The sequence below is a fragment of the Pagrus pagrus genome, assembly GCF_965226575.1.
Source record: "Pagrus pagrus genome assembly, chromosome: 19".
NCBI lineage: Eukaryota > Metazoa > Chordata > Actinopteri > Spariformes > Sparidae > Pagrus > Pagrus pagrus.
In genome coordinates, this window is record NC_140203.1 from 4,838,296 (window position 1) to 4,910,384 (window position 72,089).

The following is a 72,089-nucleotide window of genomic DNA, read 5'->3' on the forward strand; positions in this document are numbered from 1 at the left end:
GTGCTGCTGCTGGCCTCAAACTCAGAAAGAGCAGATATTTACAAAATCAATAAAGTTGATGAGGCAAAACATTAAATATATTGTCTGTGCACCATTTTTAATCGAGCGTTTGTCAGAAATGCTCAGAAAACTATTCCATTCTGTTTTATTTACGATTGCCGCCTCTGTGGCGGGTCGTATCATCATTTGTGTTATCTAGTTTCGAGACTAATGAACAATGACCATGCAGACTCCTCTATTTTTTATCACCTCTCAGAAGAACAAATTAGACATCTTCATCATCTACTGCATAAATTACAGACCAAGTTTCAAGGCCAAACTTCAAATCCTACAGCCGAGTGCAGAACTAAAAAGTGCCGACCCTTTACCATGAATGCTTGTCATTCATTTTTGCAAATGAGCCACGTTGACACTGATTCGACTGTTGCAGGCTGACATGACATAAGGACACATCCTAAAAGGATGACAAAATGTTTTTTGCAAAGCTGCTACAAGGGAGATAACACCGTTGTTGTTGTTTCCAGCAGCGTGGTGCATCCGCTCCTGGGTCATGAAAGAAAGGAGGCAGAAGAAGAAAACATTTCCTGGATAATGGGACGCACCCAGGGCACAAAATGACATTCTGATAGAATTTTCGCAATCCGTTTTAATGCTGAAATAGGATTTGGGCTAAACCACAATGCAGAGAGGGATCATTTAAGTGTAAACTAATAGGATGTATAGAAAACAGCAATTTCATTTTGAAGGAGCGGAGGGCTGAGGTCGTTATGCTTCCATTAAAAGTTGTTTGTTTTGTTGTCTAAGCCAAGATGTATTGAAGAATGTGTTTTGCCAGAAGTAAATGTGATTGGACTTGCACACCGGACAATTACATCACTTTTATTGTGACTATTCCTGAGGAAATGTCCACTTCTTCAACAGGGATTTATATCCTCAGCTGGCAGACTTTCCCACCCTAAACATATGCGAGCGGATCCATCTTTCTGTCAGCGCAAATGCAGTTTATTGTTGCATCCACGGTCGTGCAGTCTCCCTTCACGAGTGAAAAATATTGAGGAGGAGACGGAGGTGCCTCTGAATGGAGTTTTATTTCAACTTCAAAATAAAAGGGTTGCAATTTACATGCATTTACATTTTACAGCCTACATGACAGATCGCTGTTGTTCAGCCCGAGTCTCCCTCCCTTTATTTACAAGCCAGAAACATATTTTTCATAATGTAAAATTAAATTTACACCTGTTCTGCAGCGGGATGAAAGCAAAGCCTTTTTCTGAGCATGCTGACTTGCTGAGCCTTTTGCTGCAAAAGTGCAGTGCACTCTCCTGTAGCTGGCAGAGGTCCCCCTGCAGCCCCGGGGCTAATGAAGCCTTTGCTTGCCTCTCCACATTTTGCACATCTTTCAATTTGGGTCGAGTGATCATTTCAACCGGTCTGATATCTCCAGCCAATCCTAATTCTCTTTTTCTTATTTGTATGCATATGTTCCTTTCCTAAGTGGTCTTCCATCTCCTGCTTTCTTGGATGAATTGAGCCTTAACAAATTTAGGCACCTTGTGCAACAAAGTCAGAACTAAAATGAAATCCCGAGCCAAAAAGGGGGATTTATCGCCTTCCAAAGGATGACCGTGAGTGTTTATTGTGGGCTACCAGCTTACAATAAAAACACTCACCAGCATGTCTTGCTATGAGAACACTTGAGGCTTTAATTAAAACAGCCCCTCTGCTGTATGTTCACAGCATGAGACAAAGTGCTGAAATGCCACTGAGAAAAATAAATCAATACCAATAAAAAATCTTGCCAATCTCACATGAATAACACACTTTACATTGGTAAATAAGGGCTGGTCAAAACGATCACAATGATGATGAAACACTTTATTGAATTTCTACCAAAGCCAAAGGGATGCTGCTTCCCGGCAGTTGTGGGTCTCACTCAGCATTTCAGAGACAATATTGAATTAAATAAAAATTGAGAGAAATCACATTTGATGCTTTATTTTCTGGAGGATGGCCTTGACAGTCTCGTCACACTCCAGAGAGCTGACTGTGACTTCAGAGCTTTTTCCACAATGTGCAGCCATTTTTGGTGGAAAAACCTCCATTTTACTGTGTGAAGAACGAGCCGTGATTTGAGGTTTGGCAGCACATAATAAACTGACCATTTACTATGCCCTCTGCAACCTTTATTACTGCTGCTTTGCTTGACAGCTTTCGGTTTTCTCTCTGCTCATATGTGGTTTACAATTATAACAGTGGCAGATTTACCAAACTTTTGACACAGGCCATGCAATGACTTCTCTGTCGCACTATGCACATGGTACTGCAGTTCGAAGCTAATTTTTACAATTTAAGTCCATTTACGTGCAAGAGTGGGTCTGAGCGCTGACAAAACATGGCTGATCTACAGACTCGGTGCTGTCCCTGAATGCATCTTTTTGAATGCATACATTCGAAGATGGCTCCTAAACTATAGGGGTCAGCATGATATCGGCATGATGATGCTATCTTTTCATGTAGTGACCAAGCACCCAGGAACAGCACCAGGCTTTGAAGCCAGTTTACAAAGTGGCCAACCCGTGTAATTACAATGTTACGTGACACACTGGGGCCCAACAGACATTTTCCCATAAACGTACATTGTGAAAGGTAGCAGGCTCGGGCCTCACAACACGGACGACCTGAGTATTTTCATACCTGAGACGACAAGCTTTTTTGGCTTCAAGCGCCACTGAGCAGCTTTCCAAGGAATGAATGGGGCCCTGCCTCCAATGCTGTAACCAGGTCTCATTACACGTCCATAACAGCTCGAATCAGGCGTAGACGCTGTATTATGTGTAGTTTATTTGTGTTTGTGGTGCTAAGACAGGGGATTGTGACCTGTAGTTTCCCCAGTAAACACACCAACTTCTTCAGCTGTTGCTGTTGTTATTTGGTTCTTACTACACTCCTATTTACGCTGTTTCAACACGTGGAGAAAACTTTTTGAAACCAACTTTTCATTTGTGAGTGCAGAACCACTAATATGTAATTTTCTGAAAGAAGACAGTTGATTTTCAAGTCTCATCCCCAGATCATCAAATACTGCTGATTTGTGTCAGTTTTTGACAACCTGGGAATGAGACTCAACAATATATTTCTCCAGAAAGCTACATGTTAGCTATGGGATGCATATATGCCCAACTCTGAGCCTGATAGAGGCTCCCAAATGGAAGGGATGAATGACTTTAGAGGGTTTGGGGAAGCTGATGGCAAGTCAAGACAGCAGTTATGGATGAAATACAGGGGGCTAAATAGAGTGCCAAGCCAGAAAGGAGTTATAGACTTGCAGACAGCTACTCCAGACACAGTAGCTGAATATAAGTCTGAGGTCAGACAGCATCTGATGCAAATGTATTATGCAAATCTACCCAGTCACTGAGGGCTGGTAGTAGCAGTATAATTGCTTAATATCCAAAGCTGTAAAACAGAAACAGCAAAATTAAGAAAAGGGTGTTGGAGGATAAAAAAGACAACTGTTGTAGTCAGACCTTTGTAAGTTCTGTGTAAAAAACTGTTTTCCTAAACCAGGTGTCCTTTAGATTAAATAATTGGAGTACTTCTACAGCACTTTTACACCACTCTAATAAGCTATTCAGTTACTATAAATCATAAAAGTAGATGTCCTTTAAAGGGCAACAGGTCACCTTATTAGCTGCCTGGGAGTTGTACCGCTGAATTAGAATGAGGGATACCATGACTAGCCTGTCAGAGAGGCCACTGAGGAGCGTGGGGAGCGGCGGCGGCGGCGGTGGTGGTGGTGGTGGGCCGGGGCAGAACAGGGCACGGAGATGTAAATGGAGAAAAAGACTAGATGATGAGAGAAAGCGAGACGGTGGCTGTGTAGTGGTAATATGTGTGGGAAAAAAAAGTGGGAGAGGGAGGGCGAGCGAACAGGTGAGAGAGACGGGCGAGAAAGTGAGAGACAGTGTGTGGGACAGAGCTAGAGAGAGAGAGAGAGAGAGAGAGAGAGACATCCTGGAGTAAACGATTGGAGCTGTGCTCCCCTGTTGTATGCACCAGATGGTGTTCATTGATTATTCATTGCATGCGATGGATGTCACTGTCACCGCACACGGCTCTGCTCCATTCTGCTCTCTGCCTCAGTGCACCTGGGGGCAGAGATGGGGGTGGGGAGGGCTCTATAGGGCTGCGTTAAGCAGTATGTGGATGTTCGGGGTTTGGACATGCATTGCAGCACGCACGCACACACACACACAGACATACACAGACATAAGTACATGTGGATGTCCCAATTTATGCATGTGCATTTGCGCAGATGTATGTATGGGGATCAGTGGGATTTAGTCTGGAATGTGAAATTGGTTTAGGATTAGTCCATCGGTCAATGCTGATTGGTGTTCAGGCATCAGTAGATGAGTATCGGGCTGAACTGCTCTGTCTAAATCCAGTTTGATGTATGGTGCATTGTGTATTGTCGTGTTAGAATAAGGATTGATTCTTGTCGTGATATGGAGGCTAATCTGAGATTCATTCCCAGAATTTTTTGTGATTTATGGATGACAGCCATCATGAAACATGCACACAGCGAATGCCACAGAGTTCATTCACTCGCACTCGGCCGACTCCCTCCCATAGATCCTGGCCCAGCTGCTTCACTCTGTCTCCCAGTGATGGAATTCACGATTGCTCTGTCACTCCCAATTTGCATTCTTGATGACTGAGGCCGAGACGGCGAGAGATAAAATGCGGCGGGGAGTCGGCGACGGAGACGAGCAGGCGCGATTAAGATCCAACGAGGGATGAGAAAGTGCAGCGTGAGGTGTTTATGTGCGCGATGCAACCTTTAGACTGTACATGTGATTGAGGTGGAGAGGTTGAGCACATAATTATCCGTTGATGGTGCAAAGGGGGAAAATTGCCTGGAGGTATTGATCCGGTTACATCTAATGCAGTTCTCGCTGCTCCTGCTGAGACTGGAGGTGTCAGGTGTAACAGAGTAATCAGGCTGCACTGACAGGACTCCTGCACAACGGCAGCTTTATAAAACGGACGGACACGGCGTTGAATTAGTTTCCAAATTGGACGTGTTTCACAATAGCTAGGCGTTCCTTGTGAGCGGGCCCTAACGGTATTAAAGTAATTGTGATATTGACATCTTGCGGTGCAAGACAGTCGCAAATCAGATCCAAAATACTGCACCGCTGTAATGAGTCTCCCCACAGGTGAGGAGTCTCCGCGGCTCCATTCGAAGCCTTTCATCAGAGGCAGGTGGTGATTTAAAAAATATGTGATTCTCTGAAACAAGCGAGGATGGGAGATTGTTCTTTGTGGACGCCACTCTTTAATTTCAGTCACCCACATCATTTTGATTTCGTCCCTTGGTTCGGTTCCAGGTGAACAGCCGATACTGAATAATTCATCGTTCTGTCGCAGCCTGTCCTCAAATCATCTGGAAGCAGGGATTAGAAATGCCTATACTGAATCAGAGCCCGTGAGTCACCACTCGCAGGCTACTCCACCGGATCACACCTCGCCGGAGACTAATTTAAAGTCACTGAAGATCCTAATCTCAAACTTTCAGTCACTGCTCACAGATTTTGTCATCGAAGAGCTCATCTGAGTGACTAACCTTATCTGCTTACACGAGACGCTGACACTTGCACGCAGCACAAACTAACAAACTACATTTCCTCAGAAGAAAGAAGAAGAAAAACACCCTTTGTTTCGTTGATCCAACATTAACAGGCTGGACTCAACAAAAATTAACCAAAACAGGCACTTAGCACAAACAACACTTCTGCCCCATGTGGGGACCATATATTATTGAAAATCAGTGGCGAGCATGTGACCGGCTAACAGGCTGGAGCTTGTTGCTCTTTGCTTCCCTGTGATGATTGGCCAGTGTCCCTGAGGAGAATACTGGCACGACTCAAACACGAACAAGAGTGTGAAATCTCCCGTGTGCACAGATGGCATCCATTTTGTCACCACAGCTTGTTAGTAATACGTACCCACACACGAACGGACACGCACGTGCGAGTACACACGATCGCGCACGCGCGCAAATAAGGTTTTGACCCTTCGGCAAAAGACCACCCGTATTGTCCGGGCGAAAAATGCTCTATGCGACACGACTGTCATCGCTGCATGTGGCCACTTAAGTGTGAAAGTAAGTGTACTGTATGCTTGACGGAGCACAGTTATGGTTAGTTGCACACCGCAATACATGAGCACAACACATTGTATGCACAAATTATGCACAAGTAAATACACAAACACACCGGCTTTTGATTGAGGTATAGAAACGGTGGAGAATATGAACAGGGCTTTGCTCATTAGTCCTCAGTAAGCCCACGGGCAGTCAGAGGTTTAAAGGTTCAAAGCAAACTCTTTTCCACGTCTGGAGGTATTAGATCCATAAAACCTGATGTGTAAATGGGGAGTTTCTGTTCATGTGCTGAGCGTTTATTAGCAAGAGTGTAATTTTAACGGGTCAGACCCTTAAAGCTTTGCGAGTGCACTTTTTGATCAGTTATACTTGAAAAGAACTTTCCAAAAGTGAGCACTGTCAACCTTGCTTCGTGGAAAATGATGAAATATTCAATTCACATTTCACTAATCTGCATTAGCAAATCTGTTTGGCTGCACTGGTTATTATTATTTTATAGACATAATGAGGACAATATTCTGGACATATTTGTAAAAATGTTCACATTTTTAGCTCCTGGCAACTTTGGCATGATTAGCATTTTAATGGTTGTGTAAAGGCAACTCAAAACACTGCTATAATAATATTTTATAATAACAAGGGAACAATGAACACCACATTTTGCACTTGGCTCTGCAGTTCCCCTCGGCTCAATTGTAGTTTTCAGCTCATTATTTTGGGTTTTTCCACAACCTTTTGTGTTTTGGTTTAGTCTCGCCGCTCTCATCTGTCATTTTCAGTTGCAGCAGGCATCTGTTTTTAGCGATAAAGCTTTTTTTTTTTTTTTTAAAAAGCATACCCCTAACCCCCTTGTACACAACCTGCCCTGCATCAAACAGCAAACAAATGTTAGCAACTAGCTAGTCTTGTTTCTCCACAGCACTCTTTTCTTTAAACCAATCACAATAGCCTTGGTGCCCCTGCAAAATAGTGTCAGGGGAGCTTTTTTATCAGGTAGGAAGGCCTGACGCTGGCAGTAAAATAGCTATACCCTCGCAAAAGAACAGGTAATAGCTGCAAGCTTGTTTACGTTCGTACCAGATTAGTATTAGAGTGACTTTCCTTTGGATACAATAACACGCAGACAGTGGAAGGAAGACAGGAATGCTTCCTGATAGACACCCAATGACAGGTCAGGAGGTGGTGGAGACCATAACAGAGCTTAAAGGAGGGTGAATATTGAATTTATATTGAATTAGTCATGTGGCCCAAAACACAGCTCCAAATTAACATTAAGGGTTGAATTTGTAAGAAAGTTGATTGAAAGTCTTGTTCCCAGCTCGTCAAATGCTGACGCTCTGGGATGGCAGCCGACCTGACCTACGATCCCAGTGTCAGTATTGTGCTAACAGCTCGTCTCAACTGCCTGCATGTGGGAAAAAAGTCAGTGAATGGCAACTTTTCATATTGAAAAAGTCGTTAACACTGACTTTAAAGATAAGATGTTGACATTATCAGTCTTTAACCAAACCACAATCTTTCCCCTGGATCCTCACCAAGTGCTCCCAGTGGTCTAAACCTAACAATATGGAGACCGAGTGTAAACCCACTGTGAAGTTACCCATTGGTTTGTTCACTACAGTCTCGGCTTTGGTATTATGGCCGTCGCCATCTTTGGTTTTGGAGCCAGAGGTAGAGCTTGCTGACTGGTTACTGTGGCAGCAACACGTCAATCACAAGGTAGCCACACCCCCACTATCTATTTTACCATACATAGGACCATCATTCACAGAATGAACATCATGCTGTATTGAAGAAGACTTGAAACTTGAGAGAAAGTGAGAAAGTGGAGGCGCTCCTTACCTGCCAGACCACGTGTAAAAAAAGTAGTAATCACAGTATAAAGATGATTAATAAAGTAATTCTTCTTCTTCTTCTTCTTCTTCTTCTTCTTCTTCTTCTTCTTCTTCTCAAACTTCTTCTGCCAAAACAAACTAGTAAATGTATTTTGCAGGAAACAAAACTGCGATTTATTCTGTGCACAGTGAGATTGAGTTTGGCTTTGGAGCTATGTCTACAAGTGGTACAACACAGCTGTGTGTGTTTTCTTGCCGGCACTCTTGTGAGATCAGCAAATAAAAAAAAAATGCTAATTGCGGAGACATTTTGTTACAGAGCAGGTGTTTGAATTGCTGACAACGACACAATTGTAAATGAAACCAGTGCACTGAGGATCACAACGGGGACGTCTGACTTCTTTTTACTTTGCCTTTTTATTACGCCATAATTAAAATGAATTGTCTTTATTGCTGTTGTTTTTCTCTCTCGGTCCTATTCTTTATGGTTCTATTGATTTATTATTGGCTGTTATTCCAACCCACACTGGGCTTGTAACAGTTTTAGCACGGAGACGGCTCTGAGCTACGATGAAAACATGAACCTAGGCTTTATTTCTGTTTTGCCCCCACTTCCCTCGGCAGTGTGATGAATCTGAATGGAAAATTTTGTAAAAGGAACAGAATAAAGAACGGAGTGCGGTTGAGAAACTGTCGGTATGTGTCATCTTGCATTAAATTTGAAAGCGCTCACAGTAATTGCTAGAGTGTGGGGCAGGTCCTAGGCTGTGGAAATGTTATTACTGCTTTGGTTCTCTTGACAGTTAGGGATTAATCAGGTTTTTATATCTTCAATGAAACTTTAACCACTTGGTGGGTTGCAGAACTTAAAAGGGAACCTAAACCGAGCGCGACTGAAACTTCTGGTTCCAAGTGACAGAAATGAAACACAACTGTACTTTTCTTTGATATAATCAAAACCAAAAGCTTTGGAAAGTTTTGATATCGCAGGAGAATCATTGAAACGAAATTGCACACTGGTCCCATCATTTCTTTTCAAGGCGAGCACTTGAAAACATCTAAATTCAAATCACAGTCACCTGGTTTAAAGTCTGACTTTTCATGAAAACATGCTGCTATTTGCACGCATGTGTGTGTCTATTCAGAGTGAAGGAGTAACCGATCTGATCATAGTAATTGGAATTAATTACCCCTAAAACATGCAAATGTACAGAGCTATATATAGCTTATATGTGTGTGTGTGTTTACATCAGAAGGTGTCACAACTGTCAGGTTAAGTCAACCAGGCTGGTAGCCAAGCAGCTGACGAACAAGCCACTAATTGTGAAGCATGAATGACGCAGCTGATAATGATCGATCAGTTTAAGGTCCAGCGTGAAGGATTTAGTGGCATCTAGCAGTGAGGTTGCAGATTGCAACCAACTGAATACTCCTCATCTCACCCTTCCCTATTATGTTCCCTCTCGAAAGAGCCAGTGTTTGGTATGTCCATTCTCGGCTACTATATAATGGTGCAGCATGGCAGTTTGTCATCAAACTAATGAAATGTAACACTGTGAAAATACGTAATTATAAGCACTACACAGTCAACAGTCGCGTTAGTGACATCGTCTCGTTGAACGGTCAATAATTGCCTCGGGTGAGTCCCTTTCAGTTTGATCACAGAACCCATCCTTTCACAGAACTGCAGTTGTCCATATGACCAGATTATTGTGATTTTCACCTTTTGTTAACACTTCTTCTGTGCCGAGGCGGCGGCCATGTTGGTGATGGTGACGTGTGTTGAGCGAGACGATGTAGTTCACTGAGCGGTTTCATGCAAAACAAGGTGATATTTCACTATCTTTACGATATTCAGCGATTTAATTGACTTGAAAAATCATCTTTTTAATTCACAAACATATTTCTAATTCATGGCACGATTCAAATGGGATCAAACATCCATTTTTGAAATAAGGTCCCATGAGGTCGACTTGAAGGGGGCGTGACTTTGCCTTTTCTATTTCCTTGACATAAAACGATGCATATGTATAACAGATTGGAATAAACACGTTATTATCAGGCTTACGGTTTACTTTCACTTTCATTACACTGTGCTGCTGTATTAAAGGTCCAGTGCGAAGAATTTAGTGGTTAGGTTGCAGCTTGCAACCAACCGAACACCCCCTTTCCTCACCCTCCCATACGTTTGGCCACTAAAAACATCCCAAAAAGTCCCCCTCTGTTTGCTTTGTCCATTCTGAGCCACTGTAGAAACATGGCAGACTCAGTGGAAGATACATCTGTAGATATAAAGTCTTGTTCTAAGGTAACAGAAACACAACAGTTCTTGGTTTGAGTCGATTACACACCTGTTAAAACATAATTACGAATAATATAATCATGAATATCATATTTCATTTCTGCCCCTCTAAATCCTACGCACTGGACCTTTAATGCAACTTCAGTGCTCTGCTTCATGTCGTCAGGCAAATATCCTGTCGGGTTTATTTCTGATCACTGTTGGTCTCGCTGTTTCGAGTGCATGTTGTTGTGATTTATGCGACATTTCCCCTTGACACATTATATAACTTTTCATGGATTTGTAGCAACTTCTCTCTCTTCTTAGGCGCCAAGACAGCCGCACAAATGAGTCATATTGACTTGAATATCAATTAAGGGTTGGTGTCAGTTTTAATAGCGTGGCAGACAGTTTTCAAGGCTACGTAACGTTCAAATGTACAAAGACGCCATTGATACGCAGCCTGATTGCCAGTCGCAGATGTAAATTATGCAATGTAGTGCGGGGAAAGTTGACAATCCTGACTTTGTGGCATCAAATTTTGTGCAGCAATGCAAACTGCAGCGCTGTGCAACATTTCTGCAAGCCCTCTCGTTGGCACATATGCACTAGCTTTCTATCACTGATAAGTGGGTTTGTCCTTGGGGGAATGATGCACCTTACAGCTGGCCGGAGCAAGGTCAAACCTCTCCCCGCGTCCGTCCTTTACTCCCAGAAGTGCTGCTGCGGTAGTCGTGGCATTTAGAGGGCAAGGTATGCACAAGGCAATTAGCCTCCAGCACCTATTTTAGTCTGGAGTAAACAAGACATCGGTGCAGAAATGAAAAGGCAGAGAGCCGACATGCAAAATGATGAAATGAAATGCAACTGTCAGGTTCACAAGTGCGTGAGTGTGTGCGTGTTGGTGGGGGGGAACCGGGACCAGAGGGAGTGCTGCTCTGTCTCTTGATGCGCCAATCACTGCTTAAAGATGCAAATATATTCAGCCGCTGACTGACAGCTCACCGTGTCATACGCAGCGAGACCTTCCGCCAAACATGTTTCTCTCTCTGTGTTTTTTTCTGTCTGTCTGTCTCCCAGAGCCTATCTCGAACTCTTTCTGGGGAGCAAAGCAGCTTGTGTTGGCCAAGCACTCGGAGTGAAAATAGAAGCAATCATTTATTCATCGATTGAAACATCAGAAGACTAAGAGGCAGTGAGGGAGCGGGAGCAACAAAGAGCGGGAAAGATAGACTTGCTGGAGGATAAGGGAGGGGGGTGGAGAGCGTGGTGGTGGTGGAGGGAGGGGGTGAAATTGAGTGCGGAACAAAGACGGGGGAGAAAATTGTTGAGTGAACAAAAAGGGGACAGTTTGCATTCATAAGACATCACAACAGACAAATAAGAGAAAGTCAAGTGATGGGGAAGACATAAAGAGGGGTTATTCCAGTTCTTACACTGTCAGACGGTGACAGATGAAACCCTTGTGATTTAAAAGAGATGTTTAGCAACCAATGAAAACCTTCTGATCTAGTCATCATCTAGTCGTGGTGGCAGAAGCGAGCGAGCGAGAAGTTTTATTTAATTCTTAAAAAGCTCAAAGCGAGCCTACGTAACTTGCTAAAATTAGCCACTATAACACCGGTCGTGCCAGGCTGCAGCAGCAAACCTCCTGAGTGTAGTTAGCTGAGCAACAGTGCATTTTATTGCTCATGAACAGGGTTCCCACACTTTCTTTAAACATAAACTTCAAGGACTATTCAAGGACGTTCCAGGCCCAATTGTCCCAAATTCATGCACCTAAATAGCTTGAGACACGGATAAATCTTAATTATTGTAACAACACTGGAAATGATTTATATCAAGAACTGGCTTTACAGAAGCTCACAGACAACAGTTAGTAAATATTAAAAGTATTTCTCTCCTTTCACAAAGGATTGTGGGTACGGATGCAGCGCTGACACTGTTTTAAAATGCCATGGTTTTGTAACCATTAGGTCTCAGCTACCAAGTGTTTCTGTTCTCACTCTCAAGCAAGGGTCATTATGCAAAGTTATTTTTCAATTAGCAGCTGTTTAGCAGTGAGAGAAGTTCAACAAATCACCAGTGCAACCAGCGAACTGCAGGCAGAATATATAAACCTGGTGCACCAGCTTAAAATTTCGTGCAGCACCAAATTCAGGTGGGAAATGTACACATGGAGTTCAGTGTAAGCTCAATCAGTAACACCGTCCTCATGCACGTTCATTCACAACCCCCACTTCTCAATCAGCTGACTATGGGCATTTACCCAACCAGATTCTGCCACGATTAACTCAACCAATCATGTCATTGTGGTCGAACTTTAAATCTGCTCCCCTCCCTGCTGTTGCAGCCCACCTTTCTCATCTGATTCGCACACTTCATTGAAAATATTTATTCATTCAGGACGAAGTCTCTCCTGATTGAAATGCTGTCACGAGAGCATCTCCCCTCATCTGTGACGGGCTACATTAGGTAATCAACGGTAGAGTGACCTGAGCTTTATTCCCACCAAAAGAAAAAGCCTTTAGTCATCGATATTTGAGCATTTTGGACACACAAAGAACAAAAGTTGCTTTTAAAAAGGTCCAACACTTTGAATTTACTCTATTTCTATTTATTATTTCATATTGCAGTATTTGATTAGTGTATTATTTCTGTTTTCGAAAGACAACAAACGCTAAACAGACATTATTTTGTGGCCCAAATACAATAAAACCTCTAACTAAAAATCCTCATGTGGTTTTATACATTCATAGTGTTGTGAAATAAATGAATGCAGTGTAATCATGAGGGAGGGATTTTTCCTTGGATTACACTCAAAATCTATAATTGTTGCATCCCTACTCGTGGGAACCCCCGTATGAGTTTAACTTTTCATCCGTGAGAGAATTTCTTCATTAAAAAAGGTACACAGCCTCGTTTTAAGCCGAAAGGCGACAGGGTCTGTGCATGCTAAATACTCCGCTACAACTCGGCAAAAGAACGGAGTGTCCCCTCCGTGCAATCTTAACGAAGGATGACCCAAAAGGCAGAAAATAAGAGCATTAGTTCAGTCGTGCACTAAGTGTGCCGTCACACGGCAGCTTGCAGCTTTTCTTTTTTCAAGGCAACAATCCGAGCCTCAGATTTCTCTGTTTTATTGACACGAATCATTAACTATCTCATCTCAGATACAACACATGTCCAGCAAAGCGCAAAAAGAGTGAAAAGCTTTTGTCCTCTGCGAGGGTATACATTTAAACAGCATTATCCTTCACTAGCAGTGGGGGGAAACATGAGACAGGATTATCCTCTAAAAGAAAACTCTCCCTACTACAGGCGCATGATGTGAATCGCAGATAAGAGGACCAGGTTCCCAGGATACAATACTTGGTACATTCTGTTATTATTAATTTTTTTTTTTTTTCTTTAGAGAGAGATGTGAGCTCGATAGATTCCTCCCACACAGTCCAAATAAACAAATACAGAGAGGCAAAACCGGTGCCAACAGTTACAGTGATACAAGAACATTTGAAAAATAAAATGATTGCAAAGAAGTACAAATAAACAAAACAAGAAACTAAATACAAAGAAGCAGGAAAAAAAGTAGAATTTGTAAATCCTCGAATCCCAAAGGTTTTCTACCACACCCTCCCTCCCTCCCTCCCTCCCTCCCATCTATTTTTTTTTTAATAGTATCATACAGCAAAAGACATTCAGAAGAGCAGACCGGAGTGATAGAAAACACTCATGCAAAGAAAGCCTTTTTCACACGTAGTCACTAACACAGGAAAATCATCTCAAACAACAGCGCTGTCAACAGTCAGTGCCTTCAGGTCTTTTAGTGGATGTTCTTATTGTTGTTTGCTGTTTCTCTACAGACTTTTGATTTGCTACTGTACTTGATAAAAATGACAGACCTCACTGCACCCATTAGGCTATCAAGTCTTCCGAGTAGACTGACCTCCCACCTTCCCGTCTGTCCATGGGACCTGGGGGTCCGACAGTTTATTACCAACAGTCTTCGTCTTTTTTTCCGGGACCCCCGTTGACCAAAAGAAAAGTTCAGCTGGGAGGATTTCTGCAGAAGAACCGGAGCCACAGGGATGAGCTTAGGTTGATATTCCATTATATAAAAAAAAGGCGTGACTTTTTTCTTTTTTTTTTTTGGCATCTGTTCTTATTCTTTTAAATCTTATATATTAGTCTACTTTTACAATCATTTTTCTATGCGGCAAACAATTAAAGAGTTTCATTCCAAAACAAAATACCTCGAACGAAACGATGGTAGCTATCAAAATAAAGTCTACTATGGGTAACTATTAAAGTCAGAAGTCGTATTTAGACTTTTATTTACAAAACAGTTCTGTTTGTCTAACAATCATCTGTGATAGTGTGATATGAACTTTTAAATAAAGCTTTTTTTCTGTAACAAATATATCACATTTTGGAATGAAACCCTTCAATTTTGGTATTTTTTTTTCAGTCTCATGTTTATGCACATTCAATCCACGTTGCATTCACGGTTGATGCAGTCTCTCAGTAGAAGTTATTTCATATTATAAATAGAATGGTCTTGCCATAGAGTCTTTTTCTTTCGCAGATATATTTTTGTATATAGGGAGATCTCTACACAGACAATATGTATTTATGTATGTAATCCGTTTTCCAGCAGTTACAGTTCTTCGGAGCGGATCACGTGGAACAGTGTGACGTTGTAGAGGACCTGGTGGCCATTGTTCCAGGCATAGAGAGCTCGGTCACGCGGGTTGTAGTCCAGCATGGAGATATGCGAGTACTTATTCTGGAAGGCAATGTCGATGTACTCGTAAGTAGAGGAGTTGGTGGAGTAGGCGTAGTAGACCTTGGTGCCTCCTGAGTAGCCGTTGGTGACGTAGAGCGTGCCGCAGATCATAAAAGACTCGCCGGCACTCCTTTTGGGATGGTTGGTGGTCCAGCTCTTGACGATCTGCAGCGTGTTGGGGTTCAGCTTGCTGAGGACAATATTCCCGGCGTTCTGGTTGGTGGCGTAGACGGCCCACAGGCCTCCCTCGTCCACCATCAGGTCGATGTCGGAATGGCCACCCCAGGCGTAGTGATACGCGTTATTGAAGCCGGCGTAGTCGAGCTGCCGGGACTTGCTGATTGAAGAGGTGCGGAAGTCGAACTTGATGATGACGTGGCTCTGGAATTTGTTGAAGTAGATCGAGCCGTTGTAGACAACCTGACCAGTTCCTGACCACGGGTGGGGCAGCCGGTGGGACGTGAAGTTGTCCGACGTCATGAAGTCCTGCATCGACCTGTACTCCCGCACGAAGCGGTTGTTGTGGTAGCCATCCATGTACCAGACCTGAAGATCATGACAAGAGGGAGAAAGAAGAATTAGGATCAAACACAGCAGCACTGGACTATAATTACAGCCTTTTGGTTGTCTGTCTCTGTGCACCAGTCAGGTTGCTGTTCCTGAGCTATGAGGTTGAATAATGGTATTGATAATGAGTCCACAGGTGTATCCTGTTATCCACAGGAGAATAAACAAATGTTTTCCACTATGGACGCCAAATCTAAGCAACAGTGATCCGAGGACCAGTTGCATTTGGATGCCAATGTAGGCATGCAAAGCCAGGACCAACACTCGATGATGTCCACCATAGTTGCTCCTAGTAATAACAGGATATTGGAGACCGTGACTGAATGATGTGGCTCTGCAGTGGCTCTCATGCCCCTGGACAAACAAATCGGCTCTTAAAGTACAAAAAGCGGGAAAGTGACCTTGACCATTGACCACCAAATTCTAATCAGTTCAACCTTGAGTTTAAGTGGATGTTTGTGCCAATTTTGAAAATATTCCCTCAAGGCGTTCCTGAAATATGGTGATCACGAGAATGGGATGACATGAAGTCACAGCGACCTTAAACATCAGAATTAACTGACTAGATTTTGGTGGTCAAAGGTTAAGTGGACATTTGTGCCAAATAAATTCCCTCAAATTGTTCTTGAGATATCGCGATCACAAGAACGGATGGAAAACCCAAAAACATAACGACTCTATGGCCAGAAAAAAAAACCCCATCATCATTTGTCAGCGTGACTGAAGCAACAGAATCTTCGATGCAGATCACACACAGAATAAATCACATCACAACGTCAACAGGCATCCCAATTAAGTTCGCACTGAGACTTCCTCCAGGACCAGACGAAGCCGAGATCCGGCAGCTTCTGAATACAAACACTCAGGATGACAGCCGCGGGGTGGCATGAGCCGGGCCCCGCAGGGATGATGCCCATCATTCCAGATAAAAGGCCTGTCTCTGCTACTTCGGCCCTGCTTCCTGCTGGCCCCCGCGGAGCCGGGCAGAGAGCTCTTATTCCGGATCTGCTAGAAGCTCAAACACTTCCTTACTCTCAGTGGGACTGAGACACCTGAAGCCCTTCCCCTACCTGCTTCCATGTGCTGCTGTGATTGACTTAAAAAATGATTCGTATCAAGGAAGCATGTCTCCGGGACTTCGGAAAAAAAACACAACGTAAGGAAACCGAAAGATGAAAAGAAAACGGAGCAGACCTGTCTGCTCCTGTCAATTACACTCATTCTTCTTTTTCTGCCCTTTGATAACGCAGCACATCTTTCATGTGTTCTGTTCAAAATGTATTAGTTTCTACAAAAAAAGTAGCCTTTACGGTATGCTAAATGTAATCTTAGTCAGCAGTACGCTTCACCCTTGCTGCTGAGGGTCTTTTAAAATACACACATTACACCGCCTCTGTTGTCAGGACAATTAGCCTTCAGGAGGCAAACTGCAAGTTTGCACAGCTTCTGTTACAGCACGCTGCTGCTTCCTCTCAAGTTTTTTATCCCTTTTCCTCCGGTGTGACATTGAAAGTTCTGCCTCTTATAAAAAGTGTCTTGTAAATCCGGTGCACACAGACGATCTTCATGCTTACCAGACAAATAAACTTTCTTCATTTCAAGTGTCCTATCTTGCTTATCCGCCGGGCAGCTTCCGCCTTTCAAACCATATAGATTTATCTCCGTCCTTTCATTTTAATGTGTTTTAGTAATGAAAGCAGACCCGTTTATTGAGCCAACAGAAGCCCCTCTCCGCAAAAGGGAAATCCGATGCAATCATCTGATAAAAGGACGGACCAATTAACACAGACGGTTATTAAATTTCACAGCAGGAGTTGACCTTCACCTATGATCAAGGACGATTATTGCTTCACAGTTGTGTTGTATATCTTCAGATGCATCAGCGTTAAAAGTTTACAGCCAGTGTGCTTGTATTAATTTTATCCCCCAATGTGTGCGTATCAAATATTGTTGGGCTGCAGCTGACAATTATTTTCATTAAGGATTAAACTACCAATCATCGTGATGATGATGACAGCTGATCAGATTGCTTGTGTTGTTTGATCAACAGTTTAATATCCAATCATATTCAGTTTGTTATAAAACTGTAGAAGAAATCAGAGAAAATGTACAAGGAGAAGGTGAAACAGGTGCATTTGTGCTTGAACTTTTGTTTTCTTTTGATTAACTATTCATTTCAGCCTTAAAATCCTGCTATGTCTGCATTTTATGTGTGTCATGGACAGTGGAAAAAATGTATTTTGATTTTCTTTTTTTGCAAATATAACAATGATCAAAGTGTGTAAGACAACACTGACAGTGCTGAGCTTAAAAAATCAGATCCATTGCTTTCATTTGAGCACGCAGCACAAGCAGGGTCAAATTAGGAGATGGAAACCAAAGCCATTCGGTGTGGCCAACCAGCACATCCTCATACCTAAATGACTGAACAGGTTGATTGCGAGTGACTCCCAGAACAACATATATTACCGTTCACAACACAACACAACACAACACCACCAGCAACATGAGATCTGGACCTTCGTCTTACCATCACGGTGTCATTAAGTTTAGGCAAGGAAACTACTTGGTTAGCTTTATTTTGGGTAAAATAAGTACTTTACTTCTGTAACTCAAGTTATGAATATACCTTTGTTATGTACACAACTTCAGTATGTTACATCACTTTACTATGATAAGTTAATATAACTCACTGTTGACTTTTAGTTACACACTGGACACAGTGGCCTCCTGGATTAGAGGCCTGTGCTTGTTGAACCGAACCATCCATCTCCGACCTCCTCCCTATGCAGACTTGGATAATCTTTATATTACTTCACCTGACTTCCTCTTTTGCTGCCAAAACAATTACTACAGGTCGCCGCCAATATGGGTCGTAATAAGCTGCCTTCAAAGTGACTTATATGATTGTTTTTTCTGATGAGGACCGGCTGGGCCAACGGATATCCGCATAATGGATATCTGGGGAAAGGCTTCCTCTTTGGTGCACTACATCTTTCGAAGGAAGGAAATGTCCCTTGCCTACAGATTCTGCATTCATATGCAGATATCTGTTTATAGAAATAAATCAAAATCGCACTCAGAAGGGGGGGATACATCAGCCAAGACCCAAAGTCCCCTTTTGTACCCAATCAGATACCAGCCATGTAAATACGCCTGACTCTGAATTTCACAAAAAATGTCAAAAACGCCCTATCTCGCCATGTCAAAAAAAAATCCTGGATAAGTCCCTTTATCCTAAACAGCGACAAAAGTTAATGTGGTCTATTCTGGGCCGAAACCCTTCCTCTACCCAAGTTTTGTTAAAACCTGTTGTGTAGTTTTTGTGTACTCCATCTGATAAACCAACCAACCAGGAAACAAACAGGCACGCATGAAGATATAAACTCCCTTACGAGGGTAAAAAAACACACCCAGCCATACTATTCAACATCAAATCAGGAGATGATTCCCACACTGTGTGACCGTGAGTACATACCCGTGTATCTCCTTCAGGCGCCAGAGGGTCAGTCATCCAGGAGCCGAACCTGGATCCGGACGTCTTGATGGTGATGGGATCGCTGATGCCCGTCAGTTTGCCGCATGCTGGAAGGAAAGGAGCGAGATTGGGAACATCTAGAACAACGCCCAGCAGGGTACTCAGGCCAACTCAAAATCTATGACTTCCATTTACTTCAAATCCAAATGCCTGAAGGATGAGGGAGTTGATGTCCAGCTTGTTGCTACACCTCTGCCTCTCTCTTTGCAGGATGTGCTGTGCAGGAGGCGCTTATTATTATTCCGTTCGCACATGCTAATGCCTGTTTTACTCTGTGTGAGAAATGTGTGAGAAAGTGAGAGGGCGAGGGAAATAGGAGAGGGAGAGCCTCTGTGTATTCTGCTCTTGTGTGCTGCTTGTAAGCTGCTGCAGTGTTAATTAGTGTTGATTGAGGTGTTGCTGCGGATTTGACAAAAGTATCACTGGGCTCCGTGGCCCTCGTGACTGAGTGCTGGTCGGAGTAATGTATCCTTTCTAATGAGCACAAGGCAGAAATGAGAGATGCGATTTTACCCAATAACAATACTTACTCAACATCGCATCCATTCATTGAGACAGTGGCCGTTTTTCAGGGGATGTTTCAGCGACACAAAGGTTAATTAGATGATTTTGATGAGTTAATTTTATCTCAGGAATCTAATGAGTCGCTCTGAAATGCTAATTTAAAGAGTGTGACTGTGACGATGGCTCATTTTAAGTTTTCATTAGCATCTTTCTCAGTGAATTGTTGCATCCATTAAGTCCTCACAGCGCAGCACACTCATCATCCCTCTTTCTTTATCAAGGAGGCCTATAATGCTTTATAGTTTTTCTTCCTTTCCGTAAAGGGTGACTCCACCATTTTTAAGTCTGTTTACAGGTTTTGGGGAACACTACTGCAAAATGTGAAAACAGTAGTATAAAGCCTTTTGTGGCTCAGGAGGAAGCTGCATGTAATCTGATGAACTGCCTCCAGTGATGTCACTCAGTTGCAGGTTGCACTCCTGCAGCAGTGTTGGACTCATGATGTACAGTTTTTTTTCAAAACAAAGGATCAAAATCGACACAGCAGAACCAGATATATTGCGTTATTTATTCTATTCATTCTTCCTCCATTGCCTACATTACCCACAATGCAACTAAACCACTCAGTTCTCGCCAGGACCTGGAAACACACTTGAAAGGTGTCAAATTGGTGGAGTTACCCTTTAAGTGTTTTCACGTAAAAGATCTTGAAAGTTAAAAAGGTCAAAGTTCGCACCGACAGAAGCTGCTCTCTCCCACAGAAAACACTGCTCCCGAAACGCCTCGTCAGTCGTCCCGCCTTTAATTCCGTGACTTCATGACATCACACTACATCACGGAGTCACACATTTGCATAATTTATGCCTTGCGGCTAATTTGGCATGTAAGAATTGATTTGGCACAGCTGCTCTGTTGTTGTTAACGGTGCTGGCTCAGGCATGTGTGAGCTGACCAATCAGAGGTGAGTGTGTATTCAGGAGGCGGGCCTTAAAGAGAGGAGCTCAGACAGAGGGAGACTACAGTGCTGCAGCGGTTTGAGCATGTAAACCTTCTCTTGTAGTAAACCAAAATAGAATTATGAACCTGAAAATGAGCATAATGTCTCCATTAACCCCTCTTGCCCTTCATTATTGTGAAATATCTTCTTTTTTTGTAGTCTCCATCGTCTCATCTGGTAAAATCTCTCCCACTTACATAATAAAAACTGTGGGTTTGCTTATGTGTTCATGTCCAACATATGTCGTGCCTGTGAGTGTGTGTGGGCATCACACCTCAGCGGCGGCTGAGAGACAAACACATGGTCACATGAGCAGCTTCTACTATTGCCAGTGGGGGTTGAGTCCCTTACGTAACCCACAGTGGGATTAAAGAGCACAGTAATACACTGGCCACTCATTTATTTATTTCTTTTCTCTAATCACGCCTCTATCTTTAGATGACACTACTACTGCAGGCTGCTGGGGAGCCCGCTGATGGATCTGCATTCTGGAGATGCACACAGGGTCTAATCCCCTTCTGGCCTGAATTTTGCCCAGGCCGAAGCAGAGGGCAGAGCAAATGGAAAAACCTAATGGGAACTGGAGCTGATATAACAAAAAAAATACCATCAGCCTTTACCCTGGAATGGGAGGATTTGGATATAGAATGAACATTAAAAATAAATATTCCTCCTCCTCTTCCTCAGGAGTTTCATCATGTATCTTGTTTTGGTAGTTTTGGCTATCAGTTTGTATTGGTTTTGATGGCATTGTACTCACTTAAGTAATTAGTTAGATCCGGGAATGCTGCAGTAATGTTGTCATGGTCCGTAAACCGGATTAAACTAGACGCTTGCACTTCTGGACTGTTGATCGTAGGACTCTAAGTAACTTTTTCCAATTAATAGATGGATTTATGACATCTTCAAATGTCTCATTTTGTCCCAGACATATTCAGCTTACTCAATGTACTCGATGTACTCGATGTTAGCTTAAATAACATCTTTTCAAATCAATTTGGTATCTTTGGGCTTCCAGAGACCTGGATTATGACAATTAAAAGCACAAAAACCTCACATCTGAAAAGCTGAACCTGGCAAATATTTGTCACTAATGAATTTTCTTCTGATCAGCTAATCGATTAATTGACTGACTGTTGCAGCTCTAGTCACAGAAAAAACTGAGTGACCTTTTACACTTGCTGCAGCTGTGCAAAGTAGATCCAGGGAGTTGATCTAATTTATTATGTTATAATTTTAGTTCAGACGGGTTGCGTGCTAACGCTACGACCTCAGTGGCTACAGCGAACATGAACATTACACGTCCCCATCTACTTCAGTTGTTTAGGAGAATGCTGCAACGTTGTTTTGCTGTGAAGCCTCAGAAAAGTTTTGTGGACTACGAAACTTCACCTGACTTTCCATCAGCACGAGGTTGAGTACATAATGACTGAATTTTCATTTTTGGGTGGACTGTTCCTAACCCTAACCCCTGACCCTAAGGGAACTGGGTATCCTGGTAGCATTTTCATCTAACAACAATAGAGATAGCAGGTGTTTGCCTTTGGCCTGTGGTCAGCTATCAAGTTTCAGTATTGGCCTTCCAAGGGAAAAAGTTAAGGCACCCCTGGTCTGCTCAGGTCAAGTCTTTTTAGCTCACTGTTCCCAGATCTCTGCAATCTCAAAGTCTCCGGAAGGACCGAGATCCTAAATTGATTTGAAAACACATTATTTATTCCCTTTTTTAAAGTTGATATCGTCACTGTGCCCATCTTGAAGTGTGTCAAAGGTGTAAATAACCTCACCCGGCTTTTTATCGGCATTGGGGTGAGTAGAAAATGACAGAATTTTCATTTTTGGGTGACTTTATCCTTTAAACCATTTATTCTTTAATAAGGATGGCAGAGAGGGAACAACAGAGATATGTTAAGGTTGTTTGTATGGAGTAAAATATTGATCCTGTGGTATGTGAACCTGACTAGAACATTATGCCTCGTAACTCTACTCTGCAGATGAAATGCAAGGTGAGAACAACATCTGCAGAGCAGGCAGCAGAGGGGGTTTTATGTGCTGGTATGACTTTCCTGCTCCATTCATCAGTGTTTCGGTGTGTAGGGGCCGGATTTGCCTGCAGCTCCTTGTGCCTGCACGTTGCTGGGGCACGACACAGGGTGATTTATTTATTTGATTATTGCCCAGCAAGCTGGCATGTCCCCTTGATCGATGGCCATTGTGTCCCAGCAGCCGCCGGGCTGTTAGTCTCTCCGGCACAAAACAGCTTGAAGGACAGCTCTGCGGGGACCCTAGTTACTCTCTTTCACTTTCCCTGCTCGCCTTCACTTTATCACTCCCTCTCCTTCCCTCTTACCACCTTCTATCAATTCCCCTCGTCGCTCTGTCTATTACTCAATACTCACATTTTTCCTGCCCTCTCTATTTTTCTCTCTTTCCACCCCCCCTGTTGTTGATCTGCCGATGCAAATTTGGCAAGTGACCTTCGCGAGTTTAATCTCAATATCGGGAGTGTTTCTGGAGTGTGTTGGTGCTGCGCTGTGCATGAGTGCCTCAGCAATCGTGTGAAGATGAAAGGAGTCGCCACCCTCTGTTCTGCCCGAGCCAGTCCCTCGCTGGGTGACCTCGGCTTTATCTCGTCTGATCTCGCACACACACACTGGAGCGCCTCCCGCGGTTCCCCCCGCTCTGCTATCAGACCCGCGGATGTGAGGAGCGCCGTGTGCACTGAACTGAGAGTGAAAACACAGACAGGCCTCCCCGCTCCAGTCCGGTAGGTGGTGAGAGCAGAGGTGTCCAGTAAACAAATGAACCGTGTGTGCACAAACAAAGGGAAATAATGACAGGAGAAGTAACTGGGGAGCTGAGATCGGGTGCGTTTGTGCATTTTGATCGGTTTCTTTTTGCAATTTAAACCCCGTCGCTGTGTCTCGACTGGCTCTCCAAAAAGAACAGTGGCCATTGTGACCAAAAGCTTTTTCCTCTTGTCATCTTGCACTGTGAATAATTTCAAACAGGGACACAATATACCCGTGATGCGGGGCCTGTAAGTGTCTCTGCTCTTGCATCTTAGTCACTGTGGTGTGGGTGTGCATCTATTAGCGCTGTGGGCTGTGACAGAGGTGTGAAGAGACGGAGGCAAAAGCAAAGATAAGGCTGTGGTGGGAACTTGCAAGCTGAAGACGCTGTCTGTAAGCTCTCTCTCTCTGTATGATATCCATCAGTGTGAGTTTAAACCATGTAAATCACCTAATTATGTATGTAAACATCCCAATCATTACATCACAGGAAGCTACCATAGACTCATTCAAAAACAAATTTGTGCCATAGTCGGGCCTTGCTGGGCTGCTGCCAGTGATTATTTTTAGCATCTATTAATCTCTTGGTAGTTTTTTGTACAGTACAATCTCATAAAACACTGAAAAAGGTCTTTAAATAGTTTTGTGCGATAAACACCCCAAAATATTCACTTTACAATGATATAAAATAGAGAAAAGCACCATATCCTCAAGTTTGAGGGGCTGGAAGCCAGAAAACATTTGTCTCGTTGATCGGTAAATGACTTTAACTGATTTATACATCAGATTTTCTGTCAATCGTCCAACAGTTTCAGCACTAGTCCCCTGCTAACGGTATTTTTCATCATCAACTCATAGTTTGATTAATGATTAATTCTGTAAAATGATCTTGATCTTGATGAACTCTTTTAAAATCATATCCTTTAAATTTGAGTGTGCTTGAACCCAGAAAATGTTCGGCTTTTGGATTGATGAATGACTGTTTCTTGTCCGATTAACAGCCCAAACTCAAAAAGTATTCAATGTACGCTGATACAAAACAGAGACAAGCAGCACATTCTCAAATTTGAGAGGCTGGGACTCAGAAAATCATTTTGCTTTTTCTCTGGCTGATAAATCACTTTAATAGATTTTGTAAATCGATTTTCTGTCAGTCGACCAACGGTTTCAGTGTTAGTGCCTTGGATAGAAGACGGGCCTTGTAGGACTGCCACGAATGATTACTTTCATTATCAATTCATGTTCTGAGCGGTGATTTATTAGATAAAATCTCTTGGTTTTTGTTAAAAAAAAATCAGTTTGTTTTTGATAAAACTTTGTTTTGTCCGATAGACAGTCCAAAACCCAAAATGATTAAATTTACAAAAGAAGTATAACAGAGAGAAGCAGCACATTCCCAAATTTGCCGGGCTGGGACCCAGAAAGCGTTTGGCTTTGAGGCCGACAAATGACTTTAATCGATTTGTAAAATTGATTTTCTGTCACTCGATCAATGTTTTCAGCACTTGTGTTTAAAAGGTGCTATTGAAGGACTGCCGTTAATGACTATTTACATTATTGATTTATCTTGAAAAAAGTGAAAAAAAAAAGTCATCAAATTGTTTTTCCAATAAACCTCGACTTCATTCAACTTTCGAGCCGTGCATCCTCAAACGTGAGGGGCTGGAAACCAGAAAATGTTCAGCTTTGATTGATGAATGATCTTTTTCTGTCCATCGACCAATAGTTTTTAGTCTAGCGCTTTGCATTTTTGCGGGAAAAAGTGCAGGAGATATAGAAATCACCAGGATGTAACTCCAGCTCTATGAGTGCATGCACAGCCCTCGATATCAGTTTATCTGCACAACATTATACAAATGACAAAGTCTGTTAGAGGGCGAGCATGTTTAAAATAGAAACCATGGGGTGTGTTATAAGACTTGTGTGATGTGCATAGGACTGGTCGAGTGTCACAGCCGCACATGATGTTCCTGTGATGTTCTGAATCATGTGAATATGCCTGAACATCTCTCCTCTGGTCAGTCACAACATACTGGGTGTTTGTGCATGCACGTGTTTGCAGCAGAGTGTGTGCCAACAACTTTCTGTGCCTACCTAATTTTTGCATGCATGCTCGGAGTCTCTCCTCAAGATTTGACACTCTGTTGTGGAGCTCCTCGTAGTCATAGGCCCCCATCTCCTCCTGAAGTTCGCTTAGAACTGACGTCAGATTCTGGACCTCCTCCTTAAACTGCAATACCAATTTGGCATCGGCCTTGTACTCCTCCAACACTGGTATCAACGGTCTAAGCTCCTCCATTTTCGCTTTTATGGCCTGAAAGGATTAGAATAAGCTCGGTTGAGTGTCATGCGCGACAAAAAGGAGACTGTCCATAAAAGAAAAAGAAATTTTAAAAAAAAAACACCTGTCTGAACCTGACTACTCTGACTCTAGCCTGCCTCTTCACTGACACGAAGACCCCCCTGCTTGTGTCCATGTTCAGTGTTTGTGTGTGAACAGCTGTGTGTTATTTTTTTTTTTTTTTTGTCCGTGCAGGTGTGTGTCTGAGCAAACAAACCCGGAGCAATATTCTCCACCCGCCGGACGAGCAGAGCAGGTGGCTCCGTCCACCCGGCAGTGACCAGCCGTTAAAAAGCAAGCCCTCGGTACACCGACAACAATTGGGAAAGCTCTTTATTGGTCATCATCGTTTAAAATGCAACATCGTATTAAGGGTTACATGCTTTTACATGTCACACACAACAAAGTGTCTCGAATTTTTACGTCTATAGTTTTACGTATAGATTTGTTGAGTAACCAAATATGCATAGACAAAAGCCAAAGGAAAATAAAATGAATAACAGCAATTAATATAATAGTAATAATAATAATAATAGTAATAATAATAATAATAATAATAATAATTAATGTATTTACGTCTGAAAAAAGCTTTTAGATGGAAAACTTTGACAGCAGTAACATGCAGGAAGAGATCAGTGGTGGGTTGGTTTGGGAGAAGGGTGGGGTTTCTTAGTCTTAATGGTGCTAAAGGTAAAATTAACTGTTTGACGCCCAAATGCTCTCAGTACTGTGGCCCAGCTCAGGGGAATCTGGAATTGACCTGCCTCTTCTTCCCTGTGGCTCTCTTTACATGTCTTAAAGTTAGCCCTGCAAGCAAGAAAACGACAAACTGTTGACAGGGGCTGGAGCTTGCTAGCCTATCTAACAGACACACAAACAAACGCACACACACACTTAGTATATATATATATGCACTTGAGACATGACAAGACAGAAAATTTGCACGCATGCACTGGATGCAGCGTTGGATGCGTGGGGTTACTGCGAGCATGCACAGGTGACAGGAGCACACAGATGTGTTGCGAAAGTGAGATGATGCAAACACTGAAGCTGCTGCAGGTAAGAATGCAGGTAAAAGGAAGAACTGAGTTTGTGTGAGTAATTGTAAAACAGGGCTGAGCACCAAACCTAAATACTTCTTTGGTCCAATATGAACTGTGTCTGTAGCACAGAGTTACAGCAACTACTAAAAGGTGGCATCGAATGTCTCGTGGTGATGTGGTTGTGCTGGTGTGGTCCTGGAGCATCATAATAAATGTTGCAGCAACATTTCATGTTACAAAAAAAGCGACAAGAGCTGCTGCCATGGCTGAGTAGGTGAGGTGTAGGACTCACACTCATCACTTATTGTTTCCTGTTTATTTACAGTTATCTGTTGCTGTTTGGTTAGGTTTAGGGAACTAAAAGACTTAGATTTAGGGACCTAAAAGACTTGGGTTGAGACAACAAAATACATGATTTGGTTAAGTAAAATTGTTTAAAATATAAGATCTCTTATTATTTCCCTATTGTTGTGGGTTTTCTGTTGCTGTTAGGTTTAGGGAACAAACATACTTAGGTTTAAGATACTAAAATACAAAGGTTTAGGGAACTATGATACAAAAGTTTAGGGAACTAATATACAAAGGTTTAGGGAACTAAAATGTGAAGGTTTAGGCAACAAAAACAAATGCTTAGGGAACTAAAATACTTCAGTTTAGGGAACTTAATAATTAGCTTTAAGCAACAAAAACATAAATGCAGGGAACTTAAATACTTCACTTTAGGGAACTTAAATACTTGGGTTTAGGGAACTAAAATACTTCACTTTTTTTTCGGAAAACATGGTATGGATTAAAATAGACCCTTTCAAAACTTTATATGGTTTTTACGGTCTTTCACTAGTTTCTGACAATTAAGCGATAAACTGAGACAATAATCTGCATATTGATTGGTTAATTAGTTAGTATTTGTTATTTACAGCCCTTGTTAGATGGAAAAAAGATGTATAGAGATTAGAAAAAGTAGTGAAAGTAGTTGTGAAGTCTGGCATGTAAGCACTTTTCTGAACATTTCAAATGATACCCTCCACTTCCTGCAGAATATCGATTCAAAAGAACTTTTATTATTCTGTGTCTTTTCTCTCTCTCCCATCAGATTGGATCACAGCTGTGGGTCTCATGTGCTAATATCTTAATTTTTAAAACAACATCACCATTACGTGCTCATTCTGATGAACAACAGTGTTTTATTAAGTCTCATAAAGTTGATTTAGGATACTAACAAAGGTTTATTAGAAGTGAGTTGGTGTGAAATAAGGATATGAATTCCTACAGTTTATGTATCCAATCATTAAAGCTCTCTGATTCTGCATGCATTGTGGGTTTCTGGCTATGTGGCATGGTTTTTTTAGGCAAACACATCTCTACAGTGGGAACACACAAACACAAAATGGGCAAGGCCGTGTACGATGGGCTACAGAGCAGCTGTGACAGAATGGCAGTCGAGTCGGTGGCTCCGTACCTTGTATTGCTTGGCGATGTTCTGCTTGTGGTTCTCCTCCACCTGCCTGAACTTGGTCTCCAGGCCACGGAGCTGCACCTCCATCTTCTCCACGTACTGCAGGTCCCTCTGGGTTCGCTGGTCCAGCACCTGGATGGACTGGGTCATGTTCTGGACCTGAACATGTGACATATGGACACATTGGGACTGAGGAACGAACCACATCTCACATTTCCAATGGTCTAATTAGAGCGACGAGTGAGAAAAACGCAACAGATTTTCAATATGTTGCTTTGGCTTACTTCGTGCAGTGATTCACAAACTCTGACATCAGGCCAACTAGTCAGGGGCCTCCGACACATGGTGGAAGTGTAGAATGCATACTGTTAAGACATTTGTTTTCTACAAGACCGTCATGCTCTCTAACTCCATAAACCTGGCACGTATTCTCTGTATTCATTAGAGCTCCGTTGATATCTGTGTTGTCTTTTCCGATATATGTGAATCAGTGAGCTACTCTGCATCACCTGGCGACTTTCTCCATCTTTAGATTAAAAATATCATATCACAGAATTGTTTTAATATTCCTTTTGTGACCAGTGTATAGTTATTGAGCCGGGTTGCATCATTAAATGTGTTTCTTTGGGTATGTGCAGTACAACAGAAGCAGAGAGGGAGTGTATAGCTGCCTCCCAGGATGCCTTTCTGGTTTCCAGGGAGCTCATTAGAGCATGATTCCTATTCTTGTCCTACAGGCAAAGAGGTGATTGGAAGAACATAAACATGGGTAGGCCTGTGTGTGTGTCTTCGCCTCTGTAAGTAAAAGGAGTGAAGGAGGTCACTGCGGGCGTGACATGGCAATCGATTGTCAGAGTCGTGTGTTGCTGAGGAGTTAAGCGGCGTTTACCTTCTCCAACAGCTGCCTCAGTTGTTTGGTGCGGGCGTCCCGTGAACACATGGACTGCTGGGGCGCCACCACGGTGCAGACACACCTCCCCTCACTATCCTGGGCTGAACTGTACACCTGCCACGATTCCTCTGGGTTTGCTGGCAACACCTGAGGACAAAAGAGGAGTGGATGGGGAGAGAAAAAAAGGAGGGGGGGGGGGGGCAGGTGAGCAGTGATGCTGGAGGAGAAGGTAAAACAGCAAAAAACAGGAGGACGCTCGTGACGTGTACTGTGCATGTTCTGTGCAAAAGCTGTACCGCTACAAACCGCCAAGCTCCACCCGTTTTGCGCCATCATACAGAATATCTTACGGCCACACAAAGAGAAGATGCAGCCAATGGAGGCAGCTGGAGCTACTCCCATTATTCAGTGGGTTGGGTGCGTAAAGCAATGACGTGTATGACGTAAGAAAGAGGTGGAAGAGAGAGAGAAAACTCCAGTTTCCAACCTGCTGTTGTAAAAAAAAAAAAAAAAAAAATCACTGCTGATTTATTCAATTAGTGAGGAGTGACTTTCCGAAAACCCCCAAAAAAGGAGCGATCACAGCTACTGTCAGTCAGCTGCTTTCTACCAAAGGATGTGCTGACAGCAGGACAAAGAAAAATCACTATTGAGCAGCTGCCTTGACACCTCAGCGTTCCTCTGTGCTGCTCGTTCATTACTATCACACATCACTGACAAAAATGATCAGATAAAACCTCAGAGGACCTGCGAAAACAACGCCTGCATATTCCCCAGAATCAAGGAATAAACACAGCACGGTGAGGCGTAAATATCAGTCGTTCCTTTTTCATTTTTTCTTTCTTTCTTTTACTATTTCTCCATTTATCTGCCTTCAGCATCCATTGTTCTAAATTCCAGAGCAAACATCCACTTGACAAGAGCGCTCGCAATGTGATCCTGGCACCGAGACAGCTCCGAATCTGCCAGCAGCCTGCCAGAGAAACAAAGAAACGCTTCATCTTGACTCTATAACAGCATCTTGGCTTTGAGCGCCTCTCGCTCATTCACACAGACACACACACGGTGAAAGGAAGGAATGAGGGACTCCCGCTGATTCAGAGAAAGGGGGCAAGGAGAGGGAAAAATAACACTGCCCTGATATTTGTTGGTGTCAATCGGCTAATTTTTGCACCGCGGATCTCTCATTTGTGTCGATACCAGAAGAAAAGGGGCGACCAATAACTTTCCACTTAGTGCAGGATGCTCATATCGACAGAGGCAGCAGCCCCAGTGGCAGCTGGAGCAACATCAGACGCAGGGGGAAGATGCCTACGATGCCTCTCCAAATCTTTTTTTCCCCCACTTTTTCATGCGCCTTGCAAAGCGCAACACAGGATTTCTCCTCTAATTCATTAACTCAGAGGCGCGCATATTGCCTGTGACTGATTGTAATCTAATTGCAGCGGTTGATTCATTCATTCAGGAGGGAAGGAGGAAGGGGAGTTAAAAAAAAAAAAAAAAAGGCGCAGGAATTTTTGCGAAACTTGCGCACTTACTCCGGTGCTCCGATCTGGATACCCTCCCTGTGCCGCCGTGAGCTTGGTGGTATTGAGCCCGACCAGAGAGGGGAGGGTCTGCGACATCCAGTTGGTGATCATCGCCATGGTGCTGAGCACGACGCCGATCTTCAGCAAAGGCACCGACATCTTTTAGCGCTTCGCTTTTTGGGACTCTTCACTTCAAAAAGCCGTCTTCATTCTACAGACTCCGGGGAGAAACAAGGCAGGCGAGTCATGGTGCCCAGCGCGGCTGCTTGCTGCTTCACCCGGGACTCCGGATCGGATGCTCTTTTTTTGGACATCTCCAAATCGAAGTGGCGGCGGCGAACGAGTCCGGACGCGAGAGCAGACGACCGAGGAGGTAAAAACGGCAACACTTGATCCACTTAAAAAAAAATGAGGGGGAGCAACAACCGAGAGCGGCTGCTGGATGCGTCCTCTGGATAGCTCCTTGTCCCGCACACTGCTGCCTCTCCGGTTCACCGTTACTATTTCGTTCACGCCCGACGGTCCGCCTCCTGCCTTGGTGCGCTCTGTGATTAAGTGCCACTGACTGCACACACGCATACACGCACACACACATAAAGGCTGCTCCAAATGGATGAGAGGAGGGAAGGAGGAGGTACTACGGATCTATCTATATCGCCAGACGCAATGATGTCAGCCAGGTTTGGGTCCGTTCATGGTGATATCTGGGATCGCGCCTGATTCGCCCAAAGCTGCCCGACACGGGCTGCGTCCCCGGGGGGAATGACAATGAGCAGTGCGGCTGAGGTCGGCCGACACTGACGCTGCTGAGGGATTATTTATAGCGGACAGTGACATTTCTTTTTTTTTTATTACTTCCTCCCTCCACGAGGCTCTCGGTCAGAGAGGATCACGCATGGTAAAGCTGGCCTTTCATTTTTTTTTTATTTAAAAACTTTAACAGCCGGTGCGATGTGTGACCGCACAGCCCCACATATGTGACAGTGAATGAACACAGTCCCGCAGAGTGTCGCATTTCAGTGAGGAGCGCAGGGCTTCAGGACTCGGGAGTGCGTTTCTTTATGGAGAGGTTGCTGGAGTGCTTTGCGCGCTCAGAGTGAGGATGAGCGCGTTTGATTCGTGGGACTCTGGCGCCATCGTGTAGCTGATTTCGGCGTTGCTACAATCAGAAAGGGAAGGGCTCTTAACATGCAATGATGCACCATAAAACATCCAAAAACATATATTTATCGAATGCACAGATAACTTTATGCATTTAAGAAAAAAACAACGTTGATTTTCAGTGGCTTTACATTACAAAATCTCATCTTTACGCACGGAAAATGTGGTTATTAAGACTCAAACTACTGCACGCACATTGGGAAAGTGCAGTTAAATGGTGCATATTGTTGTTTAGAGTCTCTCCAAAGCTCAGGACAGATGAATTATTTGTCGTCTCTCAGTCGTCAGCAGGCTTGTATAGGCTAATGCTGCAGCCTACGGGCTAAATCGCAGCACTGCATCATACATGAGGCCCCCCAGAATAGCAAGAGTGGCTCTGTGTCCACAGCTATTCCTGTGTGCTCCATAATGCATTTTTCTGGTAAACTGAAAGGATGGAAGGGGAGTGAAGCTTGCACTCACTCACCCTCCATATTTCTCCCCTTCCCTCCTGCTACAGCTCTTCCCTTGTCTCTCTCATCTCTTCTCTGTGACCTTTGAGGTGAGAGCTCACAGGAGTGATAGCTCCACAGATTGCTGCCAAAGTACCGGCAGGGGTCGGCTCACCGCTGTGCACTGCAGCCCAGAGTCCGGCCCATAGTCTTGCGTGATGTGATGTGATGTGGTGCAGTTCAGTGTGGACACAGCGGTCTCTTAGAAGCTTTCTAATGGGTGCAGTTAGTTTTCTAAGCTGTCGCAGGTGGAGTCCGATCCAATTTGGTGTCAAGACAGGTGAAACAGAAGATCTAAAGTCAGTCTGATAAAAAAGACACCAGCATCAGGAGGAGATCCACAGGTGTGGTGATGAAAGATGGCTGATTCTAGCTGAGAAACCAGTCTGAGAGACTTTTTATAGGGTGTTTTAGAAAATTTAGGCACTTTCAAGCATTTTCAAGGTGCATTTTCAAGCTTTTCCAGCACCTTAGGATGCAAAACAATGCATCTTTAATAAACTAAAAAATAAACTATCCTGTATCTGAAATAGACATCTGGCTCAGTTTTGATCAGTTCTCCATCACCAGCTGTTACAGGAATGGAGGGCAGCGTGAGGCCGGATCAGTGCTGGTTGCTTTTATTTTCATTTTTATGTCTTTCCCTGAAAATGTAACTATTCGGTTGGGTAGCGATTCTTAAGTAATGCAGTAATATCTCACTGCAGTTCAAGCATTTTTCAAGGATCCCTGTTGGGATGTGTAAATTAAGAGCACAATGTTTCATTAGACGAGTGCCACAGCACTTTGTTGTGGAGTGACTGACAAGAGCTCAGATTTGCAAATATAACAAGTGCAACACTTGCATAATGATCAGTTATCCAGCCCGATGTAATAACTCTGTATAAATAAGATTGTGTAAGAGAGGTTTTGATCAGATTATGTGTTGTTTTTTGTAAGAATGTAGCCTGCAGTGTTTTAAACTGGGTGTGTGATTGAAGTTATTATACAGGACACAAATTATGATGTAGGGAAGTTGCCTGGAGGGGATAAACAAGCAGCCACATCACACAATAGAGTAATAACAATAACAATCACAATAATAATAATATAGACATCTTAATCTAAATTTTAATCAGAAGAGAAAGATCTTCATTGACTGATGTTTTTACGCCTGAACAAACTAAATAAACAAACTCTCTTTGTTTTCATGACTGAATAAACAAACTTGACCTTAAAAAGTCTCACACTGTTTAACTTTGTTTACATGTGGCGGACCCTGCCACCTTTCTAGCTTCAAACAGTGATCTGGGGACCTAATTTTCCTCTGAGAACAGCTTGTTTATCAGTTATGGAAAAGATAAATATCTCCGAGTTTGTATTATAACTTCATTGATATTGTAAATGTTACAATTCTGAGTTTGAATTTCTTCTCCTTTAATGAAAGCAATGACAAATAGCAGCCTGAATTTACCAAAATACATAGAAAATTAAACATTACACGCTTCATGGAAGTCGTATTTCTGACTGGGCTGTTGCACTATGTTGCATTAAAGCGAACAGGTGTTCATAGCGTAGCAGAACCACACTGACACCCTCAATATCCAATGTAGTAAATGCTCATAAAGTGGCACAAAAAAAAAAAGAAAAATCACATTTCCAGCATGCGAGTGAACTACATAATGCTCCACCTACTCCTCTTCTGCTCACTCTCTCTCTCTCTCCTCTTGCTTCGTCACTCAACCAGCCATACTGAATAATAAATAGCCTCAACCCCCGGCTGCCAATCACACCACGCATATTGCAATTCAGCTCAACTCTGTCTTCAGTTTCTCACATGAAACCGAATTGATTTTTTTTCGCTTCTTTTTGGGGGGTTTTCATACATAACAAAAAAAAAACCCTAACTGTTCCCCTGCTGAAGCCTCTGTGGAAGTAGATTTAGTTGTTGCATGTGAATTAGATGATTTAAATAGTAGTGAATGTAAAACACTACATTCTTAAAACTAAAGACCGAACCACGTGCTGGTGTTTTACAGTAATTTCTTGAGCTTTGGTATGTAGGTTGCCTGGTGTCAAAGGGGAGGCAAATAGCGGTGCCATCTGTTCTGTCAGGTGTCTGTGATGCTTGAGGATGTGGGCCCTGAAGCCATGGGGGAGCCACTAGGTGAGGACCAGATGCTGCCTCCGCTGCCTGCTTGCTATTCTTCTCCGTGTTAACGCCAGGCAGGAGCCAGATCCTTCAGCAGAGGGGGGGACAGGGGTGAAAAAATTGAAGAGGAGAGCGTGCCACTAATCAGGTGTCTCCCCGCTCCCTCGGCCAGATGTTAAGAAAAGCTGCCCCGCGCTGTCTGAGGGCTGTGCCACACTTCTGAAGCAAGGTGGTTAATGTGGTCATTAAGAGAGCACTCGTTTTGTGGAGCATCGGAGATCAAGGCCGGCCATGCTGCACGGATGGCTTTTTTTTTTTACTCTCTCATGAGTTATCTGGCAATAAAAAGCACCTTTAGATAGATACACCTCTCACTTTTTATATCTGGCTTCAAACAGACGAGCTGCGCAGAGGCATCGCCATCCTACGTTGAAATGTAGGTTTCTATAGCAGGGGCAGTATAAATAGAGGCTTGTCAGTGTGTCTTCTGCTTCTGTTCTCAAGGAAGGGGCGCAGACAGGCAAGGCTGCGTGTGGACTAATATCGACTTACCTTCAAACAGATGACACGCGCTCTCTCAGGGCGTCAGAGACAGACACTGACTGTCACTGTAACACTGGGCCCTGACCCGGCACCGTGCAGGACCTGAACCGACTGTCATGAAACCCAAAATGAAACACACTCCCCCCTTTTTCCCCCCTCTCCCTCCTCTGACTGATGGCTTCCATCAATCAGCAGCAAATAGCCCCCCCCCATTGTTCGCCAGTGTCAGCATTTTTCCCCGTCTCACATTCATTAGATCAAAATCGTAATAGCCGCGTGTAAAAATCAAATACCACGCGAACGTCCAAACCAAGCTGTTGCTCCATGAATAAAAAGCGTTCCCGCTCGCAGCACTCTGACATTCCTCATAAATTTGCGGAAATCAATCGCCGGCACATTTCTGCCAAAGCAATATTACATCAATATTGTTCTAACACGTTGGTTTATCAGGGCCAGCAGGGTTTTTTTTTTGCAGCAGCAACCTACTTCCAGCACGTTTTATTGAGTTTGCCACTCGGCGTAGTGGAGTGTATTGCAGATACACAGGGAGCAGAGATTAATTTATTGATAGTACCTCAGTGGCATGTTTGATTTTTCTTTTTTCCTTTTTTCAGTCTCCAATTACCAACCACAATTGGATTGGCACGACAGTGACGCCCCCCCTGAAATATGACTCAAGGAAGGCCAATTAAATCACCAAATTCTTCATTCCAGTGGTGGCGGGGAGGGCCTGGGAATAAATAAACTCTCCCCTCCTTTCACTCCCTCTCTCTCTCTCTGTCTCTCTCTCCAGTGTTTGTGGGAATTTATAATGTCAACAGTTTAATGCAACAGTAACTATTATACGTATTGCTGCAAATGGCCCTCGGAGAGCAGGAAGTAATTACTAGTTCCAGTAAAAGAATCACACGCAAGCATTTTATTGACCGGTGATTTTGTTTACCACTCGTGAGGCTGGGTGGCTTTGGCACTGTTGGACTGAATGTTCTTTACCCCACCACCACCACCACCACCACCACCACCCCTCTCTCCTCTCTCTCTCTCTCTCCTCACACACACACACACACACACACACACACACACACACACACACACAGGAGGCAACAAGCAAGTCACACTGTGGTCATTGAGCATGCTCGAAACAACCTTTTTCCTTGAGACACTGCGTTTTGATTGTGGAGCCCGTGATTTCAAAAGCAAGAATTCATCCATCCAATGGCCTTTCCACGAGAGAGCTGCAAGGCATCACAGTGCATTAAGGAAAACAGCAGCGCGGCTGATTAATCTGACCATTTGCTAATGAGGAAATTGACAAATCATGCAATACATCCCCCCCCCACCCCCACCCCCACCCCTCCTCCCCTCCATCACCACTAACACCACCACCTTTATTATCTGGCCCGGTCGGTTGTCAGCCACACTGAGCAGGGCTTCTTCCTCTCCTCTCTGCTGGATCTATCCGCGCCCGTCAAGCAGCACAATGTATTCACATCATGTAATCCCACCCGTTAATCTGTTTAAGCGGGGGTGAGAGGGGGCTAATTCACCGGGGCTCTTTAATGCGAGGTAACCGGGGTAATCTCTCAGCGGATCTCTCAAGCCAATTATCTTTTTTTTTCAAAATCATAATAATAATATTAGTAGGCTATTATTAATAATAATCATAATAATACAGGAGGAGGAGGTTGGAAAATGGCGTTTAAAAATAGGAAACCTACTTGGGTGAGTTCTGTGCCCATGAAGATGAGGAGAATCAGAGTCAGGAGCTTGCTCGCAGGCTGCATCTCTTGCCTCCGGTGTGTGAGGACCAGCGGTCTCACATGCAGATCGAGTCCCTTTGCGTCCCCCCGCACAGCAGTTCCTTTTTTTCTCTCTCTTCCTCCCCGGCTCTCTTTGTCGCGTTGCAACTCGCTCGGTTTCTCTTCTGTCTTGTATTTACAAATAATTAAAAAAAAAAAAAAAAAAAAAAAAAAAAAGGACTACTACGATGTGATCCCCTCAGTAACCCAGTGGCAGCGAGCTCCTGTTTCACGGACTCGTCTCTCTGTGCATATTCAGTTCATATCGAGGGGGGAGCCTTATCTTCGGTGCCTCTCCCCTTCGGTCTCGTCTCCGTGGCCGCACTTTTTATTTCTCGCTGCGACGGGCTGAGCTGAACGTCGGAGCCGCGAAGACGCGCAAACACTGTCGTAGGCTACAGCACGGCGATAAACCTTCACTCCCGATATTGCCAAAAGTTTACCTCCCCGCCTCAAGCTGCCGTGTAAGCTCTCGATGAAAAAATGAGAGTGACGGCGCTGTACATGGTGCTGAAAGCGGAAGTTGCATCGCCGAGAGAGGGAGATTTAAACCGGCAGGCGTACAGGGAGGGAGAGTCGTCTCTCTGTTGACCCTATCAGCTTCATTCTTACAGCTATTTAAAAAAACAATCCAATAAAACACTTTCACGATAATAAAAACGGATAGTTTTTGCTACATGAGTAGGCAGGAACGTTTAAAGAGCGACCACAACGTTTGTTTACATTAACTTCCGGGTAGAGCAAGTTAGCTTACCGCAATTTAATTGTCTTTTTTTTCTCCCCACGATGTTATTTCAAACTGTACACGTCTAATTCATCTAAAGTGCACGTTTGATGCGTTTATATCTCATTAATAATGACACTTTTACCGAATAGGTAAATTAGCCCTCCAAGCTAACGTCAATCAACTGCTAGGTTTCTAACCGGAAGTGGATGTTGTTGCTAGGCTAACCCGGATGTTAGCATTGCCCTGGTTCCCTCCACAAAGATTTTGTATAGTTGCTGAAAAAAAATAGAGTGGTGTAGAGATGATGTATTTTTGTAGGCTAACAAAGAAGTTAGTATCGCTATCGCTTTTAAATTGGATTTTGAAATACCGCCAAAAATAATCTAAGTGGCAGACACTAGTCTTCCTACGCGAAAATTAAATCGCTAACACTAACAAGCTATCGTTAGGCTATAAACAGAGGACACTGCAGTCGCATGATTAAAATGTTCTTGCTACATTAATTACTATACATGTTTTCTGTAAATTGATTTGTAAAGTTACAATAATTTCCCTGTTAAGACGGACTAGTGAGTAGATCAGTCTCTATGTTCAGCGTGATGATGTTTAATGTCTGTGACAGTGTACTCGTTAAACAAAGGACTTGTTAGCAACAGCCGTTTTTAAGGCATGTAAGCGCTTTATAATTGCATTGTGTACATTTAATTGTGTATTTTATGTCATAGAGCAAAACGTGTAAATATCACTCGTCCAAAAATACTTTATTCCATAAGCTGGCATGGTGAAAGAAGCGGCTGTAAATTGGTAGTTGATTTTTTTTGGGAGCGTCACAACCCCTGAATGACTCGTTTGACTGTCATAGTTTGAGTTTCGGTCCAATAGCATTTGGGAAAGTCTAGAAGAGCTGCAGGATTAAATCATTTTATCTCTATTCAAGTTAGCCAGGCGCTAAACCGGAAGTTAGCTGGCTCGGTCGGCGTAAGTCTCTCTGAAGTTGGAAGCTGAGCAATCTTGGCTTTATGCACCACCGAGCAGCTTTCATATGAATGAACTGTGCTCTGTCTCCAAGGCTGTGTCCAGGTGTTAATGTAACGTCCTCTAGCTAATTGCATTTTTTACGTGAATTTTGTTTTATTGCCAAAAATAGTTATAATAATTTTTAGGACATGTAAACACCTTTTAATTCAAACATGGGGTACTTAATGATTACTACTATTACTGTTTGATGTGCTAGAACAAAACCTGAAAATCTCTTAAGCTTGTGTTGACCACAGACCTGATTTCTGGCATTTAGGTTTAAGGAAAAATTTTAAAAAACACAAAAAAAACCCATTTACTTTGAGAGAAGGGAACAGGAAGTGCAGAAATACTAACTTATTTCCCGGTTGTAGCTCTCACTCTTGCGGCACTCAATGGTGACCCTAAGCCAGGGGTGCCTAAACCTTTTCCAATGGAGGGCCAAAACTGAAGCATAATGGTGGGCCACGAGCCAAAAGCAAACTGACTGACATCCTGCTATGCTCAGACTTTGAAAATAAGTAGCCTAATAATGTCACTAACCTTATGGCAGGCCAGCTTTGGCTCACAGGCCCCACTTGGAGCAATCCTTCCCTACAGGCGCTCAATGCCTTCACTGCAACTTAAGAAAACATCTTCACTAGTCGGGCAACAGATGATGATTTTTTTCACAATTTGAAAAAAAAAGAAATGCTGCAAAGTAAGAAAACACAACCAACTGCAAGTTGTACAGAGGACAAAGGGAATTGTTTCCAGTTGCATGATTAATCTTTTTAAGTGGCTCATGAATTACCGCATGTAAAGAATGCTGCAACAGATCACCACCAATATTTTCTGTCTTTATCCTACTGCAGATGAAAAGTGTTTATAAAAACATGTATCTCAAAGAAAATCTTCAGTCCTACCATCATTCATCACAGAGCTAGCCCATGTGATTATCAGGGGTGGTCTCAAAAAAAGAAAGGAAAGGGCACAAGCTGCATGTGGAAAGTCATGAAGCAGAAAGGCTGAGATTAAAATTGTTTTATGTGCTTCAGATTTTAAAATATATATATATATATATATATATATAACAACAACACCTCTGTAATAAACACACCCAGGGAGCTGTTTAAACATTTAGAGGCACACAGAAGGCATGCAGGGCACCCATTAGTGCACTGCATCACACTTTTTGCAGGTTGGACCACCTAAAACGGCAGTTTCATCGCCCAAGAGGGCACTTTCACATTGTGAAAAGACAAGTCTTTTGCTTTAACTTATCGTTATGACATAAATGTTGATTGCACAATATAACGGCTATAGAATAATTACAGCATCAGGTTTAAGACTGCCTCGCTGTTGCTGCAATATTGTCTGCCACTGTGCATGAAATCTCAGCCTGACCACCTGGCACCATTTCTATCTGCGTTCACATCTCCATTATAGACTAAATGAATGAATAAACTCCTATTTTGAATCCTCTGTCGCTGGTAGTTACAACTCTCAGGTCTGATGTGGTTGTCTTTACAACAACAGTCTTTGAAATGCACTTCAAGCACTTCATTAGCCGACAGAATGGTTCCTGTTTTGATTCTTAATACTGATGCATGCCATGTAAGCATTTGTAATGCTGTGTCAGGTTCAGTTAAGCTAATCTGAGCTAGTTCAGTGTATAAGATTTCCTCATATTAATCAGTTAGCCATGTGTTTGTGATCTTTAAAGTAACTTTATGTGGCAAACAAATATTATGCTACTGAAACCTGATATCTGAAACGTTGTGAAGGAGAAAAAAAGGAAATTATCGCCTATGTCACCTATAATTCAGGCGCTAGAAGTTTGATTGACATCTCCCTGACCCACCTGTGAGGGCGGGACGAATCACATCTCCATGTCTCTTCTTGAGGAGTCCGGTGACCTCATGTCGTTCCCATTTTTAGCGCACCTTCCACAGCTTCAACACAAGCAAAAAGGTCTCATCAGCCATAAGTGAAAAGGCCTGTGGGCGTGTGCAGAGCCTTTCATTTTAAGTTTTGGGGTTAAGCGGAAGGAACTGAATATACATTTCTGGTCCCCTCAGTGTAGGTGTCAGTTTATCAGCGCGCTTTACGCCTCGGGCTGTGTAGAATCCTACTTTTATACTTCGGCGCTCTATTTCCGTGTGGGCAGTGCTGTACTTATGCCATTGTGAATGTCAACAATAGGCTCTTAATTGGGTAGTCATGTGGTTCTGAAGCTGTTCTGCTCCTGCCTGCCTGTGACCGCCTGAACCGCATTATGCACTAATGGCTCCGCGGCCTTTAGATAGACAGCTGAAATAGATTCTCTTTTGGTGGCACTCAGATACATGCATCACCTTGGTAATGGCATCAGGGTGAGTTCATATCTCTATCTCATTTGTCTGTTTCACAGATTTTGGCTGCTCTGTGCACCTGAACGAAGCATTACAAGGTCAGACTGAGAGGAGGTTTAAGTTCTAACAGAAGGATAATGATGTTCAGTATTGCAAGTTAAAGAGCAAGGCACCTGCTTCCTGCGCCTCTGATTGAATTTAAAGCTTCAGATTGTTACTCTGAAAATGTGCAAGCTGGAGACTGTTCCATCTATATGTCGACCACCTTTATTATATTCTTACAATAAAGAATACTTAAGGTACTCAAGGTAATGTTGTTGTGTTACTTCCTTATACTTTTAATTATCTTAAGTCACCTGTAAAGGTGCAATATGTAAGAATTTGGTTGAAAACATTGTAAACTTTACTAAAATTAACATTTTTGACGTCATGACAACTATGTGTCATGTTGCAAAGCATGCTAACCAGCTAGCCCCAGCCCATTCTGGTGGATATCTCCTGTGATAGCTGTGTAAACCAGGGACATTACATTAAAACCTGGATACGGCCTTGGACGCAGAGTGCAATTCATACATATGAACATTCTTTCACAATGTTTTGGGGCCCAGGTGCATCACATCACCTTGTAATAACACGATGTGATTACAAGATTTTTCAGCAATGCTCGTTTTACTTGTCACCTGTGTCTTGGTTCAGGAAACTCGGTCTCTTGCCATATGGCTTCTTGCCATAGGTGTGTCTTGTGCTGCCATCTTGAAAACCTTTTGCATGTCTTCTTTCAATATGGACATACAGTATAAGAGGAGGGTTAGTGTTCTTCCTAACTGACTCACATACAGTACATTACATTTATCTTAACATAACTCTATTAAAATGTATTGTATTTCTAACCTTGTTACACCTGCTGCAGGCACGTGCATGCACACGCACAAGGCATGTGTTTTTGTGTGCTACCAGCCGTGCTACTGGCAGTGCCGCTAACTGAGTTTCAGCTCACTCAATGAGGATTTGATTACAGGGCACTGGAATGAGATCGGCGAGTAATGAAAGCAGAATGCTCCGGACAGAAAAGAGGAACATTTGCTTGGCGGCGGGAGCCCTTCCCCGCGAGGTGGTACACAGCCCACACACTGGACAGCAGGGGACACATCTCACCGGCCAATATTAAAGTTCGTCTTGGAGACATTAAGCGGATACCACTAAGCACAGCAGATCCTTTAATCACGGCTGATGAAATGTTCTGTTATTAAGAGTTTCAAAGGAAAACGTGAAAAGGCGCCGCGCACGTGTTTGTTTGGATGTTTACTCTTGGTCTTGTGTGCGAGAGAAGACACCCAGCTTCAGTTAGATTAATTAATACGCAGCGGTTCTTGGCATATTTTCACCTTGCAGCACTTGCGAAAAATAAAACTCCAATTACGATGACAGGTTTGATTATTCTGCGCGCACGCTAGTTAGTGTGAAGTGAGGACAAGATAATGTGTTGCCTCCCTTTCTAGCTGAATGGGGAGAGAGGGCTGTGATGAGGGCAGCGGTGAACAAGTGATGAATGGAAAAACAATCAAAGACTCTGAATGTCAGCGCAGGAAACGGGAGATGATGGAGCACCACTGATGTGGACGAATTCAATGCAGAAGCTGTTCGAACAGAGCAAAGCTTGACGGGGGATGTTGATTTAATGCGGTTGCTAGTATGGATATTCCTCCTCAAGATTTATTTCCTGCCCATTGAGCTCCGAAATGCAAATCGCCGGATTGTCTTGTTTGCATGCAGATGTATGTAAAATGTCTTCATTGCAGGTGCATTGGAGGAGAAGTCGCTCTGAGGAAAATGCTTGTGCAGCATTAACGTACCCACACACACACACACACACACTGTTTCTCTCACTCTCTCCACTGCATTTTTTGGGATTGCAGAATTAACTAAAAAAGCCAGGATTTGGCAGCAAAATTGATTACCCTTCCAAAATGTGTACTCATTTGAGCCCAGTTCCTTCACCAGTTGAGTTTCTTTTCTTCTTCCCAGTTAGGGGTTCTGGGAGCATGAGTGTGTGGAAGCGAGAGACAGAGGGAGAGTGAGTTAAAGAGCCTCAGTTTAAATTTAGGTCCTAATAGAATTTCTGTCTTTCCTCTCCGGCACGCTGCCATTACTTCCCCCTTTCATCACTTTCCGTGCTCTCTGCAGGGTAGATGCTACAGATAGCTATTAAAGCTATGTTTCACGTGTCTATTAGGTCTCAGTAATGCTCCGTTCATTTGGTTTGCTGCAGAGCGGCTCTGGATGGGTCCAGGACCTTGATCGGTTCAGCGCTTATAGAGGGAGAGGGCTGTAAAAATATGATTTAACATCCCTTTATGTGTTGATCTTGAGTCAGTATTAATGCCTTTGATAATCACTCCCTCTGCATTCAGCCTTCAGACCTTGGGAGGATAAAGGAGAAAGTGCTGTACAGGGACTGAGAAAGGAAAGAGGAGTGGACGAGGGACAGATAAGAAATCTTCATAGACAAATGAGAAACAGCAGTGCTCGTCAGTTTTTAGAAGAGATTTGATGATTATCTATTAACTCTGAACTGGAACAATACATTGAGTTTCATGAAGCTGCCATTTATGGCACAGCTGCCTTTAAGAGGCTGGAAATGTGAGGCTATTGGAGGACGATAAATAATCTGAGCATAAAGAGTATAAATTCCAGATTCGTGCATTTGAAATGGTGAGGTCTGATGAATCATTTTCCGCTCATTTATCTGCATCCGGACAGATTTGTGTGAAATAACAAAAAAAAAAAAAAAGGCCTTTTGACACTCGCTGTCAGATACCAGATGTTAAACATGGTTTTAGGCTCGGAGTGATGAAGCCATCGACTGCAAAACATTAGATCTCATGATTGCGATCTTTGCTTATCTGCAGTAAACGTTAACACAGTTTTTAAAGGTTCTAGATATCGTTTACGTCAGCTAGATATCAAACATCAAGACCAAAACGAATGTGTTCACTGAATAAAGTTGGGATGAAAAGAAAGTCACCTCTGAACTCTTTCTGAACTATTTCTCGTCTGAAATGCTCTCAGAAACATATTTCAGCACAGTGTTCAGTTGTGATACACAAATGTTTGTGACCGGCCGGCCGCCATTTTGTGTCCTGCCTATAAACTGAGGCCTTGTTCATTAAATAAAGTTGGTACTAGAATAGCACACACCTCTGCCAAGGTCCAACAGTCCCCTTTAATTTTACCAAGCTGAATCACTGATAGTACCTTTCTGAATCCAAATGAACTCCGCTGCACAGTGAGTCCCTGGGAACTGAACTAAAATTAGGAAAAACACCCTATCTGGCAATGTTAAAGAAAGTGAGAATAAATTCGTGGATCTGTCCATTTATCCAGATCGGCAACAAAATTAAATGGGGTCTATTCTGGGCCAAGACCCATCCTCCATCCAGGTTTCGTGGTAATCTATTCTGTAGTGTTTGTGCAATCCTGCTGGCAAACCAACCAACAAACCAACAAACGGACACAAGTGACAAAAACAAATTCACAGTGCTCATTAAACTCAGATCGACCTGTCAAACTAGCCAGCGCTGATCAAATATAGATCAAGATTCTGTTACTGCAGTTGTTTATCTCCTGCTTCAAATGGTGTCATAGGAGAACGTTTGTTACCCGGCGAGAGAAGCTCAGATTACAACTGGCGCACAAGATGCCATTATACCATGATAACTTTATCTAGCAAAGAGGTTGTTTGTTGATATAATAATGTTCAGAATCTCATTCACAAATCACCCACAGTATTGAAGGTGCAAAAATGATGGTTGATGTTTGTTCATGTGTCATAATAGTCGGAAAAACGTATTCCCGACTGTGAAAATTCACATGAACGCCCCTTCAAGTTGGTGCAACAACTCAGATTTTGCTATACGAGTTGACAAATTGATGTCATGCGACACTGAAACATGGCGGACGAAAGTAAACATTTGGTTGGTGGTAATGTGCATGGTTGTGAACTTTATTTCGTGGCTTACATGATCTGTTTCCTTTGTTCTCGCTTGTCACTCTCATACTGGAAACAGCTGTCAATGTGTCATTTAAACGCTCTGAGCAATTAAATACAAAACACTGTGCATGAACACACAGAAGTCGGAAGACTGATTTCTGAACTCAAGAAGTGGGATCATCCGAGGAGTCTAACTCCCAGATTGTCAAATGCTGACGCTTTGGGTTTCCAAGGTAGTAAAACATTGATGCTTTGGAGGCTGGCCACCCAGCCAGTGTCAGTATTTGACAGCCTGGGAATGAGACCAAACATATTGAACTTTCCAGAGGACTAACTGGTAAAGTAAATAACACTGATAAATCCTGTCGCAATGCAATGTTCTGCTGGGAAGCCTCGGGTACTGACATTCATGTGGATGCCTCTCGACACTCACCTTCCACCCAAACACTGTTGCAGAAGTACAACCATCATGGTAACGGCACTGGTCAATGGTAGTGGTCACCCCGGCAAAACCTCCTCAGGAAAGGCCCGAGGCACATGACAAAGAGCTCAAGTGACAAAGATGACTTCAATGGATTGGACTTGTTTTAGACTTCCCACTGATCCTCAATCAGATTGGGATCTGGGGTATTTGGAGGCCAGGTTGAGCTCTTTCTCAAATTTCTTGGGAGTCAGGTTTCTGGGAAGTCAGCATTTTACAGTTTAAGGTTGTGTATCATCAGGTTTGGGTGCCCATATGAGGATCTATTATTGCAAAGTGCACAGACTGATGTTGTATCTGACACAGGGCTGGAGAGTCATTGACCAAACAGTCAAGGCCACTAGACTAAACGCATGGACACTGACCCTCACGTCAGCGTAAGAGGATAAAAACAGCTTTTCTAGTTCTTAACAGATTCTGTGTGTACTCTGTCCGTTCTGTCTCTGTCCATGTGTATGAATAAACCAACCTAGAATAAGAATTGAACTCCTCTTGCTTTTTTTTTTTTTCATCTACTGAGGGATATTAGACTGTGTTTACAGTATCAGGTCCACACAATGAGGCAGAAACCTTTCCCTCACGGTGCTCCCATACTGCAGGAGGGTAATGTCACCAGACACTGCTACAGCAATTTAAGAGTAATTTCATCGATGTCGGGACGAAGTCAAACACATTATACAGTCTCTCCAATCACCACATCCAAAAATCAATAAAGTTTTATGGCAAGTTTCGGAATCACCGAGATAAATTAGACCGTTAACATCTCACCTCCACGACCTAACGTCATTCATCAAATAATTGGAGGCTCTCCTCCTCCTTGGACTAATATCCCCCTCAATATAGCCGAGGAGATTTACAGAAAAATGAAACGGTTTTAGAAATCTCTGCAATAGATGTTTTAGCTAAAGCCCTCCGCCGAACAGCGATTCTCCACTAATATCTTAGCAACTGTAACTCGAGGTGACTGTCTGAAGAATGGATACAGCAGAGTAACTGCTAGCTGCTGCTAACTGTATTCTGTTTATACATACATGACTGTAGCTTGCTAGCTCAGTTAGCTGTGCAGCTAGTTGGACTACTGGGGGAGCATTGGTGTTTAGCGCTAGCAGAGGAGCTCTAGGAGAAAGAGGTTTTCAGGGGCCTAGACATTTTCGACATTTCTATTTCTGTGCAACATCAAAACTATTTACTCTTCGATTTCTGTTGATAATTTTACGTATTGCGCCTTTAATGAAATATGGAAGCATCAGACAGACATTTAAAATTACAGAATGAAAAATACAATTAAATTGTGTGTAAGCTAGTGCGTGATGCAGGAGATTGCCAAAATTTTCCCTTATCATACAGTACTCGATGTAATACTAAGGCTAAACCACTTTAGCTTACCCTGCTGTAGCATACAAAAGAAACCCGGCTCCTTTATCTACATAGAGTTGGTAAGGGTGCTGGCGTATATTTAGCTTTAGCTCGATATCACATCGTTAGCTATAGTGGGCAGATTTAAAACCCTGTTTCAAACAAGCTACCGCATAAAGTTTTCATCAAGGTAATGATAATTATTCACAGAATCTTGCTGGCTACTGTGATGAAATATACCAGCGGCAGTAGCAATCTCAGCTAGCAAGACTGGCAGTTGCAGACTAGAAATAGAAAAAGGGCACTTGTCACCTCTTTGCGAAATCAAGGATCTAAGTTTTAAAAAATTACAAACAATATGAAGCGGTAAATCAGTCACCTTTATAACTATAATGCATACGTGCTGTGCGAGAGCAGAAAACCTGACAATCAGTAACTCAGATGGGCGGGACATCCATGTCTACAAACAGTTGTCCTTATTTTAACCTATGAGCTGATTGTTCTGTAGGTGGTGTAGGATGCTGTGAGTGTTTCTGAGCTCACACAGTTTGCTACGGCAAACACAGGCAACTCCGGGCCCCGGGGGTGGAGAAGCCTACAGGCCAGCCCTCGGGCCCTGCCTTTGATTCACTGACTAAGCACTGTGATTTGACTAATGCAGACATTTACAGCAAGAGCACAAAATCCTAAATTGAAAAATATTATGCATCCCACGCGTACACCTTCACCCATCAACGCAACCGTTCCAAAAAGATCCAGACACATTCACTGCGCCGCACGCTAACTGTAGATGCTCTTTTATTTAGCACTTTGAGGCTGATACACTGACGGTATGCGCTGCTCACAACCGCACTGTCAAAACATATTTACAGCTGAATGAGTGTATTAGTTTAGAAGGTTTCAGTGTGTCTATATTATCCCATTTGTTTGCTACTGCATCCATTCAGTTAGCTCTGTTAACACTACGGTTTGTGTATTTCTTCCATCATCTCTTAATTATCCGTTCCATTTATTTCTTTGTTCGCTGCATCCAGTGTCTGTGCAGAATATTATCGTCCTCGCTCAGACTGTGCTGTCTTTCTCCATGTTTGTCTGCCTCTGAATAGACTGCGGTGCTGCTCGTGTGTGTTGTTGCTGGGGGGCTTATGTCAGCGAACAACTGCCACGGCTCTGATTTATGCTTTGCGTACCAGTGTGTGCGTGCGTGCATGTGTTTTGAGTGACACAGCCCCTGAAGGGACCTTTCCGCCATAGAGGACCATGCATCATAATGCATCAGCCATATACAAAATTGATGACCAGGGGTTATGTAGGTCAGGACAGAATGATGCAGCAGACATGCACTGAGGGACTTTGACAGACAACAAGAGAGGCTGGAAAGACAGGACAAAACAAAAAAATAGTCAGAAGTAATGCAGTGGGCGTCGAGCAAAACAAGACGGTGGAGAGACAATAGTGGAGGAGAAGGACGAGGACAGCTCTTGACGTTAGTGTTCCTGTCGTAGGGTACCATCCTTTGTTTGCTCATCACACACAGCATCTCTGTGTGGTTCTTGTATTCATGTCAGAGCTAATTACAGGACGATGCCGCCAGTTGCCAGATCAGTAGTTAGAGGACGGAGCCGCAGTTCAGCAATGTGCTTTCCACCCTACTGGGTAGCCAGATTCGTGGACGTCTTAATTACGCCGTGTAGGCTCGCAGCAATGCCTCACCTTCTGCGTGTCCTCACATAATAATAATAATAGCGTCGCCAGGCTCCAACATTTCTTCACAGTCTTTGCCTTGAAGGTCAACGCAGTGTGTTTTAGCATTCATTTATGTGCTTCTGACTCGAGCTGACTGTGGAATACAGCTCTTAAAGTGAAGCAAGGAGGAAAATTAAACTAATTTTTTCTGTTGTTAATTTTTGTTTGTACTTGGCAGTCGCTTTGAATGTCATTACTAGTTTTTATTATATATGTGAAAGGTTTTGCTTGTAGTGACAAAACACACAGGAAAAGACGTGAAATGGTCTGATGTACAAAACATGTCATATCACTTTCACGTTGCATGTTTATGACCAGACTTTCATATCAGGAGTCGGCTGGGATCGGCTCCAGCCCCCACATGACCCTGCAAAGTATATTACACACAATGGACGGAAGATGATGGAGGCTTCAGGACAATTTCCAGTCGTGTTTGTAACGACTGGAACTGGATTTTTTATGATCTACAGCCATTTTTGCGGCATCCAAAATTGTGTATTTTTAGCCAAAACGTGATCTTTTCCTGAACCTAACCTGACCAGGCACAGCGTCGTCAAAAGAAAAATAGAAAACTAAAGAAATGCAAAGTTGCAACATTTCTGTGGTTTGCAGAAACGTACATAGCCAACATTTACTCTGGCGACTGGGTTGGGACGCAACAATTGATCATTTCATCCAGTGTAGTGTATCATTATGGATGAAAACCAACTACACATCTGGAACTCACGGCGTCCTGAATGTTCATAGGAGAGGTAGTCGTACAGGCTACTTCGGACGCCATTGTTGTTTACATACTTGTTCCCGGAAGTCGGTCACCAGCACCTCCCTCCTGATGATGGCGCTCACGAAGACTATGATTGGTCAGGAACCAACCACATATGAGTCTCTCATTGTCTAATCTCACACAGGGACCATTTCAGCACCCCAAAAATATATATTAATGACATTGATGATTAGCTGGTGAACATAGTGAAGAAATTAGCAGCTAATATGTTGGTGCAGAGCAAAAAAACGGGTAAAAGGAGGGTGAATATTGAACCATGTATAATAAACCAATGACAAATAATTTGCAATGTTTGTCCCTAGATGGGACTCGAAATAGAAATATATAAAACTCAACAAATACACAAGAGACTTGACAAAACACAAACACAACAATGAATACGAATTCAACAAGAAAACAAACAAAAACCCAAGACACAAACAAAAAGACAATAAAAACGCTCCATAAAACAGTCCGTATGTGCCGGATATGTAAATAAGCAATTGTTTGCTGACACGTTAGCCAACATAAAAGATGGTAACGATGTCAGTGTTGCATTCACAGCTTTTTTCCCACTGTTCCCAATTGGCCCGTTAACTAACCTTGTTAACTCTGAATTAATTCATGACAGTTACTATATTTGTACACCGGCACAGGATGTATGAGGTGTGTGTCTCTTTGTTGGGACCTCAATCAGTGCACCAGATTTGGTTGATATCTCTCAGCAAATTATATCTCTCCGGTTATTATTGTCTGCAAATTGGATTTGCAAGTCTGACACTGTGCAACTGTTTCATAAATAAAAATGTTCAATTATACATCACGAGTGAAATTGAACGGCGCACGAGAAAATGAACGCAGAGATGAGCAGACAAGAAAAAGCGTGTTAGTATTCAAAGTCGGTCCGAGGAAACCTTCCCGAAGCGGCTCGCGGTGATTTATGAGGGAGGAATATGCGTGATTTGTTCTCGGGAGCAAAAATCTGCCCTCTCGCTTTAATAGTGATTTGAATGCGGTTCAGGATTTCTTGCGCGAGCGTCGTACACCAGCGCTGCAGAGTTCAGTTAAACACCATTTCAAAGCCCATCAAAGGGTGCATTTCGGATTACAGTGATGTATTTGCTACTCTGAGACATCACACTGCGAGTGTTACAACTTCAAAGTGGCGGCAGCAAGTTCCATTGGCTTGAACACTGGGGTGCCATAGAAACCAAAAGAAAGAGGAAAAAAAAGCCCTCTGTGCAGAAATGAAGACAGCCCATAATTCACACAGAGTTGAACATCCTCGCTGTGTTGTACGAGGATAATCTTTCAAACATTCGTAAGAAAGTCTGGCTTTTTTATCTGAATGCTCTTTCATATTCACGGGATGTTTTTGACAGTTGCGTCTGCAGGAGGTGGCTGCCGACTCGTGAACACCTGTACATCCCTAAATGCACCTCTGCGGAGCTTCTAATGTGTGGCTTTTGTTGAGAGGATGTGTCAGAGATGTTTCATGTGACTTTGTGGCGTTAGAATGAATTGCGGTGGATTATAAACTGCAGCTAATGTGTTGTCCACCTCTCCTGACAGTGCATCCTTAATCACGTTCACACATTGTGCAGAAAAGCCTGACGTTTTCCCCTCTCTTTATATCCACGTCTCCCCCTCTCTCCCTCTTTTATTCTCAGTGTGTGACATAGTTTTCATCTTTCTGCGCTGTATCTGGAGGGCGCCCGAGCATGGGAATTCATCATCCTAATACACCGTGTATAAGCACTTGTTAAAAACCCCACACTGCATTTTTTCGATATTCATCATGGTTGTAATATTTCTGCTCGGGATGCCTAAGGCAACTTCTGCAGCCGGTCAAAGAGCATCAGTGAAAGGAGTAAAAATCAAGCAGTATCTCAAGGAACTCCCAGATATGAAAGAGACGGCTATTCAGGAATAGTGTTTTTGGCTTGAGGAGAGAGAGTCAGGAAGTCCTACTATCACTACTACTGTGTGAAGATCTGGATTTCCTTTTTTTCCTTTTCTTTTTCTTTTTTATCATTTTGCGAGCTATAAAAAATTAATGCATGCATATTACAACTAAATCATAGTGCAGTAAAATGAATCCAGTGTTGTGTTGTATAGTGTTGAGCTTTGAGCTGAGTTTTAGCACAAGCATGTACATTAAGAAATACAGTACAGTCGTATAATGTCAGAAAACACACAATCTCACTGCAAACAAATGCTTTCTTTAAGGCCCCATATTGTGCTTCACACACACACACACACACACACACACACGTCTGTAAATGGTCATATAATAATGTCCATGAGGATTAAATTGATCAAAACATGGAGGGTGTGGCAGCTCTATATTCCAACAGTATTCACTGTTATAGAGTGTTTGGTCAGCAACCCATATCTCCCCTCCTGGTGCTCATGCAGTAAAAGAGAAAAGACATTTTCTGGTTTCCCTGCCCACTTTACCCTCTCCATGAGGTGTTTCTTTACTCTTGAACGAGTAAAGAGCACGATCCTCCTGTTTGCTGCGATGGCAGAGCGAATACCGCTCTGCATTCATGTGGTAATTGAGAGGAGAGCGGGAATTGCTGACTGCAAAGTGGGGGAAAAAACTAGCTAAAACGACGACAACGAGCAGCTTAAACAGGCCGTAACTCTTCAATGCTAAATTTGATTGAAACCAAATGAATATATAATATATAAAACGACCTCCTTCACCAACATGTTGTGTTCAACAATGTGTGTGTTCAAAGCCCTGTCCTTGTGGGACTAGCATATGGGGTCAGGGGTCAGGGACCTGACCCCTACATCAATGTTTCAAATGGATAAGCGAAGCCTGTATTTACTCGAATTTACTGACATTACCCCTCGGATGATGTCAAGGCTTTGCATCACATCAACGTTTCAGAGTCGGAGCATCCGCTCTTAAACAGCCTCATTAGTTTAGATTTGTTGTACCAACTTTCTGCATCGGTTAGAAGCATGAATATACGTTACATTTGCAGCTGATGTAGATCAAGTAACAGATGCTCTGTGGCTGCACTTTCGTTGCTCCTAACCTTCTCTGTTATCACTCATTTTAAAACGTCGGTATGTTGACTGCTCTTCAGCATATTATGAGTCACGATCTGCTTTTATAATTGTTCAGTTGTCTGTGGTTTGGGGTCGTGTTTTATTTAACACCTGTTTTCTGTTGTCAGAGATGCTAATAGTAGATGAGTAATAGTAATACTCTCACATGACTTCTGTGTTTGGAGAGTACAGTAGGTCATTTGTGGGGGATTTAGATCACAGACATCCTCCGCGATTACGGTTCAAGACATCATTCAGCTCTATATCTTGCTCAGTTGCTTGTTTTTATAACATTTGCTTGAAGGTAATCAAATATAATGAATTAAATTACTTTGATGAAGTAACTTAAAAAGTTAGTTAACTTAACAGGCTACTTAATAATCTGTAACCCATTACATTTCAGAAATAACCTTCCCATTGCTGACCACATACGTCAGCAGCTTGCCGATCTGAATGTAATCTCCTTTGACTTGTTTATCGCCTTCGTGCCACACACGTGCAGACACAAACCTCTATGCATTAAAAATGAAATGAGTTTGCCCGGCTCTATGGGTGATAATGATGCCGTTTAACTGTTTGCTTTGCCAATGCCCCCCAGGCGAAGCAGTCCCTATGGGTTTGTGTGAAAGCCATTAAAGCCCAGTAAATGTCACCCGGAGCGGGGGGGGGGCGTATCCGCCTTGGTTCCAAATAGCTGCCTGGCTATGTATTGTTGTTTAATACATAAATACATACATACATATGATGGAACAGATGTCAAAATGTGCATTTCAAGTCATTGGGATCAGTCGTTTGAATCATTTTGTCAAAAACACTGGACAAAATATAGATGTACATTATTGTATGCGACATTGACTATTAGTGTAATTAATAATTAGTCATCACACTGCATGATATAACAGAGAAACAGTGTTTTCTGGACGTGTGTAGTATATGAATGCAGCTGTCATGTAATGCTTTGCTGAGCACTCGAGTACAATTTTGGAGGTACTTGTACTTTGCCTTAGTATTTCCATTTTCTACAATTTTGTGCTTCCGCTAACCACCGACTACCAATGAGAGAGGCATCCCGGAGCAGCTGATGTTGCTGCCAAGCGACGATAAACATTGTAGCCCTTGAAGCTAACATTAGCTAGCCTACTACTGCTGACGGGAACTTAAAAATCTCACCCTCTCTTTAAAGAATAGAAAACCGCCATGTCTTGCCACTCATCAAAAGTAACGAGTTACTACAGCAAGTGTGTTTAGGTCTGCTTCCCCATGAGATTACGTGAGAGGGATCGCTTAACGTGCTGCATTGCTCCCTCTGGTTCGATAACCTCATCTGTAGTGTGTGACGTGCCACCATTTCAGTGTGTAGTGTGTGCATGTTTGGGATTAGTTTCTCCTTATGTGTGTGACACAACCTGATCTCAAAAGCGGTTTGGATTTTAGAAGTCCTGTTGCGGGAGCCCAGCTTCAATCTGGCTGCTGCACAGAGCAGAGTTTGCTGTTGATTCAAGTAGACCGGATGAACGGTTCTCGAGATGAGTGAAGGACAAACAAAGACAGGTAGAGAGTGCTGGCCAGGCCGATAGATGGTCGATCCATCGTGTGTTTAAATATAAAGTATGTATAACTGACTTTGACTTGTACTTATGATACTTAAGTTCATTTATCAAGATGGTTAAAGTATCTGATATTAAAAGTGACTCATTTTTACTGAAGTATGACTGTGAGGTACTTTTTGCCAAACTGGCACAGAGTCAGCAGTCGAATGATGGAGAGTGACATTTTGAATGGGTGGCACTGTAATAATGAATTTGATGTAAATGGACTGTGGTTTGGTGGTTTTCAAAATGAGTCCCTCTGAAGTCTTTCGATAGGTCCGACCCTACATTATAATTCACTCCATTGAGACATTCATCAAGTGAACACCCTGCATAATCCCAGTCTCATGTCAATACATTGCTCCACTAATCAAGAAAAATGTCAACATACGATTTCATCGATTTCGCACCACAGACGGAGCAGCTTAACCGCAGTCGTGAGCGTCTCATTTCGGGTTGCAGCTCCACTGATCGAAGACTTCTGAAACAGGAGTGGCTGAGCCCTCGTTAGCCCGTCCAACCTGCAGCGCCGCACATTAATGTCGATCACATGTGTCCGAAGACTCATGATCAGTTTGAGGGTAAAATCAATAGCAGCTGAGTCTCCAAAGCTCCCGCAACTTAAATATTGGGGCCTACGGGGAAAAGAGATCAATGACCACACCAGAAGCAGGTGCATGATCCAATTACACCTGCGTACCAGGAAGCATCCATCTTGCTAGTTGGCATGCACACAGGAGAATTAACCCCCCCCCACACACACACACACAAAATCTCACACCAACACTGTGATGCAATGTATATGAAGAGATAGAGATAGAGAGACCTCAGTGCTCCAGCACAGTCGAGGCAGTATCAGCCACCCCTCCCCCTATCCTGTAGGCTAACACAGACAGGCGGCTGTCCTCTTTACTGATTCACAAAGATGCTATAGCTACATAACGGTGGTCCCTGTGCGGTGTTGTACATTAAATCGAGAACACAGTACAAGAATCCATTTATTCGTGTTATACGTCGGGCAGAACATTCATTGGCATCAGTGTGCCTGTAAATAATTTATTTTTTCATCACGTCATTTCATACCATTCCTGCGTTGTGCAGGCGGTTGTGTGCAAATTCACACACAATTTCATGTCGGAAATAGTCAAGTTGTGCCTTTTGTGCAGCTCCTACACACACATAAGGCACAATGTTATACAAGTATTTAGCAGTTGCATCTCCTTAAAGCAACACTATGTAACTTTTTTACCTTAAAACAACAGCTTCAGAATCGTGTTGATGACAGTGTGTTGTAATAGGGTGAATGAATGGTGTCTCTGTCTCAGCCACTCCGCCCTCCTATCACTTGTTTCACTTGTAACTTCAGTGAGAGGAGGATCACAGCGTTGCACATGTTTACTTCAAGATACAAGTTCAACACAACACTTTTATGATGTAATGAGTTTTGTTTGTAGTTCACACCTCTGACAAACCGACAACAGACCTGAGGTTTGTATTTACGACAGTGGTGTTGCACAATTAGCCCATATCTGCATAATATTGCTTTAAAATAGTAGAGTGCTGCAGCGATGATGGCCATTTTCTTTAATAGCCTGTAAGTTCGTGAACTTGACTTTAATGATTTTTGAAGGATAAATGCAATCACCAGATGTAAAAAGCTAAAGTTTCGCTATAAATGAGCGACATTGGGGTTGCGTGACTTGAACGTCACCACCACTAAGCTTCCTACTACACTATACTATACACACGCTTTAACTGTACCACTTGTGGGTTGATTTATATAGTAGAGTTAGAATAGTTTGCAACTAGTTGACGTGATGATGTTTAATGTTCCTGACAACTTCTGTAGTCTCATTTAGCCACTTGCTAGCAAAGACAGGTTAACAGTGTACAGTTCATGTGTTGGGTTTTTACTGACACACCTTGTGTTAAGCTGTTTTCTTCAAGCACTTAACTGAAACCCTGTTCAAAAAACCCATCGGCTTCAAGACGAAGGAACAGGAAGTGCACAAATATTAACTTATTCCCGGGTTTTAGCACTGATTCCTACAGCAGCCTATTAAACCTTTGTAAACAAACGTACTCAGCATTAATACAACACGCCTGCATTTATTCTCTGATCTAGCTTGAGGTGTCAAACTGTTGCGATTACTCGCTGTTCCTCTATTACTTCAGCAGGCAGCAGGGTGAACAGAGTAAATCAGCACAACCCTGCAGAGCTGCCTTTTGACAAGACTTTTTTTTTTTCTTCTCCATTTTACAGGAGGAAGTTGTGGGTCTCTTCCCGACATCTTCATATATCAGTGGTGTCTGTGAACAGAGTGCCTGCCTGAGTCAGATTTGTGTTGACAGATCCACATCGTCTAAGAGTGTGCTTATGTGCAGCTGGCAGCGAACAGATAGATGTTTTTTAATATCTATTCCACCAACTGGACCCTGAATAAATGAATCCTGCTTCATCGTGCCAAAAAAACATCTCGCCAATCTCTTTTGTGTGCGATTGTTTATTTGATGTGTGTGAGAAGAAGGCTGTGCAGAATTGATTCTGATAGCACAGTTTCGATTGCGCGTACAAAGCCCAACCCTAACTCGCTGCCCAAAAGATGTAATATTAAACTGCGCCAACAGCTCTGTGAATGAATCTGACACCGCACGCTCAGCTGCTTCAGCTCCTTCAAAAAAAAAAAAAGCAGGGGAGGTAAATTGTCAGAGTAATGATGAGCACGCCAGGCGCTGTAGACTGCTCATTTTGAAATAGAATTTCTAATGTAATTTGAACAAGCATCTGCAGGCCTCAACAGGATTCCTCTCTGTGTTTGATTTAGTTGAAAAACTATAAAAAAAGATGGTGTTTGCAAATGAATTTGAGCCCTAATGCAGAACAGAGATTCCATCCAAACATCATTAGGTCTGAGTCCCCCCCTCCTCCACCACCCCGCCATCTATTCTCGGCGAAGCCAGGCAGCAGCTATGAATGAGTAATTTGCATCACATTGGGCATCATTAGCAGCTTTTACGAATCTTTAGACAGTGAGAGTATTGCTCCCCTTTTTTTGGGGGGGGGAGAGTCAGTGTCTTTCTGCAGGCAGAGGAAAATGTACGGAAGCCCTGAGGGGCGAGTGAGAAATGTTTTTTTTTTCCACTGATCCATTTTCAAAGTCTGAGCTAAATCATTTTCTCTCCGGTGTTTATGACTTGCGATCGAAAAAAAAGTTTGCCAGGATAATCCTTCTACATGCAAGTTCCTTCATTGTTTTCCCATCTGTGAAAAAAATAAATAAATAAATATGTCATGTGAAACTGAGAAGAAAACGTTTTCTCCCCGTGTGTAGAGCTGAGGGATTTTTTCTCCCCAGGAGAATTTTTATTTTTCGTGCGTGGAACCGAGTGAAAAAACGTTTTTTCTGCCAAGTATGACAGATTCCTCACCAAAAGACAGACATGTTACATAACCTGTTAAGACATTATTGATGCATCTTGTGTTTGGAGTGCAGAGAGAAATTAAAACTCACCTGGGAGAACACGGATGCTGCGTGGTAGTCGTGCACTTCAGCCTTACAAAGAAAAAAAATCACTCGGACATGCAACAGATGTCACGGCCTGTCTGATAAAATACCTTCATAAGTTTTATTTGTGTTAGTAAAAGTGTGTTTCTGTTTACATATTTAATTGAGTTGTCAATTTACAACAACAAACGGCAGATGTTTGCGTGGTACATACAGCACTGGTTGCGAGTCATTGGTTCAGAACAGCCTGTAACTTCATAGGAAACGTCTGGAGCCTGTGTACTCCAATTTTGTTTTGGTCGTATGTAAAAATCGATGTCAGTCTTCTGTATTTTCTGGAACTTGGTCTGAAACAAAGCTGGCTTTAGTTTCCTCTCTTGTCACCAGAATAAATGGCTGGTCGGAGCCAAAAATACCAGTTTGTGCCTCATTCATCTCATTGTGCAAGAGAAAGTACACAGCTGCTAAATAAATCCACCTGTTCCTCTTCCACTACTAATCCTTCCTGACAACTGCATTCTAATGTTTTCTGGTTTTGGAAAAGCTAAAAAGAAAAAGAAAAAAAAGACATATCGGTCCAAATCTTTTGATTCTGTGTGCAGACAAAAGGTTCCTGTGTTAATGTGCATCTTAAAAGAGCAGCAGATTACAGCAGCCTCGTCTTGACAGTGTGGTTTCCCCCCCTCTCCCATTCATCCCCCTAGTTTACAACACCTTTACTATCACTCACACTGAAAGAGACTTGAGCAAAGACAGAAAGAGAAAAAAAGAGATGTTCAAAGGCGTCAACATTTTTCTTTTGCCAGACAATGGGGCGTCTGGTGGGTAACTTGAGATTTCCCTCTGCTGTAGAAGAGAAGCTACATTTTGCCCACAGGAGGATACGCTGCCTTCATTAAGACATATTGCCTGCTAATGCTGCTCTCATCTGGCTAATGCAGGCACGTTACATTTCACTGGCAAAGAGTTCGCACAGAGTGCTGCCTGGGAGAGCTTTAATATAACATACTCCATGTATACGAAACAAAAATGTCTGTCCAATGGATTTCTATAAATGTTGGCAACAGATGGCACAGTTCATGACTGAGTTTCAACATCTATACATCAGAAATCACTCGTTTCAATATTTGTGAGCATGATGCCACAGGATATCTTTAACAGGAGACCTTGAACAATTTCCAGCTGTGTCTGTGGAGACCGAAACCAGGTGTTTAAGGAGACTTCGGGTCATCTCCAGCTGTGTTTGTGGCGACTAAACAGGGCTTTTTTGACGAGACCTAGAGACATCTCCAGTTGTGTTTGTAGTGACCAAAGCAGGTATTTTAAGCTAAACTATGATCTTTTCCTAACCCTAACCAAGTGTTTGTTTTTTTATAATACCTAAACCTAACCAGAACACATGCACAGTTTCAATATATCTGGTTTGCAGTACACTGCCAACATTTATTCTGCAGTTGGGTTGAGTCTGTGCAGTTGTATCAGTCGGGGATGATGGGTCTGACATCACCGCCCTCTGGGCACGTCTGGCTTTCTCACTCCACTCCATTCAACAGCAAACAACAACAAACAAATGCTGAGTTTGTCAGTGTCGAGGGTTTGTGTGTGGTGTCAGCCAAGATGTGGAAAAGGATAAACAGTAAAGATACAAAAATACCAATTCTGGTTTATAGGATGCAGCCTTGAGAGCACCTCCTCCTCCTCCTCGCCTGCCACACTTTTACCTTTTGACATCTCTGATCTGCGTTTCCTATTACTGTCGGGCGAGTTATAAAAGTCACTGGGAGTGCTTTTACTGCGAAGCATGCTGAGCCAATTAGGGATCACTCCTTTCATAGCTCTCTAAAACTTTTATAACGCTTGACACTGGGCGTCAGCCAGGGTTTGAGAGGGATTTGTCCAAGTAATGTTCGAGTAAATGGGCTTCAATTCGTCCCTGGGAGAGAGAGAGAGGACACATGCTCAGAGAGAGTCTGGGGATGGTAGATGGCCTGGTGAAGACTCAGTCTCTTCTCTGCAAAGCATCTTCACAACATCAGCAGCTTGGGCTTAGTTGTGGAACATTTTGAAACGCAGCTGCCATGTTTCTCAAGGTCACAAAATATCATTTATTGTGACTCAGCCGTTTTTCAATTTTTTTTTTTTTTTTAAAGTCCAGAATTTGTCCCCTACCTCCGTTCATGTGCCAGGTTGAATGCTAATTAAATCACAAATCTTCAGATAAACCACATTTAACTTTGTTCTTCCCCGTGAAACGCCTCTTCCTCTTGTCTCTTTCACTTTAACCTTGTGTAGTAAGGACTTATTATAGCATCATTAACATCTCGGCCCCCCGAGACATAAAAAAATAAATAAAAAAACACCCACCACAGCTCGCTCGGCTGTATAAACAGAGAGGAAAGGACAACAATGGTGTCCAACCACACACATAGACACAGAGGAAGGATGAGGAGCAGCAGACAATCACAGCGAGTGATGGATTATAAAAGAGGAGTGAGAGACAATTGGTGGCTGGTGTAAAAAAGAAACTACAGATAGGAAGAGTAAAGAGAGTCGGAGGGAAGTTGAGAATATGCAGCCAGAGAGGAGAGAGGGGAGTTTAAAATTCAGCAGAGCAATAAATCTTCACTGAAAGACAAAATGGGAGAGTCGGAGAAAGTGGAGGAGGAGGGAGTGACTGTGCAGAGATAACGGGGGAGGAGAGGTGAGTGACGGGAGTAGATGATGTCGCCGGGGAGCAGCGTTCTACCTTTTCCCTCCTCTTCCTCAAAAAAGCGACACACACACACACACACACACACGATGCCACCTTCAAAATAAAGTCAATACACAGAGCGATGAAATCAAGGAGGGAAATGGTGAGAGTACAAACAAAACCAGCCTTCTTCTAATTACAACGTTTTTAAAATAATGATAAAAAGGTGACAGGAGGAAAATCAAATTGAAGAAAGTCGATGAGAAAAACGGACATCATCTATTACTTCCTTTTGTTCATCTTTTCCCCAGACTGTGGAGGGAGCTGTGCTGAAAGTCGATGGGAGATGCATGGTGGCGGCTGTGGCTCAGGGGTAGAGCCAAGGTCGCTGGTTCGATTCCCCTGGTCTGCATGTCGAAGTGTCCTTGGGCAAGATACTGAACCACAAACTGCTCCTGATGTGCTGGTCGGCACCTTGCATGGCAGCCAACACCATCAGTGTATGAATGTATGTATGAATTACTGCAAGTTGCTTTGGACAAAAGCGTCTGCTGAATGCAGTAAATGTAAATGCACGGAGAAACACATAAAAACCCAACATGTCTACGTCGGATGACTTATGATCAGAAGAATTTCCTTGAGAAAATGAAAGGAAACACTTCAGAGAGTAGGTTAATGACTGATTTCTTTTTTCCCCCCTCAAATGATTGACAGGGCTGATAATGTCTTGACCAAAAGGGGCGGTTTCCGACCAGATATCACGAATGAGGCCGCAATTACCCCTTTCCCAAACTAAATCGAGGGGATGAACAACTTGTCGATAAAGAAAATCAGTCATTAACCTACAATCTGATGTGTTCTTTCCCACCAGAAGTCATGTGATGTAGATACGTTGGATTTTAGCCTGCGTCTCCCATTGACGTCACCACAATCTGAATCTCAAATATCACCAGTTAAGAAGAAGAAGTCGATAATGGTCTTGCAACATTTGCGCACAGCAACTATGATATGGTGTAGAAGGTTTAATTTGTTGAATATGGCCAGAATTTCCCATTAAGCAGTGAATAGATGGCTGGTAACCTCTTTAAATCATTTCCAGGAAACTTCCAACTGTTTCCTGCTTAACTTCTGCCAATCGCACCATTTTAATTTCCATCTCTTAATCAATTTAAATTCTCGTTCAATTAATCTGCGACAACTGACTTCAAATTTAGTGGGTGACCGAGGGGAAGCTGGACATTAAACCTCAAAAGTATGGAGGTTCATTTTTTGCAATTTAAGGCTACTTACCAGGAAATTTCTGGGCCGAGTCTGGCAAAGAGTCTGGGCCGAGAGATACGGCTGCAGGGTGGCTGCCACTGGTGGCTCCGGTCCAAAAACTCACAGCTAAGTAGCCATATGTCCTGTCGCTATTTGGCCTGAGTCTCTCATTTCTGGACGTGTGCCACATAAGTCATACCCAGCGTGGCTTGAGTGGTTGTCCCACCTGTATGTGGCCCCGATTGTGCAACGCTAGCTGGGAAGAGGTTAAAAGAGTCGGGTGACAAATCAGTTGTTTCGCCACCGAGAGAATTAAAAATCATTTATAAGTGCAGCTTTAAAAAAAATTAACTGTTTAGGATGTCAGGGTTCCCGAGCAGTCCCAAAAAGGATTAAAATCCAAGTACGCTGTGATGGATTAGCCGTTACAAGATAATTTTAATTTTATCTGTAGGTTAATGAAGTTTCACGAAGTAGTGAAACAAAACCGACGCCTGGAAACAGATGGCTGCCTGGAAGGGATGAAATCAATCTGAAAACTTCTGGTACGATTTGGAAAGCGGTCCACAGTAATGTTAAGCCTGTGATGTGTATTTAACGGTCTTAAAAGATACAAATCCACCAGTATGGTCCCTTTATTTGACTAGTAAATTCAATATAAAAATAAAAAACATAGCGGGTGTCTGGTGTCGTCTTTTCATTTTTCCATGTTGTGTTGTTTTCTCTTGGTCTAAGTCAGCATCTCTAATTAGAGAGGGGATTAGATGGCGAGGATAATGTGCTATCACCAGCTTCTGTCTGCCCATGCCTTTATTATTAGCTCTTCTCATCATCTTGGATCATTGAAGAGTGGGGAAACAGATCAGTATTGTCGGATTAACACTGGCCCTGAGAAACCGAGGGAGCTTAAAAGCAGGGTACAGTTAATACCGGCACATGAAATTCAGGCGTGATATGAAAGCTGTTATGATCCTCAAAACTACAGTAACCAGCTTCTGGGACGCCGTCAGCACAGGACGTGCTACAACTCAGAGGTCTCTGACGTTTGGGTGGAGGAGGATTTGCAACATGGTGGGCTAAGCGTGATCGCTCGCCGCATTGAAAATCTTTCACATCGTCATATCGTGGCAAAGCGAACGGGCCTGTGGACAGAAGTGTGACTCACTGCCGGTGCCGTGACTCGCCCCCGACAGCTGTTTTGGCCGTGTTTCATGATCCAATGTCTCATGTTCAGTCACAGGTTTCATACAGAGACTTTAATCCTTATGAAACATTGAGTTTGTTGGCCACACGCCTAAGGGAACACTGAGACACGGCCGTGGCTGTGTGTGTGTGTGTGTGTGTGTGTGGTGTTCCCGCCTCTCCCTCTTCCTCTCCGTCTTGGTGCATGTTTGTGCCATCGTGCTGCAATTCTGCCATCTGTCCTAGCTGAGAATCAGGTGCTGAATGCTTTGTGATTTGGCTTCCAGCTAATTCCGTGTTCCCCAGCCTCATCCTCTCTCCGAGGCCAGTTTACGCCTAAATGAGCCCAATTGAAATTACAAGGATACTGGCGCTGAGCTGTACAGGTCCAATTTGCATGCTGAAACCGAAGGAGTGTGTCAGAATGATAATGCTGCAAACTTCTGCCGTCGCTGCCGAACCAAAACCGCCATGTTTTGTACTCCATTTGCTCACGTTTTTCTGTTGGGAGATGCATTTGTTTCCCACTTCAGACACAAATCGAAAGCGCTAGAAATGAATGCAAGGTGCTGCTCAGTAGGGGGCTCAAACAGCTGTTCAGCTATTAAATAATTAACACAATAATATAATCCGTGATCATGAAGCCTTTGCTCGCCCGAGCATCTTGGTGTATTTTTCCCTTTTGTGTCCCCAGCCCGTCCTGTGCTGGACACTTGCAGTGTTATCGCAGCACAACACCATTAATAATGCATTGACTGAGAGAACCATGTGGGCCAGAGCACAAAAGCTATTTTCGTGTCACAGCAAATACACTGATTTGTCTTTTATTTACAGCAAAAGTGGAGACGACGCAGCGGTTATCAGCCTTCGACGTTTTGTTGGCCTACCGCTGCCGCCGCTCTTGCGGGTGACACGCGGGATGATAAATAACCTGAAATATGAGGCGGTCACACAAGACAAACGCAGAACTAATACAGATGCTGACAACACATGAAGACTGTCTTGCATTTTTATAAGCGCATCTTCAATGCAGATTCACAGCTCTGGCAGTGGATCACGCCCACACACACACACAGAACGCTGCTCAGTTAGTTACAACCACCTACATATTAAGACCCTGCTGGAGTTTTTACGGCTCCTGCAGCCAGTTGTCTGTTACACAGCGGCTCAGATGTGTTCACTGCTCCCTGTAATGAGTGATACCCCACCTCTCTCCACCAATGGATTGTAATATATGACATCACACAGCCTACTCTCATTCCCTCTAGATCCAATTTCCTTCCTATGTAACCCCAGGGCATCTGCACCGCCGTGCAACTAACAGTCCGCAGTCCTGTGCAAATCATTCCACCCCCTTCGTCTTCCCATTAACTTTGGCATTAATGTGCGGATGCTGGTACATTGCGTCAGGCGCCGTGGACATCGCCGAGGAGAAAATGGTGAATTAGAAGAAGAGGGAGGATAGACAGAAGTGGGTATAAGGGAGACATGAAATGACTCAAGCAAGACAGATGGCTGAACGACATGCCTATTTCCAGGGTCATGCATAAATTGCAGAGCAGACTTGTTCTGCTATTATTATTTCTGTGTACTCCCGAGTGCAGCAGTGAATGAATCACCTGTGACCCGCCCTCTTCTTTTCACCCACATTTGTTTACTCAGTGAGACAGATTGTACATAAGCTATTTAACCAGGCACGCACACGCACATTTCATGCACATCTGTCCACTTTCAAACTATTTAAAAAACAAAAGAAGCGGTCGTCATTCAGACAAAATTTAATTACGGATGTATATTTTGTGGCCGATGTAAAACTCACCAAGGGCACACTGTATATTGATTTTTTCATGCATTTGTAATGACCTTGCTTTAAAGCAACAGTTAAAACATTTTTTTGGGAAAATGGGCTTATTGCTTTCTTGCCAAGATTGCAATGAGAAGATCGATACTTCTCTTATGTTTGTCCATTTAATATAACACTAAAGCCAGGAGATGATTGGCTTAGCCTAAAGACTGAAAGAAGGGGGGGAACCGCACTGAAGAATTGACCCGACCGCACCTTTAAAGATTTTTAAATGAACATGATACATCTTGTTCGTTTAAGCCATACAAAAATTGAATTAGATAAATGACAAGATGTGGTTTTTGCAGAGGGATGTTTGCATGTCCCGGACTTATAGGAGCCATCTGGAGGGGGATTGGGTTTTAGCACAGGGCCGTCTGTTTTGCAGCGGCCAGGTTAGAGCTTTGCCTATGAAAGCTTATTTTATTCTTGATTAGTATTCCCAATGTTAGATTTCTTGAGGAAGCATAGCCGGCGATTTTGTCGCTCTTAACGGACAAACCTTACGGGTAACCTGCATGTAGCGGGTTTGGGAGGAGGACCAGCAGTTGCACCCACAGAAAAGTGCATGCTGTTGTCAACCTGAAAAAGTTTGCAGCATAATAGTTAGGCTGCTGAACAGCTGTGTGTTGCGTTCGCTGCCACCGTAGCTGTAGTGGTACTGGAGCGGAAAATAAATTCTTCACAGTTTGCATTATGTGGTTTTTAGCGTTTGAAGATCGAATCATCACTAAAAGTGTACGTCATGCAACAGAGCGAACAAAAAACCCCAAAATGGATAAAGATGTCATATTGACATGAGGTGTGCTGATGATGATGATTCACGTCAACTCGTGCTTTGAGTTACATGCAAGAATATTTCACAATAAAAAGATGCTGACAGGCAGCTCTGAACCGGGGAGAGGAAATCAAATAAATTCACAAATTAAGACCAACGTTAGAAGTGACAATGAAAAGGCAGCAAAAGAAAATCCTCTCATGATTTGGAACGGTTAAAAAAGTCAAAGTTATTACTTAAAAAGTGTGAATATAATCATTCAAACAAGATGTCTAGTCAGTCTAACATTTAATCGTGCTGGCAATTATAATGGAGTCGTTTTTGTAAACTTGCCACTGGAGGAGCGCGGGGGCACCGTGTAGTTTGAGAAGAAATTCAAACTCAGATTTTTAATATTTACAATATTAATGAGGAAATAAAACAAACTCAGAAATGTTTTTTTTTTTCTGTAACTGAATAAACAAGCTGCTCTGAGAGGAAAATAAGGTCCCCAGAACAGTGTTTGTGTATGGCGGACCCTGCCACCTTTCTAGCTTCAAAGTGAAGCGGTATGAGACTGCGTTGTCCTGTAAGGTCAGTTTGTTTATTCGGTTTATTCAAATCATGAAAACAAAGTTTGTTTAGGCGTAAAGAAAAACAGTCTCTCCCGTCTCTTAAAATGTTTTCCCCGAAACTACACAGTGCGCCTTTTACCTTCGAAAAAGGAGCCTCAACACAACTGTAAAAAAAGAAAACAAGGAAAGTTCTGTGTTGGGTGCGGTGTCCGCCTGCATTATTCAGCAGCAGAGTCGGTCCAGTCTATGAAAAAAAGGTGATTACACATGCTTTGTGCTGAAAGGTTGAGAATATTTCGAGCGCACACGAAGCGTGTTGTGCCTTAGAAAAACAACGATTGTTGCTGCCAAACGTTGTTGTGCAGCAACAACAACTACACATGTATTTATTATGAAGTGGATCAGGACCAAATTTTTAACCCAAAGTTGGCACCGATGGCTGGACTACTGTCAGGCAACCAGCAGAGCCTCAAAATGTGTGTAGTACTGTAATAAATTCATAACTTACATTTAGTCCCTTCCAAACCAAAATGTCCTCACAAGACATGCTGTCATATCAGTCCACTAAACCGGCCCACGCACACGCCAAAAGGCAATACATATTCTCAATAATTGAGCACATTTTTTACACTGGATGTTCTGCACTTCCCTCCCAATTCTCAAAGCTCTCACACTCCTTTGGTAGTTGATGCCATGCGGGACGCTTTGCCGAGGACAGACCGGTGTTGGTGTCTGCGAGCCTGCCGTAAAAAATCCCCATGGTCACGGCCTTCACTCCCAGAGCTCAAACTGGGTTTAATTCCATCCTGTCAGCGGTTGCACCACAGCGAGGGCTGTAGCTACCAGCGACTGCAGGAGACGTGGCTCCCATAATGATCCCCCCGACTGCTGCAGGGGTTTTTTTTTTTTGCTCTCATCAAAGCTAATACAGAATCCCCCTGCTGAAGATGGACGCAGGCTGCAGAGGAGGCCTGACAGCTGTGAACGCGCGTGATGCCAACTACATATCCAGACTATTTGTGAACCCCAAACTGCTCAGACAGGTGGATTCCTGGCGAATTGGAATAAAAAGCTGGTATAATGAAGCAGATAGTCGTCATTCATTTTCCAGGCATCTGGGTGTGGGTTCACATTTTGTGCCCAAGTTTTCCTGCAAACTGGGCCACGCTGTAATTAGTATTCACAGCGGACGATCTGCTTTGTCTTTGGTCCTCGGAGGCCATGAATCACATCTCACTTGTTCCAAATTTGACACTGTAGCCTCAATAAAAATGCCCCTGCGTAGCTCACATCATGGCCCTGTATGCTTCCTGTACTTCATATTGCATTGCTATTAAAATGCAGCAGACTGATGTTTGTGTTTGAAAGTGGTAAGTGAGACATCACACCAAGTCTTCAGCTGTCAGAGCAGTTTCTGTATGAGAGTCTAGCTGCCAGCTGCACACCTGTGCTGGCATTCAGTAGCATCTCCACGTCAGACAGGCTCGGCTGCTTCTCCTCTGAACGGTTAGTGACGACAAATGGTTGGACACAAAGTAGCGTCTGGGTTTTGGTAACAATCTGCCACTTTGTGACAAATGAGTGGCCAACTGGATTTCTAATTTAATGTTTAGCGCTGTAATTAGTTAAGGAAAAGCTTATGCTCATGAGACTTACTAAGTTTTATTTCACAAAGATGTCACAATCTTGAAAAGTTGAACTGAAGTGAATATTTGTGTGAGTGTGTGTGTCTGCGAAAGAAAAGAAAAAAGAAGAGGGAAGGAATGGGGAGGAATCCATCTTCTTGATTTATCATTTATGGAATACATTCATCACTAAGACTGGAAATTGTGGATTTCATGTGTGAGAGCAGGAGAGTCAGACAAAAAAAAGAAAAGAAAGGCAATTATTTTTAAACTAGACGTACATTGATTGATAAAGCAGGATTAAGCAGGTTGTATATTCAGGTAGATTTACAGTAAAAGGCGGGAGACTGAGCTGAAAGAGGAATGAAAATGGAACCAAATCAATTTAGTGCAAAGAAGTGCATTAAAGACTCTGAACCCGACAGTCTCGGGGAGCTTTTATCTTATTTCCCTGCTAAACTCAGTTTATTAATATCCAAATCATCCCGCATCTTCCCCTTAAATCACCTCAGACTGTATCACGTCTGTATTTTCTTTTCACTATTGATTCCTATAAAAGTTTAAACCCATAAAATATTCACCTCAGAGACTAACGACTGTCTGTCGAAGGTGTGCTGTACAAGCTGGAAGTCGTAGTCTCGCATTGTTTTATCAAAACTACATTAAACAGCTTGTCTCAACATACTGTCTCCTTGATGAATGTAATAAATCATGTTTAACAGCATGTGCGCCTCCGTTTTTGCCATATTGTCCAGCTGTTGACTATGTGCCCTGCATATCGGGGCCCATATTGTTGCTCGACGCTAGACTTCTCTCTTCTCTTATTCACATTGAGTGCCGAGTGAATGTACACAACTTAAAACACCATGAAACTTCCTGAACATCACATACCTGCTGGATGGCCCGGCAGGTAAAATGAAATGCTGATGGGTCCTGTTCCTTCTGCTTTCTGTGCAGCAGGTACATGCTGGAAGACTACCTGGGCTCCAGATTTTCTGATTGGTAATTTGATTCACAGCATGCATTCGGCGCAAAACTGAAATGATCTTCAAGGAAAAAGGCCTCGATGCACATGATTCTGCCTGAACAATAAATCAGCAGTTCTGTCTGAATGCTCAATCACGTTGTCAGCAGGGCTCCACACGAGTATGGCATCGTCACCTATGCTGTTTGTAATTTTTATTGACAGGATCTCAAAGCGAAAGGAGGGTGGAAGGGTAAAGAAAGTCCAGTATGTGGACCTGAGAAGATTGAGATGCAGACCGATCGCTGTGAAGATTCTCAGCCAAGGCAACTACAAAGGCGACTGGACTTGCTTGAGTTTCTTGAAGACGTTTCACCACTTATCCCGGAGGCTTCTTCAGTTCTCACCGACCGGTGGGGTTTGCTAGCTTTCAACCCTTGTGTGATCGATAAAACCCTTTCAGAATCGTTGGGGTCATCTGAGTCGGAGTGTGAATCGGTGTTGATGCTGAAGATTGTGGCTTTTCTGGCCTCGTCTACCTGAGATGCGAGTCAACACCGGCCGTAGCACTCTGCTGGAAAACTGAGCTGCCAACTCCAGTTTTAAGAAACTCATTCCACTGGGCGCTGCAGGTGATCGGGGACATTCTAGACAATGGTAAATGGACTGTATTTATATAGTGCTCTGCAACACAAGTCAGCATCCACACACACACACACACACACACACACACACACACACACACACACACACACAGATTGCACAGTCACCGGGAGCAGTTTGAGTTTCAGTATCTTGCCCGAGGCCACTTCAACATGTGGACAGCAGGGGCCAGAGATCAAACCACCGGCCTTCCGATTGGTGGACGATGGCTCTACCTCCCTGAGCCGCACTTGTGATTTCGCCGGATGCACCGCAGCTTGTTTCGAAAAGTATCCCAGAAGGGGGTCTCCACGCTCTTAAAATATGCATCTAGTCTATTTTTGGTGGAAGTTGCACGGAGCAGATCGAGCAAGGGAGGAAGTCTGACACACAGAAATGTCAATGAGCATTGACCCAGTCGGGGAAACAGCAAAAAAGAGAAATCATTTAACTTTGTAGAGAGTTTAAAGAAAAATCTCAGCATGTCAACAAGCTTCTGGTAGGGTACGAAGCTGTGCGAACACAAGAACGTAGAGCCATGCCTGGTGAAAATCAAGGCCCTCACTTTACAAGTTGATCTACTTACCAACCCTCACCGATTCTTCTGAGCTTTGGGTATAGTGACCAAAAGAAGGACATTGTCAATACACGCAGCTGAAATGAGTTTGTTTAGGGGGCTGTCTCACCCCTAGAGAAGCTCAGAACTTCTGTTCCTCTCATCGAAAAAGAGCACTCGAGTTGGTTCTGGCATCCGATAGAGAAGCATCTTGGACGCCTTCCTTCAGAGGTTTTCCAGATACTTCCAACTGGGACGAACCCCTGGGGGATCTGGCTCGGGAACATCTTGGCGTTTCCCCCTGCAAATTTCAGGACATAGCGAAGGAGAGAGAGAGAGACTATGCTGCTATGATAGTCTTGGACCCGGATAAGCATTTGAAAAATGGATGGTTGGATGGAACAACCATGCAAGAAGAAACAGGAGAGATACGTTTCTTCACGCACAGCACAGTAGACCAGGGTGAAAAAGGTACCTGTGCAAGTCACCCCTGGGTTTTGCACAAAGGGCATGAAAGCAATGATAGACGAGCACCAATGTGTGATAATTAATTGGCAAACTTGCTATATTTATATGCTCTCATTCCCATCTTTGAATATAAGCGTCGTCTTCTGAAGTCTGAAAGAAACGGGAAATCACAAACTGAAATAGAAGTCTGAGGTGGTTGGGGTAAAGTTGGCGCACCATGGAGGCGCCCAAAAGTGTCACATATTGATGATAACTAACAGTGCAAGAATACCTGAGGGTGGATTATTCCTTAAAAACTTAATGCTTCCTGATGCCTGCCTCGGCGCCATTAAAGATGCATCTCGCAAGTTTATTTGATCCAGCTGGGTTTTGATGATGAAACATCTTTGTTGTACTTCTATCGGCGGCATTTCCTAATCCAGCTGTCATTTTGAGTCACGGTTAATGACACGTTGCGCAGACAAAAGTGATGTGAAGTCAGCCCTTAAAGAGAATCAGTTTGACTGAATCAGGCGCGTTCAGAGTCGCGCTGGTGAGGCACCGCGGGTAGAGACGTCACGAGACACGCAGGTCTGAGCGAAGGACGGTGAGAAAACGAGCTAAACCATCTGGGAGTTGGGACAGGTTGGTACAGTTTCTCCTCCACGATTTTATGTGGGAGAAAATCATGCGTTGTTGTTTGAATGGAGGGTTTGACTGCGTGTGTGTAAACATGGGGAAAGCCAGCAGTCTGTGCTTCTGCTGGTACCAGGGGAGAAGAGTGATGACAGCAGTGAGCTGTGTCAACCTAATGCCATTATATGAATTATTCTGCCCATCAGTCAGTCTGGCTCTGGGCAGCATGTAGCACAAGCTTGACAAGCAGTAGTCCAGCCGGTCTAGTCTCAACAATCCTCTCGGTTGGCTCACTGATGTCGCTCCAATACACGGAGCACCATTTATCATTTTTAAGTCCGCCTTCATTTAGCTCCGGTACGTCACAGGAACACGAGCCGAGCTAATCTTCTCCCTGCTTATCATTCACACTGTGTAACCAAATACATGTATGCTAACGGCAAATGCATTTTGTGGAGGACTGATACTGAAAACTGACTTCAGTCTTATTCATTTTTGTGTTAAAATAAGAGTTGTGTAATATTATACACTGAACTCAATTTGGATGTTGTGGGAATTGACACGTAATAATATAGCCTTACGCAATCCAATAAGATGGCTGTAATAAGTATTAGCTTTCCAAAGTATAATGATCGAATTTAGTCGAGACCCACTCGAGGTTGCTCCTTCAATCAACTTTAATTATAAAGGCCACAGTTAGCGGCGTTTCTGTATTGGACTGCGTCCTATGAAAGTTTCCACAGACTGCAGGTTGATGAAAAAGACGAAAACAAATCATTCACAAGAATTATTTCTCTATTTCTGGAGCAAACAAACCACTAAAAATGATGTTAAACTGCCGTGAGCGATGTAACCTCATTATGATTAAAAAAAGGTTTCTCATTAGGACTGGTTGGAGATCGGTTTTGCTTTGCAGACTGCAAAAAAGAGTCTCCTCCAGGCCAAAGATGCTTCACTGGTTTGATTCTCCTTGGCATCACTGTCTCCACTTGATGTTTAATCAGAGGAAGCTTTCTGACCTGCTGGAAAAGGTGTTGATGTTGAAATGACAGTGATGAATTACCTCCATGTGCTGTGACCTCAGGTGGTGCATCCGCACTCTCATAATTTAATCTTCACTTTTTTTCAACGTGTATCTTTTTTGGCAGGATGCAGCGGAGGTGGATGATTCCAGGTGACACTGATCAATACAAAATCAACTTTGGGCAGGTTGGTTCCCTGAAATGTTTCAAAATTTAACACCCCAACAAAAGAGAAAGTTGTCATATTCAATTCTCAGGAACAAAGTACAAAAAAACTGGAGCAAAAACACAGAAAGTGTCTGACTTCATCTGCCAGATGCACACACACACATAAGCAGTGACAAAACCTGCTGTGGGTTACAAATCATTTAAATGGCTATTTGTATGAGACAGACTGAAATATCACAGCTGAATGTGGTCAAGGCTGGTCCAAGGAGCCGACAAGTTGCTATTTTAGTGCC

At 43.1% G+C, this 72,089-nt stretch overlaps 1 protein-coding gene across 2 annotated transcripts; it reads right to left on the reverse strand.

Moving 5' to 3' along the window:
* Nucleotides 1-13,941: 13,941 nt before the first annotated feature.
* On the reverse strand, nt 13,942-37,767 carry olfm1b (olfactomedin 1b). Of its 2 annotated transcripts, none has more exons than XM_084382985.1 (6): nt 36,772-37,767; nt 29,196-29,345; nt 28,310-28,465; nt 25,561-25,780; nt 19,117-19,223; nt 13,942-15,617 (listed from the first exon to the last, which is right to left on the reverse strand). In XM_084382985.1, exons 1-6 carry the CDS (start codon nt 36,835-36,837, stop codon nt 14,943-14,945), a joined length of 1,374 nt encoding a protein of 457 aa, XP_084239111.1. In that variant the 5' UTR covers nt 36,838-37,767; the 3' UTR covers nt 13,942-14,942. The 2 variants fall into 2 exon arrangements, with proteins under 2 accessions (XP_084239111.1, XP_084239110.1); XM_084382984.1 differs by lacking the exon at nt 36,772-37,767 and adding an exon at nt 30,737-31,461.
* Between the last annotated feature and the right edge of the window lie 34,322 nt (nt 37,768-72,089).

Bases quoted from the DNA above. Each gene is read 5' to 3' on its own strand.
- olfm1b (XM_084382984.1), bottom strand. From the start codon at position 30,886: ATGTCGGTGCCTTTGCTGAAGATCGGCGTCGTGCTCAGCACCATGGCG. The intron at 29,346-30,736 runs GTAAGTGCGCAA...TTTTGTCCTCAG, and splicing joins ATCCAGATCGGAGCACCGGA to GTGTTGCCAGCAAACCCAGA. The intron at 25,781-28,309 runs GTACGGAGCCAC...TAATCCTTTCAG, and splicing joins ACATCGCCAAGCAATACAAG to GCCATAAAAGCGAAAATGGA.